The sequence below is a fragment of the Nelusetta ayraudi genome, unplaced genomic scaffold, assembly GCF_046127955.1.
Source record: "Nelusetta ayraudi isolate G7.1 ecotype Tasmania unplaced genomic scaffold, CSIRO-AGI_Nayr_v1 ptg000042l, whole genome shotgun sequence".
Lineage (NCBI taxonomy): Eukaryota > Metazoa > Chordata > Actinopteri > Tetraodontiformes > Monacanthidae > Nelusetta > Nelusetta ayraudi.
Genome location: NW_027466092.1, coordinates 5,878,757 through 5,937,775, shown reverse-complemented (window position 1 = coordinate 5,937,775; position 59,019 = coordinate 5,878,757). Strand labels below are relative to the sequence as shown.

At 44.2% G+C, this 59,019-nt stretch overlaps 2 protein-coding genes and 1 non-coding gene across 7 annotated transcripts; 1 reads left to right on the top strand and 2 right to left on the bottom strand.

Annotated features, from left to right (window-relative positions):
* Window positions 1–267: 267 nt before the first annotated feature.
* pde5ab (phosphodiesterase 5A, cGMP-specific, b) lies at window positions 268–55,429 on the top strand. Of its 5 annotated transcripts, none has more exons than XM_076033901.1 (22): window positions 268–352; window positions 21,647–22,178; window positions 23,394–23,567; window positions 26,035–26,124; window positions 26,923–26,994; window positions 27,278–27,367; window positions 27,456–27,593; window positions 34,208–34,275; window positions 38,330–38,438; window positions 38,531–38,615; window positions 40,135–40,310; window positions 40,906–40,965; window positions 42,435–42,581; window positions 44,709–44,834; window positions 46,044–46,138; window positions 46,279–46,366; window positions 49,168–49,268; window positions 49,966–50,043; window positions 50,363–50,426; window positions 53,603–53,677; window positions 53,760–53,843; window positions 53,973–55,429. In XM_076033901.1, the coding sequence occupies exons 1-22, from the start codon at window positions 348–350 to the stop codon at window positions 54,090–54,092; spliced, it is 2,577 nt and encodes an 858-aa protein (XP_075890016.1). In that variant the 5' UTR covers window positions 268–347; the 3' UTR covers window positions 54,093–55,429. The 5 variants fall into 5 exon arrangements, with proteins under 5 accessions (XP_075890016.1, XP_075890017.1, XP_075890013.1 ...); XM_076033902.1 differs by lacking the exon at window positions 268–352 and adding an exon at window positions 885–1,044; XM_076033898.1 differs by lacking the exon at window positions 268–352 and adding an exon at window positions 19,141–19,480 and having other exon boundaries at window positions 49,969–50,043.
* Window positions 39,926–39,998, bottom strand: trnaa-agc (transfer RNA alanine (anticodon AGC)). The gene has a single exon. It is a non-coding gene; the product is annotated as a tRNA-Ala (tRNA).
* A 250-nt stretch (window positions 55,430–55,679) lies between the features above and the next one.
* Window positions 55,680–58,666, bottom strand: mad2l1 (MAD2 mitotic arrest deficient-like 1 (yeast)). Its single transcript, XM_076033903.1, has 5 exons — window positions 58,484–58,666; window positions 57,633–57,779; window positions 57,364–57,484; window positions 56,275–56,378; window positions 55,680–56,185 (listed from the first exon to the last, which is right to left on the bottom strand). The coding sequence occupies exons 1-5, from the start codon at window positions 58,545–58,547 to the stop codon at window positions 56,019–56,021; spliced, it is 603 nt and encodes a 200-aa protein (XP_075890018.1). The 5' UTR covers window positions 58,548–58,666; the 3' UTR covers window positions 55,680–56,018.
* Window positions 58,667–59,019: the final 353 nt, after the last annotated feature.

Below are 59,019 nucleotides of genomic sequence, written 5' to 3'. Positions count from 1 at the left end.
GCACAGCGGACGGGACACTGGTGGTACTGGAGTAACACTGGTAGCCAGTGCTTGGGCGGAAAAGGGGGGACAATAATAATCATGCTCCCTGTTCTGCTTCCCTCGCTCACTTTCTAACACTCTCCCTCCATCTTTTTTTTTTTAATTCCATTTTCTACTCCAGTTCCAAAAAAGGATACAGCTAAAGCCGGGGGGGAAGGGGGGGGGGGGGCTGGGAGGATTTAGGCGGCTGCACAGGGGGAGCGGGAGAGGAAACCCCCTTGTTAGGCTCCATCAGTGCACGCGCCTGTGTGTTGCAGCAGCAAGGGTTGGCCAGCAGAGCCGGAGGGGCTTTTCATTCCGCCGCCATGGGGTGAGTACGAGACTGCAACTGCAGCGGTGCCTGATAGAGTTCCCTGTGTGTGTGTGTGTGTGTGTGTGTGTGTGTGTGTGTGTATTTTTACGGTTTCCTCTGTGATAAAGCAAAAAGAGATTTAATGTCTTTAAGGAGGGTAGAAAGGAGTCAGATCGCGTGTGCGTGCAAGTGCTCCAAAATGTGATTTGCATACTTAAAAAGGCCACATGAGGGGATAATCTGAAGGCAAATCCTCTTTCATGTCAGCTTGATGTGCTTTGGAGTAACTTTATCTCAGTGTGAATCTGATTTTTTTTATGGGGAGAGTGGGAGTTCCAAATCAGCTTTGCCCTCTCTCCCCTTTTTTTTGTCTTGATGAGTTCAGTTGGTCTTCCTTCCTGTTTCAATAGAGTGCCAGACTGAGCATGTCCACTTTCACACCGCCCTCCTCTCAGAGGGTTTGACTCTGTTGCCGCCCACAAAGCCCAGTATAAATAATCATGTGCAGTAAGTTTATAAAAAAAATAAAAAGTCGGCACCGATCCCACAGTCCTGAATCGCGGCCCTGGAGGGGTCATGGGACTTGAATCCAGACGGGGATCCAGGAATTGAGTTCAAGAGCTGAGGGCAGTCGTCACCTTTGACCCCTCTTTAGCGGACTACAGCAATTGGCCTGCGCAGTCATGGGAAGTGGAGGATTTGGCTTGTTGGTCAGTTTTTCATCATCATTAAGTGTATTTTTGTATTCTGCCTGCTTTCCTCTTCACCTCCGCCACATTTTTTCCCTCTCTTGTACGTAGTTTGTGCTTGAAGTCTTTCGCCGGGTTTGTTTTAAAACTTTTGTTTTTATCTCCTCACTCTTCTCATCACCTCTGGTGGCTCGACGAAAAGTCGGCATCCAACGCTGCAGTCGACTACCTGAGTCCAAGGATAAGTTTGTTCTGACTATATAAGGCCTCCATCTCCTCTCCTCTGTCTTCGCTCCTTGCTCTGTAATCCCATCTGTTTAATAGTGGAAATATCTCCAGGGGCTGTTTCACTCTGTTGTGAGTGCCGAGGATCAGAGGTGTTTATTTGCGGAGTTCTTTTTAAATGATGTGAGAGGAAGCCGGCGCGGCCTCAGCCTTGACGTGTAAGCTACAAAGATATGCCGTGCATGCTTTGTTCCCGAAACCTCTGGGAGGATTATTATTAGACAAACTGCCATCAGGTCACTTTTCGTCTTAGCTGGAAACACTTCTATTCACAGCTGACTAAACTTTATGCTGGGGCAAATTGATCTTTCATGAGAATTAAATTTTAAAGTGTGATAAGAACGTTATGTACTCCCCATCTTGAGACAGGTGACTGAAGGAGCCAGTATTTGCTATGGATATCAGTTAAAGGGATGGATTTGGTGGCTAGGAGTGGTGCTCTGCATCGGTATTGCAAGTCTATGATTCTGGTTTGCGCCAGAGTAACGCAAGGACTGAAATTTTGTTCTTATATTTCATATATTATTCAGTTTTATTTGTACTTGACAACAAAGTTTTCTCTTTAAACATGTTGATGTAACCACATTTAGCCCGCAGGCTCAGTTTTATGGCCTCCTGCTGGTAACAACATGGGCAGTGGTTGAAAAGTCGCATCTCTCTTCTTGATTGGCAACAAACCTGGCGAGCGCTCGTGTCTGTTTATAGAAATATATATTTGCTATTTCTGCCGGGCAAGAGAAACCCCCTCAGGGCGTAACGCTTTGACGAATGGCTCGGCTCCTCCACTAGATTTGGATTAGACTTGGGAACTCTGCTTGGACGTTATTACTATATAATGGGAACATGTAAGCAGAGGCCATGTGCTTTTTGTCGGCCGGGCCGCGGTGGAGTCAATCGTACAGCGCAAAGGGAAGAAAGCGGGATTGAAAACTGCAGAAATTTGAACAGTGACGTTTGAAGATGAGCCAGCGTGATTCAGTTTTTTTTTGTTTTTTGTTTTTTTGGCTTCCTTCTTGTTTCCCCCGTTGAGTTTGTCGCATTTTCTGATTTATTTCTTCCAGAGTGGGCCCAGTTGAGGTCACATGAGTCACTTCTTCCCCATGGGGCAGGGCAGGGGGTGACAGTATTGGAGCCAAGTTCCCATTGTGTTCGTCCCTTAAATTTCCATTTGAGGATGAGGGCTATTCTGAGGCTTTCCCCGCTAAAAATAAACCCTCAAACCAGGCGAGGGTGTGGCGTGGAGGAGAGCAGATGTGGAAAGTTGTCTTACGCTTCGCCACATGTCAAGATCCGCCAAATGTGACACATTGCACACTGAATTACTCAGACAAGTGCTGCCTCTTTTCAAAGGTGCGAGGTCAGTCATGGTGGTGGGGGCAACGGTGTAGCCTCCTTGCCTCTGTTTCACACATTAACACCTCTGCCGGGTCTTGACACCAGGTCAAGAAAAGCTAAGTGTAGCCAGCTAGCATGCAGAATCCTGCCCAGGCGGAGGACAAGCATCAGGCGGCCGGTGTAAGGCGGCGTTTATGTAAGCCGGGAAATGGACTTTATAAATCTACAAGTGGGTGAGAATAAACAGGACGACGGTGTTGGCAGGAGGAAGGCGATGAGGGCCATGACTGAAGGTTTTTTTTTTTTTTTTCGAGTGCTGGAAGACGGAGATTTACTGTCAAGTCTGCTTTACATCAACCCAGTAATACAGACTTTTAAGACACAAAGCTGAAAAAAATGGTGTGACAGTGGAATAGCGATTGAGTGTGTGCCTTGAGTTCCCTTTTAGCCTTGCAACCAACTTTGGCGGTTCCTGCTGGCTAAACGCAAGAACTGCAGGTTTTTGGTCCTTCGTTGGCCTCCCTGTTGAAATCAAAGGGTTCGTCCATCATTCTGCACAGTCACTGACTGTGTTCTCTGTTTGTCGGCAAGAGCATCTGACTTAAAAAAAAAGTCTTTGCTGCGCTAGACGTGGATCAATTTGAGTCAGTGATGCTTGAAAGGAATCAGTCAGACGGACTTGTTTTGTTCAGACCTGCATACTTATAAGACAGGCCTCTCATAAACTCCACTTAAATAACATTTTCTGTATGCCTGCAATGTTGGGTAATGAATTCATAGCTTTGTGCGTGTGAAGTTTGTGAGCAGGGCTTCTAAACACAATATACAGAATAACACAGAAGTCAAGCAAACAAAATGGCAAGAGAATTCCTCGCGCTCACATGGGTGCAGGCGATACTTGTTCCATCCCAAAGACAAACAAACCCTTTCGCATTACCCTTAATGTCTTGGCTGATTGCTCTCATTGATTTGTGCTGCAGGGTGTTGTTAATGTGAATGATTATACTTGTACCTGTGAGGAGAAAAAAGCCTGTTATTTTCTCTCCCTTTAAAAAAAAAAAAAAAAAAAAAAAATCATAACAAGCACTTTTCTGTTATGTCACACTTTGCCTAGGATTCAGTAATTACAGCTGTTTCCTTCTCTCACCCAGATCAATATCTGGAGCCAGGCAGGAGTGTCTCTCTCACATTCAAACTTTGGAACAATAACAGGGTTGTTTTGCCCATTTGCAGAGAGCCGTTGAAAAAGTTCCACTGCCTGAGGGTGATTACAAAAAAAAAAAAAAATGAAACCCTTGTAAAGTAGCTGTTTAAAACATTGCAAAAAAAAAAAAAAAAAAAGGCATTTCCAAGAGCGCTGACCAGTCCATCACTCAGACCCAGTTTGTTGACTCTGCGGCAGACCAGTTAAGGGAAGCTCGCGCTGACTCCACACTGTTGGCATCTTTGTTTGCCTGTTTGAGAAAACATTTGCAAGCACATTTGCGTGGACATTTGCCAGTCTGACAGGGGAATGCACTGACCAAACTGCATTGCACTACATCAACCCAAAGCTTTACTATGTGTTTGTTTTATAATTTACTAAAATGAATAACTAATATTATGACAACTATTGCCGCAAATGGAACAGAGTCTAATATTCAGAATTCACTTCAGCTGTGTTATGTCCCTAATCTGACAATGAGTTCTTTTGCTTATTACACTATTCAGAAGCTATGATCGAGCATGCTGTACAACCAGCAAGTTGTAATGTGACAATAGCCACTGTGACCTCGTGGACAGCAGGAAGCTAAAATCAAATATTTTTACAGTTGTAGGATAATTAATCATGAGTCAGATTAATCTCAAAAGAAAGAGTGTGAGACGACAGGGATAAAGAAAAATGTACCCAGAGCTATTAGTCAATATAACAACATATTCTGTCTTCTCCATTTCATCTGATTTACTAATAGATCAACCAGGGATGAATGCATTAAACCCACTCAGGAGGCGCGAACTGACAAATTGCACACGCCTTCATGACTCTAGCCTAAATGAACAATTCTTCTTCTTTGTTTGCTGGTTTGCGTTTTGTGTTAAAGAGGATGGAAGGGTGTTGGATTGACTGAGAATCAGCTTTATTACACACAGACAATGTGTGTATATCTTCAAATTTGAAGAAGTAATAAACTACAAAAGCTCAGTATCGTTTTTCAAACTGTAAACCACATCCATACTTACCTCCATATATATTCAAATAATTAGTGGTGGGGACGGTGAACAACAGATTGTTAAGACAATTGACCCTGTTTTCTTCTTTGTGAAGAAACTTGACTTCCACTCAGTAAACCTGCGAGTAAATGGAGTGAATAATGGATGCTGGAGCCTCCTCCAGCCTGTCCCTCCACAGCTGGAGTAGCAGCCGGCTGAACATTAGCATCCAGGGCAGACCTCCCCAGGCTGTAATGAATATGATGGATGCCCAGAGCCCACTTTCCCCTAACATGTAACCCAACACCTACTGCTGGCTATTCATCAGCAAGCTGCTGCAGCGAGGCTAATTCACTTAGCTGAGGCAGCCGGAGTCCACTGAGAGCGAGAGAGCGAGTCCAAAGGTGTGTGTTAGCATCTGATAAAATACTGCTGGACTCCCGGGCGCTGCCACTGCTTTTCTGTGTCATCATTGCTGACAGAGAGAAAGATTGAGTTTTCTTCACAAAAAAGAGAGGAGTTTGCCTTTTTGTGTTGTGAGACCTGGAACAGTGACAATCATGGCTCAGATTACACCCCCAGCAATTAGGCTATTATCAGGGATTCTACTGCACTCAGATGTTGACAACCACAGTCTGTTCACGTCCACCAAAATTTCTGTCCTGATTTACTGTGTAACAAGCAAGTCTGTCAAAGGTCTGCTGCCTCACTGAAGTTCAGCGCCAACTGAGATTGCTTATCTGCTTGTATCAGCACCTATCGACTGCTACAATTCATAAATTCCAGCAGTCATGTTTATTTTAGACCATTTGTTGGCTACCACGCTGTCATAAATCACTTTTATGACAAGGTGTTTGTGTTGTGTGTGTGTGTGCAGTCACTTTAGTAACACTGGTAAAAATCAATAGTGGTTAATGGTTGACGGGTTGACGGACCGAAGTGAAGGCCGTATATACTATATTGACACTCAGAGTAAGACTTAAAACACCGTTCCACACTTTGAAGGGTTAATGTTTCAATATGGTCAGCGGTAATTAGGAATGAATGGGAACTTCGTAAAGGGAACGCTGTACAAAAGCAGCAACAGTTTCTCGTTTGGCTGCTTCAGACGTCATTTCAACAGATTCTTTTGTTTCTAAAATGTTCACAAAGACTTCAATTGTATGTGCTGCACATTTTCAAGTTTGCAGTAACTTCAAAGATTTCCTTTGAAGAATTCCACATGAATTTATTTGTTTATTATCGTTTTCTTCTATCTAACACCTTTCAAAAAGCCATTTATGACGTTATGCATAAATGAGTACAAATTTATTCAAGCAAATTTATGAATTTTGGGTACGATCATTTATGAATGTTTCTGTAGCAAAAGGATTTATTCATATTTTCTGCCTTCCATCATTTTCTACAATCCTGCACACATTTCCTATGTCCGTGTTGTGCAAACAGAGTAGTTTACATATTCCTGTGTTACAGTGTATTCCTCTCAAGATCTGGGACATGCTCGGTCTTAATTTAGACTTAATTTAAATAACTTAATTCTGATATAATAAATGTGAATTGCACATCAGGAAATTCTTCAAAAAAAGAAAATACTTTGCCCATGTGCTCATTGTGTGTTCAATAAATATATGCTATTGCATTGCCTTTCCACACGTCGTGAATAAGCCGCCAAACAGCCGCAAACCTTGTGAGTAGCACCTTTTTTCTTTTTTCTTTTTTTTTCTTTTTACTGTGTTTACACATTATACACATCGTACTTACTCACTGACCAGGGACTTCATGGATGAGCAGCTTTGCACAGATCAGGCCTGTGTCCACACACAAGCATCACGGGACTGGCTCAGTATGTGTAACAGGGACACATGTATGTGTGCAGCAAGCGCACAGAGGCACACACGACTATGTGTGTGCGTGTGCGTGTGTGTGTGTGTGTGTGTGTATTCCATCCTCCACAGTAAAGGAGGGACACTGGCTTCTCCTGCACATGATAAGCCACAGCTGGTGAAACAGTTTGATTCTAGATAAGTGTGTTTATGCACATGGGCCTTGCTGACTCAGATTCCTCTTAAATTGACCACCGTGCAATCCGTGAGAATGAAACTGAGTAAAGATTAAGTGAACAAGATAAAAGTTTAAATAAATAAATAAATGGTGTGCTTTCTCTGGGTAAATATAAACATTTATATTTATATAAAGAGTAGTTGTACTTGCAAGGAGCTGGACATGTTGGGCCACCACTATACTAGTAGTACTGGTACTACTACATCAGCAGTGCTAGTAGTCCAGTACCTTTGAGATCGCAAGTCGACAGAAAAACAGTTCCACTGATAGTTCAGATGGTTTATCCTTCTGATTCACACTGATGACTCTACAGGTCACGTAGTTAAAGCAGTTAGCATTACAGCAATTGATATACAGTGAAGCAAATCCTTTCTCGCCACAGCAAATGAATCAGCTTGTTTAGATTGTAAAAGCTGTTTTGATGTCTTTTCTGACACAACTCTTGCATTTATCTTCTTTGGGACTGACACAAGGAGGACGCATGCAGGATGGAGCGCTCCCTAGAGGCCGCGTCTTTGGTGTGACCTCACAAAGTCTTCAGACTGAGACTTGGGATATGGCCATTTCATAATGTTCATGAAACGTCTGAGCTCTGAGCAAGTGACATTAGTTTGACTGTTTTTACCCACTTTTGACTTTAATAGGTTGTCTAATAATACACGTTTCATTTCCTATTATTTATTCATATTAGCTTTATTTAAAATCACTCAACAGTATCCTAAGACTCTTGCATTACTCTCAATTTAGCCACTATCACACCTGACAATGATTCCAAAGATAAATTGGCTTTTCCTGTGACAGAACATAATGTTGTGGCATTGACAGAAAATATGCCTGGCTCATTTGTTTATGTTGAAAAATGACCTAAATCTGCTTTGATATTATGGTTTATAGACCATAATGATGACGTTGTAGACATTTTATTAATTAAATGTATGTTTTCAAGGCCAAATCAATGAAAACAACTGAAACCACACGTAGCAAATGTTCTAATAATATTTTAATAATTCATTTATTAGTGACACAAGTTTTTGGTGTTATCAATTATTTTTGTAGATGAACCAAGAAATATTGAGTGGGAGGGAAATCCTAACTTGCAGTCACGATTCAAGCTTTGGCAGCTCGTTCTCATCAAAACTCTGAAGCTCTCAGGTGGCCCCGATCTTTTAGACAGAATCACACTGCCATGCTGAGACATTCGCCAAAGAAACAAACAATAATGCAGGATTTCTTCCTTCAAATTAGGTCAGAGAACAGCCCTGAGTTCCTCCCGAGTCCCGAGGCTTACCTAATGCATCACAAGGTTCAGGGTGAGGTCATAGTCAGACATGGCAGTGACACACATGGGGAAGGAAGGGATCTATATGCATTATCTCTCAAAATGATAGACGAAGCCCCCCCCCCCCAAAATGGGAAGACCCAACCGCAGGGCTATCTCTGCTGAGTTATGGTGCCCATTATGACTGTGGAATCTGTCATAAATCTGGCCTGTAATTGAGATCAGGACAAGCATTGTACATGTGAGACACATAAAACAGGAGAGTGAGAGCATTCCTGGGAATGAGGGGCAAAAGTTGTTGTTTTTTCATTTTCGCAGAGTTTGATGAAAGAGGAGTTTGAAGTCATCCAGATTTAAAATGCACAGTTTCCTGTCAGAGACGGCGGCGTGTCCCCAATCTCAACCTGTCATGAACACAGTGTTTCTTCACTGGGGACACAGCACTCTGTTAGCCAAACTCGCACAGCTGCATCAGAGCAGCATGTTCTCCAAACTGGGATCTCGTTAAACCTCCTATCCTTCTGCAGCTTCAAACTTCATTTTGGCTTTTTTTTTTTTTTTTTTTTTCACTTTGATCAGGCAAAGATGCAAGCGAGTCTCAAAGCAACAGGATTAAAATCCCTTCAAACAACCTTATGCAATCAAATCTGTACAGATTTGTTTTTCTATCTCGCTGCATGGATTCCTCAGCCTCAGAAATGCGGTTGCGGTGACAATTCCCAGCTCATCAGTGCAACTTTAATGCTCGTCTAATCTGCATAATGCTCAACAGCAGGCTAGAAAGCTACCAAATGGATGATAATGTCTCTGCCGGGGTGCCTGTCATTAAGTGCCGTTGATCCTCTGCGGGGGCGGAGGTGCAATCAATTACTGGATCACTTGGAAACAGCTGTGACTGAGACCGAAACGGTGCTCCGCGATTAGAACAAAAGTGTGATTTTCTGAAAATCTCACTTTTGTTCTAATGTTTATGATCGTATATTTTAATCATACTTTACGTGTTGAATTAGAGTATTTTGTGGAGAGAGCCAACCGCATGTATTCAAACATCAAGACTAATTCATTGTTACTGGAGGTAAGAAACTAAGTGACATTAAAGCTCCCAATTTAAATAAAGTTCTCTTGAACAATGATTTCTGATGATGAAATGTGTCGTCTAGACGCTGCTCCGGTTTTCAGGTGGGGTGTTTTAAAATTGGCAGTTCTAGAAATCAAGCCTTTGTGAATTCGCCAACATCACCTGATACCTGTCCCAGAATATTCATATTCATAATTTACTGGGGCTAATACATTTTTACATAATTGATAGCAAGACTAGTAACTGCTATTTCCTTTTTTCTTGTTTTTTTTGTTTTTTACAGCTGGAATAAACAAAACTAAAAGTATTCTTTGGAAAATGAACTCAGCTGAGCACCTGCAATGGCTTTCAGCTTTATTTAAGTTACTCTGGAAATAACCTCCCTTGTGCTGCTGTCGGTCCCATCCTTTTTCCACTGACCTGTTGATATCTATGCTGCCAGGAGAGAGTGATATACATTCCTGCCCAACTGCATTTATTTTCTCTTGTTCTCTTTCAGGCACTCAGGAAATCAGGAAATTGCTTTTTGCAACACAGAAAATTAAAGCATCAGCTTCTGACCCCTGTATTCATCTTGCAGCTTTCCAGTGGCCTGTGTGTACGTGCGTGTGCATGCATGTGTGTGTGTGTGTGTGTGTGTGTGTGTGTGTGTGTGTGTGTGTGTGTGTGTGTGTGTGTGTGTGAGCAGCTGGATTGTGAGTGTTTGTGGGTCAGATCACAGGTGGCTGCACACTTCTGGCACAGATTGAATTCTTCCGGACAGAAAGTTGTCATTTTGCACACATGCTAACGGAGACATTAGACAACTTCCCAGAAAGCGTGCTTCTATTGAAAATTCACTGCATCAGCCTGACCCCCGGGAGATTTATTCCCGTCCCCACCGCTCTGTACTGATACTGTGCAGACACGTCCCTGCGATTCCTCAAACATTTGCTGAAAGGAGTGAAGCTATTAAACACGGCCCTGCTAACAGAGCTGGTTTAAGGATCCCAAGCAGGCTTTTATCTCAGGGGTCGGCTCAAGATTTTTTAGGCATAAAGCTTTTGCAGCGCTTTATTGGCCAGCACACATTTTAACATTTGGACCAAGGCTTGACCTTTTTTTTTTTATTATTATTATTATTATCATTATTATTATCATTATTATTATTATTTGCCGATATCTGCTTTTTCCTTTTGTTTTGCGTAGTTCATTTTCTGATTTGAGTGCAACTGCCCTCAGACTCATGAGCGAATGGAAAAGGTCTGCAGTCCTGAAGTGACCTGCATGCCCAGAAGAAGGCGCTGAGTGACACACAGCACACTGTTTATGAAAGTATTGTTTTACGGGCTGATGTCAGCATGTGAAATAAGAATTTCACTTTCTTTGCCACTGATTAGCTCCATCGTCATTGTGCGCCAGAGCTTGTTTTATCCATATCATTGGATCTTGCCAGGTCCTGCCTCCTTTAGCCGGAGTTGTCTTGCATTTCAAAGGCGTATCAAATGTGAGAGAAGTTGAATTGCAAAACAGCAGATAATTATGTGGATTTGGACCTCGCATGAAAGCAGCCTCGGTCTGATTTGTCAAAAAAAAACCAAAAAAAACAAGTAAGGGTCACGTATGGGCAGAGAAGTCTCAGTGTGGCAACTTATGCTTACAGTGGGAACGCAGCCTTAGTGAGGCTGGAGCTTTACGACCTGACCTTTTTTATATCCTGTCATGTTTTAGTTTTCTGAGGTTCCCCAGACTGACGTGTCCAAGAGCATCGACAGGGAAGAATGTGCTGGGACAACAGCAACCCTCTACTTTACTGTTTGTGTGTGTGTGTGTGCGTGTGTGCGTGTGTGCTGCGACTTTGCCAACTTCTGCTGAGTTGCATGAGAGGTGTTGCCTTTGCCCTGTTTAAATTCCACACGTGATTGTGTTGCATAATGCACTGACCCAGTGTGGTGCAATGAACTGTTGACCTACAATATTGTCTTTGTGTGTGTGTGTGTGTGTGTGTGTGTGTGTGTGTGTGTGTGTGTGTGTGTGTGTGTGTGGCATGCATAACTGACATTTATTGCATCTCATCACAATTATTTTTTATCATACCCTCTATACTGCTTGTATAGAGGGTAATTACTTGTTTATTTGTTTGTTTATCTGTTATTACTAACATGTCTTTTCTTCTGTGTATTTTAAGAAGACCCTATTAAGATTGTGGCGATAATTGTGAGGAAATTCTGAACTTTTATGGTAAATAGTAACCATGAAATGCAATGAGTCGTACAGGTCAGTAAAAATTAACTCTTGGTAATAACCCCAATCTTATCCTGTTTCTTGTGTGTGTGTGTGTGTGTGTGTGTGTGTGTGTGTGTGTGTGGGGGGGGGGGGGGGGGGGGATTTTAAGCTCTGTCATGGCAAGCAAAACATTGTTTCTGAAATCAGTAGACAATCCCTAAAACTGAATGAACAGGTCAAGACTTGGAATTACTGCTGAGGATTCTCAGTGTCTAACAAGCTAACACACACACACACACACACACACACATAAATAGGATTAAATGGGTCAACATGTTCCCATGTGCATGTATCCTTATAATTGCCCAGCAAACTCATGGTTTAAAAGTGTCAAGGTTTATGGGTGCCGGCGTCTTTGTCAGCACGTAGGTTCGGGGTTATTGGCGCGTGAGTGTGTGTGTGTGTGTGTGTGTGTGTGTGTGTGTGTGTGTGTGTGTGTGTGTGCGTGCGTGCGTGCGTGTGTGTGTGTGTGTGTGTGTGTGTGAAATGCAGACGTTCTGCTAGCTGCTTCTCCCATGATCTGCGGCGCGTCTGCGATGCGTATGCGCTGCCGTATGCGCTGCGGCGCGCTTTGAAACGCCTATTCCGAGTCTCATGCACCGACTCAATCGGTTCACACGAGGATTGCAAGATCGCGCGACAACCCAGCAAGTTTTGCGTGTATTTAAAGAAAACAACAGCGAAACTGTTTTGCCCGTCCCAACTGTGTCTCAAGTATCGCTGTGGGTAAAAAAAAAAAAAAAACACCCCGAATTCTCTCGTCTCATCGCGATCGACCCAAACTACCTTTGCGATCAACGCGTTGGGCACCCCTGGCGTAGAGGGTATCTTTGAGTATAAAAAGCAATTGAGACTGCATATCTTTCCGTTTGAGTTGGATCAAGTTACTAAAAAATTAATCACGGCGATGATTTTATTGGACAGTTATAACCAGTTTAACCATAAAAAATGGTTCCACGCAAGTCCAGAATGTAGATCTGCTCAGGTCAGACATTCACGCAGAGATAAAGGAAAAATTTAAATTGTAGACTGATGATGTTCCCAGTAGAGTTACATGATTACTTGCTGTTCCTGTCGTGTTTGCACACCACTTTGCTGGCCAACTTCTGACAATTATATGATATCAACTACAGTTTAACCCCGGGGTTAAAATTTTCAAGGACTGGGGTAGAAGTGCTCAGTTCTAGAGGGGAACTCAGTTGGCCGTGGACATGTTGTTACCAGTAAGTCATTAAAAAGAACTTTAAAAACTGGAAAGAGCCTGAGGGAAGTGTGTGTGTGTGTGTGTGTGTGTGTGTGTGTGTGTGTGTGTGTGTGTGTGTGTGTGTGTGTGTGTGTGTGTGTGTTAAAAGGCAGCAGTGAGGTTAGATACCTGAAGTGACCTTTATCCATTTCTTCCTTAAGTAAAGTTTAGGGCGCTGTCTATCAAAATCTTTAAGTAAACACTTTAAATGACAATCTGTTAACCATTGGAAGAATGCGAGGTCACATTTGTGTCCGTTTGAGGATCATTTGGCACGCAGCATTGGAATCATCCACAAAATACTGGGAGGATTCACTTGGAAATTAATCCACAGAGTGACGCCAGGATTCTGAGGAAGTTGGATGACTTTTGAGATCACAAATTAAATCTGCAGTTGTCGACGTAATTAAATCAACGAGGTCGGCGATCATAGAGTTCCTGCTGGGCAGATAAAATTCTCTGACAGCACCCTAAAGTCTCGCCGTCGCCAATAAAAATACTAGTTAAGGATTTGGCGCAGACACCGTTAGCTCGGACATTAATCCGTACAACACGTTGGAACAGGACACAAACATCGATATAACCAGTGCCTGCTCTGTTGACACTTCCACAGTCGGCGCTTGTCGGCAAATGTTAGCAAGCAATGCTGATGGTTATTTTCCTTGGAAGTGCTCTTGTGTTTGCTGGCTTGAAGTGCCACTGGACGCGCTCCAGCCAAACACTGCTGCCGTCAAAGCTGTAGACTCTTGTCATTGCTTCACCTGCACCATGTTGAGTATTTCCTTAACGAGCACTGGGAGTCTGTTGAGCCCCTTGTAGGGCATATCTATTTCTTCTGCAAAAAAAAGTTTCTTAAGTCAGGGAGGAGACCTTTTTTTTTTTCATCCCGCAAATTTAATGGAGCAACCAGCAACCTTCAACCTGAAGCTGTTCAAAAAGCCCTCTGTTAAAAGCTTTTTCAGTTCATTTACAGGCAAAAGAGACATTATTGTCAGGAAATGTGCATGATGTGATTTTTTTTTTTTTTTCTCTAATACAGAACTTTAGAAAATACCCAAAATAAAGACAGGGGCCACCCACATTCTTTTTGAATCTCAGGTGTCTATGATTGGCTGGTGGAGGGCTTTACAGGGAGGGGGTTGGGATGCTGCTAGTGCTGTTCCCCCCCTGGGAAGTCCAGCCACCATCTGCTGGTAAGGTAACACCGCTAGCTGGCCAGGAGCAAAGTGTCCAGCTCAGTGGGGGCGGCAGAAACAAGAGCTGAGCAAAGTAGATAAACACACAGGCATTAGACGCCATCAACTAGAGCTGTTTGTGCAACAAACTTCTCAAGATGATTGGCGAAGTTAATTATTTCTGGGGTACATCATGAAATGTTGACTTTGAATTCGCAGTTTTATTACTCCGACTGGGCGAAGGTCAGCGGGGAAAGATGAATGATTTTGTCATGTTTTTGGTTTGGTCTAACAGTTTCCTGTTAATTAAATCACTCCATGCACCTGAGTTGTGATCTTTTTGAAAAGTATTCAGTATTCATATTTTCATCTTTGGGTAAAAAACAAAACAAAAAATCATTCTGACGCATTTCTCCAATTAAACATATTTCTTAGTTTTGTTTTGTTCGTCTGCTCCACTCAGATGGAGCTAAAAAGTCTCTTCTCAGAGGAAAAATTAAATTAATAACAAATTGTATAAACCAAATATTTGACAGGCATGTGGAAACTGGAAAAAAAAAAACTGGAATAAACCACGGGACACAAACGGCAGCACAGTTTTACTCAACTAGTCTCAACTGGAAGTGTTTGATATTTTCAGGTTCCGAAATGAAACAAAGCTGCGGCTGAAATGAGTAAAAAGGTGAACGTTTATTCAACATAGCGTTAATGCTTTTGCACATCTTTTGAGTATAGTAATATAGTTCTGCATTGAAAATGGACACGTCTGCTAACTTTTAATAAATGCAGGTACAGATGCTGTATGAAAAATGTCTTTAGCTTCTATAAATGTGAATTTAATGACCCCTCCCCCTCCTGTCAGGGTGACTTTCTGACTAGAATGAAGAAATTGAGGTCAGATATCAATGCAGCCAAATCATCAAGGCATAGGAAAATTAATGAAACACAAAAAGATTCAACATCGACAGATTTGGACTGAGCTTGCAGTACCTCCGCTCTGCCACCAGAGACCGTTGGGGCGGCGTAGGACAGATAGCTGAGATCCAGGTCGACGGGCAACAGGTGCTCCACTTTCCTGAAGGCCTTGCCCCCATTCTGGCAACACTGACCGACATCTGCTCCAGGGATCTGTCAGCGATCCTGCCCCGATGCAAACCAAAGGTGCAGCAGAGATGTGGTAAAGCCAAGCCTTTGCGAAGACGTGACAGTAGGGCTGATCTTTCGGTGGATTCAGCGGCTCACGATTCTTCCTCAAACTGCTACTAAAGGCAAAAAACAGAAAAAATACAGGTGCAGTTCCTAACTCAGGATTGGAAAGTTCAGGAGAGGGGCTTTGTGAAGGCTAGGCTGTGCTGAGACAACATGCTAACGTGTTTTGAGTCAGCCAATCAGGTGCTCTGGTGCCAGTTTCAGCCCACCAGGTTTGTGGCAGGAAGAGCAGCCGACCTCCGCCACACTGAACATGCCAATCAGTTCGATCGGATTCTCTGTGGCGCCGCCTAGAGGGATCATCTGGTGGTAATTCAGGCGAGGCAAGACTCACTTAATTCTGCGGTGGCACACTGCTAGCATGTTAGAAAGACCAGTGGCAGCACCATCGTTCAACTCAGCCTTGGCCGTTGGTCCTCTTATCCTAGTTCTGTCCCTTTATCCCTTCAAACCTCAGATTAACCTTGGACAAATTCATCACCAAGTTAAGGTTATCATGAAACAAAGGTTGATTTTCAAGCAAAAACCAATGTCAATACTCCCTTTAGCGATCAGCATTTGGGTGTGTGTTCAGATTAGAGTTCTGTTCAGTTCATAGGTGTGTGTGAGAGAGAGAGAGTCTGGAGAGAAGTGTGTGAGGGAGGTAGAGAGGAAGAGAGAGCAGGTGAATTAAGCATCTAAATGTGAAGCCTGGAGAATGTGGATTTGTTGAAGTTGACTGTCAAAAGAAAAGCCACAGATATCAAAACCAATGGTATAAAAACTAAGACAGTGTCAAAGAAAGGAAATCCGGTTTTATCCTGTCAGTATAGAGGGAAATACCCAGAACACACACAGACAAGATACACACATTGATACACATAAAAAATACCCAGAACGCACAGGACACAGATAGTGATGATAGGAGGTGCTGATAGGAGCTACGTTTCCGTTACCCCTGGAATTGTGCAAAACCTCGAAGTTTAGGTCATGGAAAGACCTAAACTTCGAAAAACCATCAAATATCACTCAAAGGTTTTTACACAGTCATAAAGTGGTTTTTCAGACGTATCGATATAGAGGTATGTCACAAAAGTGTAATGGAAACACTTTTTTTCGCATTTACACGTCAGCAGACATGACGTACGGGGTCACATGACCAGTTCACTTCAAGCGAAAATGGCGAGTTGTGTTTGGGCAGAGGAGGAGACAGAATATCTTTTTTCACAAGAAATCAAAGAGAAAAAAAAAACCATAACAAACATTTTTGATAGCAAACAAATGTAAGCAAACAAAAGCAAACGTAATTTTCGTAAAAATTTTGGGACGAGATTCTACGAGAATCACGGCTTATGTGCTTCACACCGTTCAATGGGAACACTTGCAAATTGCAAAATTCTACTTTGTCGAAATTTCCAAAATATCGCTTTTATTTTGGGAAAAACTGTAATGGAAACGCAGCTACTGATGAGTTCTGCTTACTCTGTGAAGAGAACATGAGACGCAAATGGCATGAGGAAAACTTTCCTGACTTACAACTCTTCCGCGACTCGGTCAGATATTTCGTAGAAAACTCTGGAGACTTGAGACAGCCGTCTCCAAGCCGTCTCCGAAAGTCTCCAAGACCAGGAGACTTTCGGATTGCGAAGTAAAAGTTGAAAATCAGCTGTCTAACAATGGCTCGGACATGCACATCTGTTTGTCTGTCACAGCTTGATATGAAGCGGAGCTCTTCAAACATCAATGGGGCTCGAGAGGAGTCGGAGAATAGCTGCTGTGGTCCGACTGATGCTATCCGCACATGTCAGAATGCAATGGAGCGTCAGAACGGCTGGAGGAGGCTGATCCACCCTCTGCGTTCTGACACCAGTCAGGAATCCAGTGAGACTCTCCAGTCCGCACTGGCTGTGCAGAGTACTCCTTTAATGAAGGCCTCCCTCAAATCTCTGTGGTGGACAATAGAGGCCGAACTCTCTGCTCAAGACCTGCAGGACCTCCAGCAGAGCTTGCGGAGTGGGAACGCTCCTGGGATTGATTTGACAAAACCTTCTGGCCCGTGGTGGGTGAAGATGTTCTGTTTGCCTAAGCGTCTAAGTGCTCCTTTGAACATCGAAAGAGAAGTCAGGCAGTGCGGCTCTATGTCGCCAGCAACTTTTGGGCCCCATTAGAGAAAATCACAGCGGGGCCCCCCCCGTCCCATAAATATTTAATGCAAGATTAAAAACCACCATAAAAATGGACTAAAGACCATCGTTTACTGTTACAATGCAATTTTTCTTACCAAATTCAAATTACATAACTAGAGTCATGAATAAATAGGGAAATATCTAGACACAATGACAGCTAATTCAATAAGAATATTTGCTATACATTTTGCTATACATTTATGAGCACAACATTAAATGTTGGTCAACCCTCTGAGGTCAATGGCATTTTCCTCTTGCCTGGTCTCGGTGTGTATGAATGCTTGTAAGTCCTCAGCTCTGTGAGGTTCCTGCACAATCAGGTCTTTTACAGCTTTTGTTCTTCTAGAAAAACATAGGTTTTCTCAATATCTATACCATGGTGTTGGGATATGGATGCATACAAAGTCGTATCACCAAATATAGCTGGGAAAAAAAAGTTGGAAAATCATTTTCACACACAGGAATTTTTGTATATAAAGTTTGTTGTTCAAATGATTTGCAAAAAATTCCCACTTGCCTGGAGTGTCTGGTGTCTGAGGCAGAGAGCCACAACACAGCCCTGGTATTTATGAACTTCACAGACAGCTTTGTGGTGTTTTGCTGCAGTAAACACAAGGTTGTCCTGGATTTACTGCTCTCGCGTTGCTTAAATTGAAATGCATTGGATTCGTCCCCATACGGCGTCACAGGCAGTGATGGTGGACTTCAGCTGCGATCACCATACATTGACTTTCTCAGAGGTTCCTCCTTGTGTCTCAGGAGGAAGTGGGGGGCAGGGGACCGGTCCACCTGGCCCGCAGGACACACTGGAGACCGTCCTGGAACAGTGTGGTGGGAGGGGCTTGGCTGAGTCCACAGGGGCCTGAGAACTTGCAAGATGGACAAACTTCCTGCTTTCCAGGAGGGATTATTTCAAGTGTGTGTGTGTGTGTGTGTGTGCAGAGGGGGGTTGTTGCAGCAGGAGAGGCCATCCATAGAGCTGCTCTCTCTCTCTCTCTCTCGCTCTCTCTCTCTCTCCCTCTCGCTCTCTCTCTCTCTCTCTCTCTCTCTCCTTCTCCCTCTCTCTCTCTCTCTGTCTGTCTCTCTCTGTCTGTCTGTCTGTCTGTCTGTCTGTCTCTCTTTCTCTCCTTATCCCTCTCTCTCTCTCTCTCTCTGTCTCTCTCTCTCTGTCTGTCTGTCTGTCTGCCTGTCTCTGTCTGTCTGTCTCTCTCTCGCTGTCTGTCTGTCTGTCTCTCCTCTCTCTCTCACACACACACACATCCTCTCTCTCTGTCTGTCTGTCTCTCTCTCTCTGTCTGTCTGTCTGTCTGTCTGTCTCTGTCTGTCTCTCTCTCGCTGTCTGTCTGTCTGTCTGTCTGTCTCTCTCGCTGTCTGTCTCTGTCTGTCTCTCTCTCGCTGTCTGTCTCTCTGTCTGTCTGTCTGTCTGTCTGTCTCTATCTGTCTGTCTGTCTGTCTGTCTGTCTCTCTCCTTTCTCTCTCTCTCTCTCACACTCACACACATCGTCTCTCTGCGTGTATCCGTCTGTCTATCTGTCTCTCTGTCTGTCTGTCTGTCTGTCTGTCTGTCTCTCCTTTTTCTCTCTCTCTGTCACACACACACACACACACACACACACACACACACTCATCCTCTCTCTGTGTGAGTCCGTCTGTCTCTCTCCTGTCTCTCTCACACACACACACACACACACACACACACATCCTCTCTCTCTGTATGTCTGTCTAGCTGTTTCTCACTCTCTCTCACGCACACACACACACACGCTCTCTCTCTCTCTCTCTCTCTCTCTCTCTCTCTCTCTCTCTCCCTCCCCCACCCCTCCCCTCTCTCTCTCCCTCTCCTCGGTCCTCCTGCGCTCTCTCAACCAAACTCGGAAGCGCACCGCTCTCTTCGCAATACGCGCGCACCGAGCGACCGACCAGCTGACTGACTGTGCGGTGCCCGAGAGCCTCGCCTCGCGCTATCTCCGCGTGCGTCCGGATCGTAGACCCCCAGCTGGCTGCCTCTAGCCTAGATGTAGACGGTGTAGAGTCCAAGGTGGGAGACGGCTGCTGCTGCTCTTCGCGCGCCATGGTGGACTGCTGCTGCTCCCCGGAAAGCGAGAGGATGGAAGCGTGGCTGGACGACCACTTGGAGTTCACCCACTCCTACTTTATCAGAAAGGCGACAAGGTAGGGAAGGCAGTTCACATCTGACCGACGACACCCTCCTTATCACCTCCTTTGCGCATACGCGCGCTTTCTCGCAAAAATAAACTTCTCATTGCGCGCAGCGCGTTCCCTTTGCGTGGCGCTGATCTTGCGGTACAATGCATTTCATTTTCCCTTTGTTTGCTGATTGGGTCTGTGAGTGGCTCAGGTTGTCTACCTGCAGTGCTGAGCTCGGTCTCATTTCACCATCCACCTGGCAGTCAGCTCAATCACACGCGGGCCCTTTAATCATTAACTTTTACTGCTGCCAGTGATTCTGTTTGATTCCCAGCCCGCAGTGCTGAACGGCTCCTCGGTGATAATTATACAAGCTCGCCACATAGTCGTCCAGGCGCCTGTGTCATAAATGGAATTGCTCCTCTTTCAGACCCCCGAGAGCGCGGCCCGGAGCGAATTAGCCATTTCATTTCTTGAGCAAACACAGGTTGCAAGTTAGTCTTGGCCGGTTTATGTTTAGCTCCCTCCCACTGCGTTTCATCAGCCTCTATCGGGACAGCCAAGGTGTATTTGCCATTGTCACCCCCCCCCCCCCCCCCCCCCCCTTTAAGAACAACTTCTCCTCACATTCCTCCATGACAGACGTGGTATTATTTTTCTCTCATTCAGTCCATGCAGCATTCTTCAGACGTCTCCAGCTTCTTGTGGCTTGTCTGATTGCGTTTGATTCAGCACATGCAAACAAATACGCCGTACTCTAGCTGAGGGTTAGACTACATCTCTCAGCGAGGTATTGATTCAGCCACGCCTCCAGTTGATGCATCTCAGTGGACTCTGCGGGGAGGAAGGACTCGGGGCTGAGCGCAGAGGAGCGTCCTGCGTGTTGATGTGCTCGAGCTGTAGGAGTTGGTTAAACAATGTGTTGTCAGATTGGAGCCCTTCGCCATAATCACCACATCCAGCCTGCCGCTCCCTCACAGGCACACACCGTTTCCTCCTCATTTTCAAGGGTGTAACTGTCGGCTGTGCGCTGTGAGTCGAGTGTTTGTGACGTGATTCAGGTGACAAAGAGATCCTGTGGTGTCCTGCCACTTCAGTCCACTGCTGACTTCTCCCGCTTTCGCGGAGGGTGGCGGCGCGGGATTGATAATTTCTCCTAAAGATTAACCAAACTGAATGGACGGCTTCGCTCCCTCTTCAGCCTTCAGATTTTCTTTCATCCCCTCCATGAGATCAGGAGTGTTGCTGCATTGCTTTTACCGTATTGATTCCCTTTGAAAGCGTCCTAACGTATGATTGCTGTTTTCTTATTTTCACTTCAGCAGATGGAAGAACACATCCTCCGTGTGACAGCGGCAGTTTCAGGAGGTGGTTCTTGAGACTGGTCGTGTGAATGAATCACAGGTTTCAAAGGGGAAATTGATTATGGCGGAATCTCTGCAGCGTGAGGCCTCAGAGACAGCTGTTCCGCGTGCGGTTTCTCGCCCTGAGTTTCGTCATCCGCCGAGCATATTTCCGCCGACCAAATGACATTCGACAACAACAACAACTTTGAGGCTCCTGAAGGATTCGTTACAGCGGGTGTGAGCAATCAGGGCTGTCGGTCTAATTAAAGTTAATTGCAGTCAGGATCGCGGGAGCAAATTGCACTTGTTTAATTTTCTGCTGGAACCAGATGGAAATTTTTAGCATGTGATTTATTTATTTATTTTCTGTGCTTGGCGTGACACATACCCCTGTGTGATTCTGATATAATGGGACCTAACACTCATCATCGTCCGGTCACTTCTGGTGTTGACAAGTGCAAAATATTTTGTCCCTGCGTCAGGAAGACCAGGCTGTTTGGTCCTGGGAGGAAATCCGACATTAACCTCTTTTGAAGTGTGATTTTTCTCACGTGTAACTGGTGCCGTGTCACCTGTCTGAATCTCCTCATCCTCTGTATGATGGCTGAAGATCAGCAACTTGTAACTTGAGGTCTTTTTTGTCCTTAGCATCATTTTACCTCTGATGTTTCAGTCTCATTGTGCCTTACACCCAGCTGTTTCTCATTTTCAGTGTTTCTTATTGCTTTTTGATGCTCTTATCCACTGTAATACACTTTGAGATCGTTTACTTGACGTGAGGCGCTCTTTGAATATCATCTATTCTTATCCTTATTATTCTAAGCTCTCCCTCTGGTTTCCACAGGGAGATGGTGAACGCCTGGTTTGCTGAGCGCGTCCACTCCATCCAGCCGTCTGCCTCCAAAGACAGTCCTTCCCCGCAGCAGCAGCGAGCCCACCAGGCCTCCGCCGACCTCACCCTCTCCTCCACCTCGTCCAACCTGCCGCCGGCCCTCTGCCTGCTGGACAGCTACAGCCAGCCCGCGTCCTCGGCCCCCAGCCCGGCCCCCAGCACCCCGACTCGCAAAATCTCCGCCTCTGAGTTCGACCGGCCGCTCAGGCCCATCATCGTGAAAGACGCCGAGGGCTCCCTGACGTTCTTGATAGACGCCGACCGCGAAGCTGTCCCCATCCGGGGCTCCATCATGGGCGAGGGCGGGGGAGGCGACGGAGGCCGGGGCATCGGGGCCGGGAGTGGCAGCGGGAGCGACCGCTGCGCCCGGCTGCTGGAGCTGGTGAAGGAAGTGTCGAGTCATCTGGACGTGACAGCACTCTGCCACAAAATCTTCCTGCACATCAACGAGCTGATCGCTGCAGACCGCTACTCGCTCTTCCTGGTAGGGGAGGGTGGGGGCCAGGGGGGGTGGTGGGAGGGCGGGCACTGGTCCAGTTTAAAAACTCTGAGTGGTTTAACTGGAGCGCTCGGAAGGGAGGACAGCGAAAACACTCGGCAGTTTATCCTGAGCTGCTGGTGGAACAACTCTTTGGTCTTCGCTGTTAGAGTAGTCGTAGCAGTAATAGTGCACTTCAGCCACACTCATGTCAGAGTCTGTTTCACTTATAGTCCCATAGTGTTCCGCTTTATAAAGTTTTTGGCCAGCCACAAGTGTGATACTTCTGAAATCCCACTGCAGACGTCATATAGACCCTTCACACAAAGGGCCTGCAGAAATGTTGAGCTCTTTGTGGGCAAAAGTTTTTTACTGGTGGGCCACAATGGCTTCTAAAATGTGACAGAGTCAATGTCAATTGAAAATGAACAAAAGCAGTTAGCATAATATCAGTGTCCTTGAAGCCCCACGGAATTTGGCTCTTTTTTGAAACAACTCTTAAAACAATGAAAAAAATGCATGATATGCACCTATTTTATGACTTACTTACTATTGATATAATTTCTTCAAGTTTGGTGGGCCGGATTAAAAATCTTAACAGGCCGCATATGGCCCCCGGGCCGTAGTTTGCCCATGCCTGGTTTAGAGCCTCCTCTCAACTGATTGATAAAAAACAAGGTGGTCTCAGAGGGTGGAATCCGCACTCATCCCCTCCTTGTCGCTAACCTGGGAGAGCTATCGATGCCCTTTGTGACATCACAACTTGGTGCTGTCTCAAACTGCCCACACACTTTCTAGAATTTAAAGCAAGGAAAAGAAGAAAAGGATTTCCCCCCCCCCCCTGATTTCTTAGGGGTTCGCCCACAAACTAAGGGCTTATTTATGATGGAAAATTGGTAAAAGGACTTTTTTATGCTTTATATAGAACATTTAAAGGGCAAAGTGGAACTCTAAATTCATTAAACTACTCTGTTACTCATTCAGGACCACTAACCTTCAGATAAGTACTTTAAATAAGTACTTGTCTCAGTCATAGTGCCTCATTAGTGGGTCCTTTAAAAAGGTACTTTTTAGAATCATTTTTAAACCAATAGCCATATTTTTTTTTTTATAGAGGCACTCACTTAATGATCAATTATTTTGCACATCTTTGGAAAACTGAATGACTTAAAAACAAAATTAGATTCTCCTAAATGAAGTGATTTGTGCTTGCGACCCCAGGTGGGCGAGGACAGCTCCAACAGGAAGTTCCTGGTCAGTCGCCTCTTTGACGTTGCCGAAGGCTCCACGCTGGAGGAGTCGTCCAGCAACTGCATCCGGCTGGAGTGGAACAAAGGCATCGTGGGACACGTGGCAGCCACGGGGCAGCCTCTCAACATTAAGAACGCTTATGAGGTGAGGATGTCGGTGTGCACGAGGAGGAGCCAGGAAACTGACAAAAGCTACTGTCGTTGCGTGCGTGTGTGTGTGTGTGTGTGTGTGTGTGTGTGTGTGTGTGTGTGTGTGTGTGTGTGTGTGTGTGCTGAGACAAGTGGCTTTTTGCTTGGGCTGGTTTGGATGGTTCTTGCTGACGGAGCACTGAGTGGATGGGCAGGAGAAGGCGTGTCAGAGAAGGGCAAATAGGTCAAGATGCTCCTCCAGAGAGTTTCAATTCAGCACTCACACACATGCCCCCCCCCTCCACCCACCGTCCCTCCCACACACACAGACCCACGGACATATGCACAGAGGCACATGGATCTCTGCTCTTCAGTGGCAGATCCGTATTGGAACCCGTGGTGGTGTCAGATGACACTGTGACCCCTGGAGGTTTCAGCACGCTGACCTTCTCAGCGATCAGGTTTCAGCACAATGTCACTCTCCAACGTCAATCAATGAGGAGACCCTCACCGGACGTCTGTCACCAGCGCTGTTGTTTATATTCTGTAACATCAGGCTGAGTGAACCGCAAACTATAACTTACTCTCGCATTGAATCCGCTGTCGTACAACTTGAAATGCACAGCGGTGAAACGGCCGATTTTGCCCTCAAGCGAAAAGTGACAAAACTGTAAAAATGTTGGCATTTAACTTCCTGATGTGTGGAACTTTCCACACATCTGGAAGGGGAAAAATGTCCCAGTGAGCAGAAACAGACACCTGGCTGAGAAGATCATAACTAACCTGGGAAGAATTTCTGACATCAGAAAACTGATTTCCTAAACTGCACATCCTCTGCGTACTGGTGCAAGTGAAAGATGGAAAAGATGGAGAGCTTTTTGCCTTTTCTGAAAAAGTTCACACTGACATGCCGGGGCCACGTGTTACTGTTAAAACATGGTCAACTTCTGTGAATGTAGAACCTCTATGGGTCACCATAAAAAAGACACATTACGTAGGTCTGGCAATAAGCAACATGTTGCAATATGTAAGGCTAACTTTATCCACGTAAGCGGCAAAAAGTTGTTTTCAGAACGTATCAAAGAAAATTGTAGTCAAAAGAAAATTGTTATTTAAGTAATATTCTATTCTATTCTATTCTATTGTTCTAATAGAATAAATATGTAAATAAATACATTTAAGCTATTATCCTTCAAAACCATCGTTATATGATTGCAGGAAAATGCTGTAGTTGACGTTTACTTTTTTCTGTCAAGATGGAGCGGACAGAAATGTAGTTATTGCACAATCAAATGTGCGCGTGTGTATATGTGTGCGCGCGTATGTGAGTGTGTGCGTGCGTTTCTGGCTGCACACGCAGTGTGTCCCGTCCTCTTGAGGTGTTATGAGTGTCTCCAAAAAGAAGCAGATGTCTGGGTGACGTTGCGAGTGTGTGGGAGGAGGAGTTCACGAGAGGGCAGAAAAGGCCCGAGATATGAAGTTGGAAAGAGAGAGAGTGTGTGTCTGTTTCTGTCTGCGAGCATGCGTGCGTGTGTGTGTGTGTGTGTGTGTGTGTGTGTGTGTGTGTTTGTGTGTGTGACTGGCTGGAAGAGATTTCGTCCAACGGTTGCCTGCCAACCACAAGGAGACGTTGATGATGTGACTGAGAGAGAGAGAGAGAGGGAGAGAGAGAGAGAGAGAGAGAGAGAGAGAAAGGCAGCATGGGGAAAGAAAGAGGCGGGAAGGAGACGATGATGTGTGTGTGTGTGTGTGTGTGTTTGCGGTGCGATGGGTGGGTGGGAGGGGCCTCTTGTGTTCAATTAGCTCGCTGTTTCTGCATTTGAGGAGTGTGTGTTTGTGAGCAATGAAATAAAGAGCTTTTGAGTTTGCTTGTTCTGTTATGTGTTACACAGACTGCATGTGCAGACAAGACTGTGTGTGTATGTGCACGTGTGCTTGCCGCCGCTGCAGAACCCGATACTGCTTCCAGGAAGCGCATGTGCGTCATCTGAGGGACTCCCCAGCTCTCTGATTGGATGGCAATTTCCTCATTAGTGTGCTCAGGATGACTCGATTTGAGAAACCTGCCGCCCTCCCCTCCCCTCCCCCCAACCCCCGCCTGCCTGTTCAGATTAGTTTGACCCTGTGCAGGCTGCCATAGCTAAAGTGTCAGGCGGAACCCACTTTACACACTCGCATGGGAGGGTCAAATGCCTGCAGCACCTTTGCATCACCAATCTCCAGGTCACCTCAGCGTAGAAGGGTTAAGTCGAGGCAACTGGACCGGTTTGTTTCCTCGGCCTCACTCCTTCCTCTAAATGGACGGACGGATGGATTGATGGATGGACTTTACTCCTCTACACTGTAATGAGAGGCTGCACGACACATCATAGGTTGAGCTGCAGCGAAAAAAATAGGCAGTTATTTTGACAGGGTGTTTTGATTTCACGTCGCTCTCTCTGCTGGACTGGAAAGACTCTCTGAAGGTGTCATTATTTCTGCAGGACCCCAGGTTCAACGCCGAGGTGGACATGATCACCGGCTACAAAACCCAGAGCATCCTTTGCCTTCCGATCAAGAACCAGAGGGACGAGGTAAGCGCAGCTGACACTCAGTCACTGACACTGTCGTGTATTGTGGTCCGGTAATGACGTGCAAAGATCCTGTGGCCATTATTTCCATTGTCGGGTCTTGCTTCTTCTTCTGTCAGTAGGTCGGCCTCGCCTGATTTGATGATATCCAGGAACGAGAAAAACACGTTTTCACCTGTTCTATGCTTGGACAGGGACGCAGTGTGCACAAATATAGATTTGCATTAATTATTTATTAATTAAATGGTAAATGGACTGCACTTATATAGCGCTTTCCAGTACTTTCATGGTACCCCAAAGCACTTTACAATGGCCTCACATTCAACCATTCACTCACACACTCATACACCAATGGCTGGCTGCTGCCATGCTAGGCGCTGCCAGCCCCACTGGGGGCAATTTAGGGTTAAGTGTCTTGCTTACTAATTAATCATTGATACACTCCAACTATTGACCCTGATTTTCCTCAGAAGCTGAATTTCCCCACAAATCAAAAGGTCCTATCTGTACATAACATAAAAAGCAAAATGTTTCCAGTGATACACAGAAAAAATAGCATGTCATATTCTTCAATGAAAGATTTATTTCACCATTTGGATTGCAGTCTAGGCAATGGCATTATCGGTAGCACAACAAAGAGTTTTTTTTTGCGTATAATGGGGCCTTTACAGTGCTACTCAAAATAAAAACTCGTCCACATTAATCAGTCAGCTTTGTGTGTGAGTCAATCCTTTTTAATCACGTGCGCCAAACTGTTTCTGCCAAAGCGTCTGAGACGTGCTCTCCTCCCGATGCTTGCAGGTCGTTGGAGTGGCTCAGGCCATCAACAAAAAATGTGGAGAGGACGGTGCCTTCACTGACCAGGACGAAAAGGTTAGCATCGACTCATCTAAAGCCACATGTCATGAATCCAACCATGTTATCAGTTAGCCGAGACGGAAGGTCAGCCGCCCTGTGGCTTCATTCATCTGAGCGGCTGCTTCCAGATGTGAGCCATCACCCTCCTCCTCCTCCTCCTCTTCGTCCTTCTCCTCCATCATCTCTTTCTCCTCCAGGTTCATTGAGTTATGTCAGACAGCCAAGGCTCATCCCCGCTGTAATTTTCTTTTTTGTATTTACGGCTCCAATAACGTCCCGCTTCCCCCCCCCCTGCCAGGACTTCTCGGCCTATTTGGCCTTTTCGGGCATCGTCCTCCACAACGCGCAGCTGTACGAGACGTCACAGCTGGAGAACAGACGCAATCAGGTGGGTGGCTCTTAGATCGTTTACATGCGCTGACGGAGATGTCGTTCTGTCGGTGAATGTTTGTGTGTGTGTGTGTGTGTGTTTGCAGGTGCTGTTAGACCTGGCCAGTCTCATCTTTGAGGAGCAGCAGTGTCTGGAGGTGTTACTGAGGAAGTTTGCGGGAACCATCCTGTCCTTCATGCAGGCGCAGGCTTGTACCGTCTTCATCGCTGACGGAGACTCAATGGTCAGAATCACACACACATTCACGCACGTGCATTTGTACGGGCACACATGTGTAACGTTCACACCTGGTCATGTAATACTCTGAAGCCATCGTTATAAAACCCTCACACTGACTTACATCAGAAGACCTGCTACTCATGGGCAATGCTTGCCAGCTAGAAGCCCTTAAACCAGCTTTAAAGGTTTCTCTTGTACCTAATTAGTGAATACTAGAAACACGTGTTCAATATTATCATTCCTATTCCTATTCCTATTGTGGGCACCAGAGGTGCGCCTGCTGTTCCAGCTCCAACTTTATCAAAGGCTGAAGCTGATAGCGCAGCCAGCGTTATGTTGTATAAATAGTTCATGAATAATGAGTGATTTTGCCAAGACAAGGCGACGGTTTCTGAGAGCTGTGCACTGCATACGTTATTCTGCAGGCACGTCATTGTCCACGCGCACGTTATTGTGAGCATTCCAAACAAAGCTATCAGCTGACAAATGGGCCGTGATTGGAGGCAGATAGGAAATAAATGAAAGTTAATGTGACTGTGCAGAACCGGAGCGCCACAAAGGTTTGTCAGAATCACTGTCAGCCCCACTTCCATCCCATGGTAGTCATCTATGCCAGCGTTTTTCTTCGTAAAGCTTTGGTATGTTATTGAATTTTAAATTTACCGCAGTAAGAAGGTCATGGGTTGGATCCCCTGGTCTGGGGCCTTACTGTGTGGAGTTTGTTCCCTGTGTCTCCAGCTTCCTCCCACAGTCCACAAACATAGAACGTGAGACGAATCGGGAACTCTAAATTGGCCGTAGGCACGAGTGCGAGTGCGAATGGTTGCTTGTCTTTCTATGTGGCCTCCGATAAATTGGCAACTTGTCCAGGGTGTAACCCGCCTTCGCCTGAAGACAGCTGGGATTGGCTCCAGCACCCACTGCAATCCAGAGTGCAGGAGAATCAGGTATATAGAAAGTGAATGAGTGAATGAATGATGTTAATGTTTTAGAGGAATCGTAGAAAATAAAATTAAGATTCTATGTCTTTGCTGATTTTCACTGTGAAGTATATTAATAGCGGCGACACGGTGGCGCAGTGGTTAGCACTGGTTAGCACTGGTTAGCACTCACAGCAAGAAGGTTGTAGGTTCGATTCCGGGGCCTGGGACCTTTCTGTGTGGAGTTTGCATGTTCTCCCCGTGTCTGCGTGGGTTCTCTCCGGGTTCTCCGGCTTCCTCCCACAGTCCGAAAACACGCATGTGAGGTCAATTGAACATTCCAAATTGTCTGTAGGTGTGCATATGAGTGTGAGTGGTTGTTTGTCTCTATGTTGCCCTGTGACGATTGTCCAGGGTGTCACCCTGCCTTCGCCCTATGACAGCTGGGATAGGCTCCAGCAGACCCCCAAGACCCTGACATCGGGAAGAAGCGGGCATGGGAAATGAATGAATGAATGAGTACATTAATAGGTTTTATCCAAACAGAAATTTCTAACAGAATTGATCCCCAAGATAAATAACTAAAGACACAAGCAAAAGCAAATACTCTTTAATGCTAAAGGATTTACTTCAACAAAGACTGACCCCAGCTGTCAGCTGGGACTCTGACAGCAAGGCACTCGCAGGGTATGGTCACATGACTACCAGGCAGGTCCAACGGGCTGAATTTCTTGCTAAAAAAGTAAACAAACACTGATTTTTTTTTGCAAAACAACAGCACCAATAATGATGATAACAATAACAATTGTAAACAATAAAAGATTATCCTACAGTATTAATGTCTTCACAGCATTTCACCCACAAAAGTTGCAATTTGAACTTCAATTCACGCAACATATTATAATCCACCACTGGGGTTCACGTTGTATTTCGTAATGAACTACACACACTCGACCATCTGTCAACATTGCACACCCTCACAGCAAATCACCAGGCACTTAATTCAAACATTCCACTGACACATCCAAATAATTGGCGCCACACTAAACAAACTGAATGAAATAAAGTTGAGCAGATGGAAGTGAAAATAGGCCTCTGCCATTGTAATGACTTCTGTCGGATGGAACTCCATTCATGCAAATGAAAGGGTCCTATCTAGAGAGAAGCAGCTGGCAGTCGTTCGATGTGACTACAGTTCATTACACACACACACACACACACACACACACACACACACACACACACACACACACACACACAGTAGATGCATGAGTCGTCTGTGGCTATTTATGTTTGTTCAGCCTTGTACTTGACTGAGAAACACGTGCACACAGTCAATGAGCTGTCGCATGCACAGCCAACATCCTGTTAGGTGCATTTCTTCCGATAATAATTTCATTCCAATCTATAATTTATATCTAATGATGAACCTGTCCCATCATTACATATCAATTATTGTCGATATGAAACATGTTTGACATCTGAAGCAACCAGGCTTTGTTGTGAACATAGAAACTGTAACGTCACATTCAGATTTAATTCAAAGGCAAATGATGTAGACATAATGTACATCATGTACACATTTATATATATATATATACATACACACACATATATATATACACAAATATATACATATATATATGTATATATATATATATATATATATATATATATATATATATATATATATATATATATATATATATATATATATATATATATATATATATATATATATATATATATATCCAAGTAATTTCTCTCTATGCACCTTATAATCCTCCACCATCAAATGCATATATATGTATATATATATGTCTCTATGCACCTTATAATCCTCCACCATCAAATGCATATATATATATATATATATATATATATACATATATATATATATACATATATATGCATTTGATGGTGGAGGATTATAAGGTGCATAGAGAGAAATTACTTGGATGCTAGTTACTTATGACTTAATGTTCACATCACACATTAGCAGGGCCAAAGAGAATGTCATGTAAAATACTTCCTGACTAAGACTGGCAGTTCAACACGGCAACAAAATTCTTTTTTTTTCTCTCTCTGAAGGCTGTCTAACAGCGAGTCTCTGCCTGAGGTCGGAATCATCTGGTTTCGCTGAGTTCTGTTTCCGAGACGAGCCGCAGGAGGAAAACTTCACATACTGGTTCTTAGTGAGGCAGCAGATGTTCACTTTCCCCCGCGTGACCACATGGCGGTCTTTAATTACTAAATGCGCTCGTCGTCTTACGTCGCAGCAATTTAAAGGCAACTTGAGCTCGCTTAAAGTCACTATGCATTTCATCACCGTTGTGCTTTTTTAGAACTTTACAATGCAGCGCAGCTCAGTTCAAGCTAAGCCTTGCAATAACTTCTTTATGGTTCTCTCGTTTTCCTATGCAATTGATACAAATAACAAACGATTAATTCAAGGAACGTTTGACACCTGGACACATTTATTGCTACACACAACTCCCAGGGTCTTTCAACACTGGTGTTCTGGCTGTCACATAATTGTAACCAAGTACAACACATTGACAAGTTGTCCAATAAGCGGCTGATGTGTGGCTGCCCCATGACATTATTGTTTGACTTTGTCCATCATGAATCTTTTTCGCTAATGCCGATCTAAACACGTGTGGTGTCGTGTGGAGTGTTGACTCTCCGTTAGGCAGGATTTATTTCAATGACAGTCACACGCTGTCATTTCAAATCATCCGCAGCGATGCCCTGAAAACCAAGTCTCTACTTTGACCCGAAGCAAACTTTTTCCAAATTTAGATTATTATTCTTTTTTTTTAAAGTCTGAACCTCATTTTCAGCCCAACATGTGGATTGTCACGGAGAGCCATGATGAAGCCGCAGCGTCTCGCTCCACTGCACCTGTTTTTTTTCTCCCACATCTTCTAAACACTGCCTCGGCCTTGAAAGCAGCTTCCACAATTGTTTGACTACAGAATTTATAGATGGACCCAAAATGCTGTGAAAGTGGATTAAATGAAAGGCAGTTTTTAAATCGCATTGCCTGCAGCAGCGTGCGCCTCTGCAGATCGTTTTTTCTTTTATATATGGGTCAGATTGCATCTGCCCCCAAGTTTTTCTACTTTCGCTTCAAACCACTGCAGACAGATTTTAAATCGCAAAATTAAATTAAAAGAAAAATAGACGCCACAGATATTCTGAGAGCCAAGATATCGTCTAACAACAAGAATGACGTGGCAAGAAGAAAGTCACTGTTTAAATACTTAACCTTCCTTTTTTTTGTTAATACACTGACTAAAGATAGGTTAGCCCAAAGCTTGTATGCCTTGGATTCTGCTTCATCCTGAAAACAGGATGTTGCTGTGATTCTGTGTTTTACACATTTCAAAACAATACCTGTATTATTATTTTTTTTAAGTTATAAGAATAACATGTTTTGCAATCACTGTGTTTTACGAGCTGAACTGCACTTGCTTTGTGACAGCCCACTTTGTTTGTCCGTGCAGATGCGTGTGTTTGTGTGTCAGTGTCATGACCCTGGGGTTGCCAGACCAGCTGTCTCCCTTTCCCTCCGCCCCGTCGCTCTCTCTCTCCTCCTCCTCCTCCTCTGCCGTCTCTCCTCGTACTAAACATTTACTCTTCGATGGGGAACTTTTACTGGCCCTCTCTGTCAGACAGCCGACTGTACACACTTGTCAGCTTTAAAACGTCTGTGGTTTCTCAAGAGGGACCAGGGCTTCTGCAGTTTTCGAACTCTCCTTCCTCAAAAGAAATGATCTTTTCTATAGGAAGGCCAGCAAATGACACCGTGGGCCCTCGACACCTGAACGCAGCAGCGGTTGACCCCTGACCTGCACTGGCTCAACGCTGTCCTTGCTGCCTGTGCATGTGATAGTTTTTGAAACGTCTGCATAGGCCTCGCGCTCGCCTGTGTAGCCTATTCTGGGGGGCGTTTTGGGTGTGCGCCTAATGGACTGTGGTAAAGTGCGCTGGCATTGGTGCCAAGTGCGTGAACGTGTGTGTTTTTAGTGAGTTACGTGATGGAGTTTGACACTTGGCTCGCCTCTCGGAGTGTTTTCTCCTTTCGAGCTGTTTAGCTGCGCTGCAGAAATAATTCTTGGATTGGCTGCGGCCGTCCAAAAACATCATGCAGTGGTTGTGAGTGTGTGAGCATGTTGTAACGCTGCAGCTGTTTAACCACCTGCTGTTTGTCTTTTACTTTCCTTTGCTTTGCTTTCCTTTCTCTTTCTCTTCTCCTACCCTCTTGTCATTTCCTTCCCTTATCCTCGTTTTCTTCTCCTTATCTCTTTCCAGTTCCCGCCTTCTTATACTGTCTGTCCTGTTCTTCCCACTTTTTGTTTCTTCTCTTTCAATTTCTTTCTTTCTTTTGCCTCGCCTTTATTTCCAATGCTGGTAAAGTCAATGCTTTTGGTTTGTACTGAAGTCGTAGAACCAGAAAAGACATTCTTCTCCTGACTATGAATCCCACTACTCCACTAATGTTCTCATCCAAGAGATGTTTCAGAACAAAGTCAATGTCCATCAAAGCGTGGGCAGCAATGGTAAAAAAAGGGTTGACAAAAGATGCTGTCACAAATAAATTATGGCAAATACAGTATGTAAAGCATTACTTGTGTTAAAATCCAAACTATATTGATGCAACATTAAATCCAAACTCCTTCTAACGGTCTCTGCTGTATTTACTATTGACAGCAAATGCTCCCTCTATAACAAATCAGGGAGGTCACTGCATCAGATTCCCGTCTTTCGCTTCTCCGCTACTTTGACCACAGTCATTTATACCATCTGCATGATTTATTCTGGAACAATAAAAAAAAAAACAAGGCATAATGTGACCAGTTCATAAGTGTCTGCAAGCAGAGTTGGTCGTCACGGACGCTGAATGTTTCTTCGCTCCCCTTTAACATATGAAACCATGCAGCTCCAGAGACCATAGGAAAAACAAGCCTGATTTATTCCAATATTCCTCTACACAGGGAGAAATTCCATTGTCCCGTGTCATCCTGTTATAAACCTTCCGCGCTGCCAGAGACCCCAATAAATGTCATAACACTGCTAGGTTCTTTTTTTCTATTTAAAAGTGTTTTTTATTACCTTCACCTAGATAGACTAGGGTTCGTTTCTAGGACAGAGTGAAGATGTGCTCTCGCATGTGTGTGTGTGTGTGTGTGGGCACAAAAAGTGTGTGTGGGAGGCTGCTTTTTTTTTTTCCAAAACGAAGAGGCCTTGTCCATCCTCAACATCCTGTCCCCACCTCTTTAAAAATGGAAAAACGATCCTTTGCGAGATGCTGGGAGTACAGGTTGAACGCAAAACAAGTCCCTATAAGGGGGAGGCGGAGAGGCCAACAGGAGTGCAGGAATGCCGACATAAACTCTCCTTCTGGCAAGACATGATGGTTAATAGATCAATGTTCCTTTTGTTCCTGCTCCCAGGAGGAGTCTCAGCCCCTGGATGTTGCTTTTAGCTGTAATTGCCTAGTTGGTGGGGACGAGGAAGTTGATACGGCCAGAAAGCAAACAGGAAGCACACCATGAAAGAAGGTTTTTCGTGGTTAGAGTCCTGACCAAACTGAGATTCCACATGCAAATGTTTGCCTTCACCTGATCCTAATAGCATTAAGCCGAGTTCGGGTCTACCTCAGGCTAATAACCCACTTTTACTCTCGTTGCAGAACTCCTTCTCCAGTGTCTTTCACATGGAATATGAGGAATTGGGCGAGGTCCTGGATATCCCAAAAAGGTAATGCAAGCCCCACCAAACCCCTTATTGAATTAGGAGTGCAATATTTCCTTGAATTTGGGAGGTATTGCCTGCTTCACCTCGCTGGCCTTTCAGCCGCGCATAAGATCAAGGTCCCTTCAGCAGCATTTTATGTCATCATTTTGCCTTTTAAATTACTTTTTGATGTAGAAAAGCTGACTTGCAGGGAGGTGAGATTTATTTGAGGCAATCCCTTTCCTCGAAGTTATGAAGAAAAAAGTCCACCATGTTGCAAAGGTTGTGCGGGGGTGAAAATGAGAGTGAACTCCTAATTGCTTGTCACAGCGTTATCTGAAAATGTGACCAGCTGCAGGAGAAGTCAGCTCATGAATTTCTCAGGCTGCAAGTATTGGCAGCAGTTGTGTTTCTGAAAGGCCCCTTATTAAGCTCAGCGCACAGCATATATATGTATGTATATGTATATATATATATATATATATATATATATATATATATATATATATATATATATAGAGAGAGAGAGAGAGAGAGAAATATATATATATATATATATATATATATATATATATATATATATATATATATATACATTTTTTTTTCTTTTTTTCTTTTGAAGCAATAATATGACTGACGAACTAAATCCTTCCTTGGACTGTTCCCTTCAGGGCGCACTACAGCAGCTTGGCATGTTTAGTTTGGAAGGAGTTTTTACATGGGATGCCCTTCCTGACACGCCCCTGACATTTATCCGGGCTTGGGGACCGGCACAAGGAGGACACTCAAGAAAAGCTCATTTGGGTTGTGTTTTTAGTTTAACTTGGATTCACAAGGCGCTCAACCTCGAGGCCACTGTGGTACCAATGATACGACTGGAAATATATTGTCAATAAACCCCCCCCAGAAATCTCAACAATCCGTCATTCCCTCATTTGATTGCTTTATTACTCAGAAGATAAGTGCTTTAAGTCACAGCTCTGGGTATCATCCCTTTGGGAGGGTAGAGTGTCTGATATTTAACAGTGGCAACGCCAACCAGGTGTCTTTGTTCCATCTCAACGGTTGGTGTCGACTTTGAAGATAAGCAAGTGGTGCCAACTGCATCCTGATCCCACATTGTTATATTTATATCACCCCTGTCTACGACACATTGAATAATCACCGATCCCCAACGAGTTCGCTCTTTCTGCTGCTTTCTCCCTGTCTTGTGCAAAGGCTGTCACAAATCAACCCTATTGCTTCCAATCCAGGAAATGTAGGTCGCTGACAGGGTGTCGGAAGCCTGATCTCTCCCAGTTGACAAAATGTGGGGGCTGTGTTCCACTATTGTAATTTTCCGTGACAGAACTGTGACAGTCGCACTTGTTCAAAGTACAGTTGACAGCCCACTGCCCACTTCCTCTCTCCCTTCACTCCCTTCACTCCCATGGCCCTTCCTTTCCTTATGCAATAAACTGTAAATGTGAACATCATAGATCACTTTGTATTGCGGGGAACCTGTCGGGTTATAGTCCCAGATGGAGTACCTGAAACGACTTCTGTCAAACCTTCTGCTTTGCATTGCAGTGATGTTATTAGAAACGGCCTCCGTAGGACATTTGAAGAAGGAGTTGGAATAGCCAGTGGAACAAAACCAAGGCCTCGTCGAAAAGCCTTGTGTTTGACAGAAACAAAGAAGCAGCTAATTTCTAACAAATTGTTCAAGCTACCTCAACAAAACCTTTCAAAGCGGAAGTCAAAGCAGTGGCGTGCACGCACTGTAAATAGGTTCACTCTGTCATACGCTCACTCGTCGCGCAATCATGCTGTCATTTGGGCATTTAAAACCAAATGTGTCGGCTTCATGTGTACTGCAGCGAACTAACACAACAATATGCCACCGCTTGTGTTTTGTTCAATAAAGAATTAAGCCCGCGTCATTGAAGGTTCAGGGTCGCAATAAAGACATGCAGAAAAACAAGAGCGTAGCTGCACCGACATTGACTCTAGCTGCAGCCCAGAAGGAGTGAATAAGCTGTAATCTGATTTAAGACGCATTGAGACAGAAAAGGCTGCCCTCTGCCTTCTCTCTCTGGTCTCCAGGGTGGCCTGGCCTCCCCTGGTTGCTATGCAGCATCTAAAATTCAATCTTAATCTCAGTCTAAGTAACACAATTGGACTGTGTGTGTGTGTGTGTGTGTGTGTGTGTGTGTGTGTGTGTGTGTGTGTGTGTGTGTGCGTGCGTGCGTGCGTGCGTGCGTGTGTGTGTGCGTGCGCGCAGCCCTCTTTTGTAGGTGTCTTGGCATTAACTGACGCTATGTCCAAAAAGGAATTTAAGAACCTGAACTAGGTTTTGGTCATTCAATAATGGTTGCCAAGTTGAATCAAATCTCTTTTGTACAAAATAAAACCTCAGAATGTCGGCTTATAGCTACCGGAAGAATTAAGGAAATAAAGTGGGTGGAAAAAGGCAGATCCCAGCGTCGTCAGGGACGACACAAACCAGATCTCTGGTCTTGTCAGCTCCTCCACGCCGTGTCTTTTCTCACAGCCCAAACTCGCAGCTCTTCCTCCTCGTGTTATGCATCTGTTAATCGAAGCCTCTGCATGTGTGTGTTGAATGAAATAAATAAGAATAATGGCAAGGGCCTCCAGGCTCTGTAGCATGTTAACTTTGACCATTAGGGAACTGGGAGGCTTTTTATAGTGACACTTATTCCGAGCTGTGGCATTTTTAGCAACAAGGAAGTCTGTTTTTGGCAGGAAGTCGAACTCATGTTGATTCAACCCTGCAGGAATGGCATTTGATGTCTCTCAGGTTGACAAACGGTGCTGATTCACATTTTTTAGGTGGAGGGGTGGGGATGGGGAGGCTATTTACGGTTGAACATATTGTTGTAATTAGCCTTGAGCCTGAAAGGCATCTAAAATAAACTGTCCTTGATATGATCTTGGAAACGAGCAAAACACAAAGGAACACAAACCTTTGCCTAACTACAGTGTTGGGGCTTGTTTCAGATCTACTGCTTCTGCAAGTGCTTCAAAAATGTGGGGGGAAAAAAGAAACATTACATTTGCAAAGATGAGTGCAACATTGCTTTTATTTGGTGAAGTCACAGTGGGGCTCAGCACAGATGATAATGGCACTTGAACTCCGCTTCATTGGCATCCTTAGCTTCCTTCTCTCTTTAAGTCACCAGAGGAATGAAGAGTGAAGTGTTTCTGTCATTCGAAACACATCGTTGTGTGTTTCCATCATTCAGCAGCACACTTCATTCCCTCCCTGATGATTTCACACATACATTCTAATATAATAGTCCAATAACCTCACTAACGTCTTTAAAATGCTATATTGTAAGAACATCATTCCCCTTTATACTCTTGAGACACTTTCCAACGAAATGATTTTCTTTTTCTTATATTGTTGAAAACCTTCAATGTGTCTCACAAGTGTAAGGTGTAAAACTACAAGAAATTTTCTCAGACTATTAAAAAGGTCAAAAAATCCTTTGTACAGCATGTGCTAAGATCGAAAACAGGAAGAACACTTGTACACTGTCCACGCTTGCAAAGAAAATCATCAGAGCATCAAAAATGAATTGCTGGGATTGTCCTAAATGACAAGGTTGCTAGAAAATATTTTTTTCTAAACTTTCAACAAATCATTTTTCCCTAAATGACTGTAAAATTTAAAGGGCCTGCTGCCTTTCCCCAACTATCACTAACACGCAAATTCGGTTCCAACTAATCCTAGACTGAATAAATTGACACTGTGACACCTCCTGCGGTGACCATTCAGACGAGTTCCTCTTCCATTCATGGTTCCACTACAGATCCTGCTGTCCACCTGATGATAAATTAAATCTTTGTTTTCGCAAAGACAGTCCACCTGCTTTCATGGCAGTGTAATTGCGCGAAATTAAGATATTCCGGACTGCTTATGCATGCACAGTGCTTGAATAGAGCTGGATTCCCGAGGGCGTCTCTCCGACATCAAACAGTGAACAGAAAATGCTTGTAGCAGGCTTAAGAGGTTCATCCAAGTGTTTCATTTCACTGTGCACCATTGATGGTGATGCCGTTCATCTCTCCGCAGGGACTGCGACGTCAGTCAGATTAACTACATGTACGCCCAGTACGTCAAAAACACCATGCAGTCCCTCAACATTGCGGACGTCACCAAGGACCAGCGCTTCCCCTGGACGGTTGGCGTGACGTCATCGCTCTCCTTCAAGTTCCTTCCTCAGTTCCGTTGTCTAAATCTCACAGTTGTGTCCCCACAATGTTTCTTTGACAGGGTGAGAATCCAGACCACACCAGCAACCAGATCAAGAGTTTGCTCTGCACTCCCATCAGGAACGCCAAAAAGGACAAAGTCATAGGTACCATGGCCTCCCTTTTTACTTTCTGATGAACCGGTAAAAACAACTTGATATCAGGTCATGGCCCAGATATGACCAGCAAGTAGTGGTTGATTTACCGTGCAAGGCAGCTGGGTCTTAAAATGTACAACTGAAAGTGATGGCCGCTGCATCTGCAGTGTTGTTTGTTTTGGTTTGGTTTGTTTTTTTAAGGGACTCCCCTTTCTAAATAATTTCTTTGGGCCATTTTTTAGGCAGATACGTGGATTAAAAATGTAATGGTTTTGCTAAACACTCCACCTGGCAACTCAATTTCACTGCCAAGCCACTCAATAATATGTATGAATATTAATGGCGCGGTACTTAAACCTTCTCTGTGGTTTTCCAGACGTTCTCTGAGGGCTAAAGAGTTGCAAAAACGTCTGCGGTTGTCGGCTCAACAACGCATTAAGCTGGCATAGCGTTACCACCATTTATGACCCCACCATGAATAGCGCTGCCCCTCCATCCGTCTCAGTGATTATCATCAGCATAATTAGACTTGAGCATCTTCATTATTGGCCACGAACATGACTAATAACCACAAATGTCTCCAGGCGATCAAATGGAACATCTCCTCAGAGCCTCTTTGCTTGAAGTGTTGTGTCCGTGAAGGAGATCAAAACAGCTCAATTTGTTGTGATGAGACCTAATGGAATAGATTGGTGGAGAGTGGTTCGTTTAGCATTAGAGATGTCCCCATGTGTTGCAGGGAAACAAAAGCAATATCTTACTTCAGGCTAACCAACTGCCTCAGTGCTAAATTAAAGTATTTACCAGGGCTTTTTTTGGTTCTCCCCTCAAACATCATCTTGTGGACAGTTTCAACAAAGTATCTCTGGCTTTTTTTCTTTTTTGGTTCTATAAATTTGTCCGATCAGTAATTGTGTAAGACTGGGAGAAAAAATAAAGATTGGAAAATCTGTAAATTGTGAGCACTCTTGATTAAAGTTTGGAGTTAATGTCTAATTTTGGGCGCCAGTAGCTGGTTAGGTTACACACTGGGCATATCAGAGACAAAAAAAAAGAAAATCACTGGCTGATCTAACCCCCCAATTCCAACCCTGAATGCCAAGCAGGGAGGCAATGGGTACCATTTTTTATTTTTTTTTTTACAGGCTTTGGTATGACGTAACAGGGCATCGAACCCACAACCTACCGGTCTCAGGGTGGACGCTGTATCACTAGACCACTGAGTTGGTTAAAGAGCCCAATTTGCATGGAGCACAGTGATGTAAACTCATCAGATAAAGGCTACTAAAAGGCCATTTTGTGGTGGGAATGGAATTGTGTGGAGAATGCGGGCATCGATCCCGCTACCTCTCGCATGCTAAGCGAGCGCTCTACCATTTGAGCTAATTCCCCTGTCACTTGTCGCGCTGATAAAAACGGACGGACGTTTTGTTAAAACTTGATTTAACGCCTCTTCACATTTGAAAAACTATTTTCCCGACACACCGAGCGCTGATCAGGCATGATTTTGTATTTTTCTGTGATTCAGGGGTGTGTCAGCTGGTGAACAAGATGGACGAGGCGTCGGGGAGCGTGAAGGCCTTCAACAGGAACGACGAGCAGTTCCTGGAGGCGTTCGCCATCTTCTGCGGTCTCGGCATTCAGAACACGCAGATGTACGAGGCGGTGGAGAGGGCCATGGCCAAGCAGGAAGTCACGCTAGAGGTCAGACCCACAGCTTCACACGTCTGGGGCTTAAGGGGGGCACATGGGAAGATCTGGCACTGGGATGATTGGGTGCCAGGGTTTGCATCAGTGTAGAGAAAGAACACAGCGCGTGTGTGTGTGTGTGTGTGTGTGTGTGTGTGTGTGTGTGTGTGTGTGTGTGTGTGTGTGCGTGTGTGTGTGTGTGTGTGGCTGATGGAGCCTCACGTGGGTGCGTGAGTGACAGCGACGAGGCGCAGCGGCAGGAGTTTTCAGGCTGCGTCCTGACACTTCCACGCGGCATCGTTAGAGCCGAGCCCACACGCTGCCGTGTGCGGCCGCACGCTGGCAGCTGCGTGCTGCTCTTCCTTCTCCCGCTCTCAGTCACATGCCTGCATGCACGCTGCACACGCGCTCGCTGCTGCCCGCCGCCGCGGGGCGTCCAACGCGGCGTCCTCTCTCCCGTTAAGCTTGCGCCCGGGTTTTCTCATTTTCTCCTGCCTGGTCAAGCCCACACGCTGTCCTAGAGCGGCTATATTGTTTTTCTGCATGTATTTTGAGAGCTAAATTATTGTTTTTGTTTGTTTGTTTCCGTGTGCGTGTCTGCGTTCCCCAGGTCTTGTCGTATCACGCCACCGCCGCAGATGAAGAATCACGGGAACTCCAGGTAACCGCGGTAAATTCACATTTATTTATTTAACAATATACACTGTCATGCTCATATGAACTAAAGACTTTTATGATTTACTGATTGACTCAAATCTGAAAAAAAAGAGCGCTGAACTGCATCCGCAATAAAGCAATATTGTTTTTTGAAAGAAAAAAAAAGAAAAAAAGCTTATTGCTGCAGAAAATCTTAAAAAGGACCTCTGGAAAAAAATATTTTAAAAACATTATGCTATCATCTGAAAAACACATTGCAGTATCAATTGCAATCAAGAAATAGAGGAAACAATAGATATATTGTAATGTATAATGTGTACATATATATATATACGTGTGTGTGTGTGTGTGTGTGTGTGTGTGTGTGTGTGTGTGTGTGTGTGTGTGTGTCTAAGTGTTTGTAGACAGCTTATATAATTCAGAATACATTTTGTTGTTGTATTATGTTGCGAAACATCAAATGTATGAAAGCAAAGTTTCGGTGCCTTGTCTCTTAGAAGCTCTCTTCATGCACAAACACTGAACTGCAAAGGTATTTCTAAAACATATGCAGCTGCTGGAGACATCGCAGAAGGAGAGCACACAGGGATTTTTTCCTTTTGAAAGGAAAATAATATTTTGTTTGTTTCAGCCAGCAGATCAGTGGTGCTATTACTGTGGAAACAATGGCCTTTTCAAAAGTATCTGTTGATTTAGGATTGTATCAGTTTCTAACTTTGATTCACTACATGCTTTTTTAAATATTTTTCCATTGAATTTATCCCTCAGGGCTGATTCTTTTATCCTGTTGCCACAGGCTGCTGTTAGATTTTTTTTTTTACAGCAGAAAACACTGTGATATGAGGAAATACATGATTCTTAGCAAATGCATATCCAAAGCTCTGCATGGTATCATTAGACTGGATTGATTGGCTAGATTAGCAATTACTCAGTAATGGTTCACCGGGTCGATAAATGTGGCTTCTTTCATCGCACAGTACTATGTATACACAAAAGCAGTGGCAGTTTATAGCACACATTTATAAAGGACTGCTTGAAAACTGAACAGTGGCTTTTAGCTGCATTATTGGACCGTGTACATTGATTTGAGGTGAAACTGGTCCCCTCGAATCTGGGTTTTGCACAAAAGCATAAAAACAACCACAACAACAACAAAACACAGCCGCCACAATTAATCTCAATGATCCAACACAACTGTCCCAAACATTTTGGCTCCGTTCTGCTCTCCTGCCACAGCAGTGGCTGAACTAACAGTGCTGCAGCCTGATTAAACTGGCCTCCCACTGGGTGCCCTCCACTGGATGTCTTATATGGTAACTAGGACACCAGGCTGGAGTTTATTCTGGAGGCGGTTTCAGCCGACCTTCTGACGCCGGTGCCAGGCGCTGTGTGATGATGCATGGCAGGATTTCAACCCTCCGACACCTCGCTGTCTCTTGGGCTGTGGCCCTTTCGCTGCCTAACACGTGTGTGTGTTTGAAGGTAGCCACGGTGCCGTCGGCCCAGTCGCTGCGTCTCCTCGACTTCACCTTCAGCGACTTTGAGCTGTCGGACACCGAAACCACGCTGGCTACCGTCCGCATGTTCGTCGACCTCAACCTGGTCCAGAACTTCCAGATGAAGTACACGGTAGGAACTCATCTGCCATCTGGTTTCAGCTGATTACTGCTCTCTTGTTATATTCGGGGACATTATACAGCAGTAATAAGAGTCAGAATGCTCTTTTTTTTTTACTTGGATTCTTTAATATGTTTTTCAAAAATAATGTGCTGACCCCTAAAAAAAAAACCTTAGAGTCCCCCAAGAGTGGGTCAAAACCCCTCAATCGCCCCTGGTGGCTGGCTACATATATCATAAAAATACCACTCCACGCTTTTATTTAAAGGTTTAGTGTATGAGATTTTGACATTTTGACAAAGAAACAGCGACATAAAGTGGTTACATTTTAGATTGCAGCATCTTTCACTTTCCCTCCCGCTCCTGAGCTTGCCAGTGAGCTACGGTGGCTTGCGCACCCAAACCTGGATACCTCGTCTACCATCTTCGTCGTTGGTTTAATTGAAGATGCGAGCAGTCACTCTAAATAGGAAATGCGCTGTCAGGCAGCTGGATTGTCCACACTGGGCTTCCTGAGAAATAAGGCCTGCAAGATAGGACAACAACAACACATTACTTTTATTGTACTGCAATTGTACACTTTTATTAATGTATTTATGGGCAGCACATGATGTTTTTACCAATATAAAAATCATAAATCAAGACAAATATTACATACAGTACCTTTAAACTCTCTTTAACAAATTCTGCTATTTTGCCAAAACCACACACAACATGCTAACGTGATCCGTCAGTCCCAATCTTAATTGTCAGTTGGTAATTGTGGCCAATCAGGAGGTGCAGGAGCAGCTTCCTCTTTGACTGATCCGTGAAAACAGCCCATCCCTCTATCAGCAGCGTCCGACCAGTAGAGCGTGTGTTTATGTGCACCCGTGTGTGTGTGTTTGAGTCAGGAAGGTGAGCAAACACATTTACAAGAGAGATAACGTTTGTGTGTTTTTGCCCCACGGACCACACACACACACACACATACACACACACACACACACACACACACACACACACACACACACACTCGCAGCACCATCCCAGACCAACCCCCCCCCCAATCACCACCACCCAGCAGTCCAGCCCAACTGCTGTAGGTCTGCCCCCCACCGCTCCCCGGGTCTCGGTTTTCGCCTCGCGGTGATGTGAAGAGGTCCTTGTGCGCCGGCGGTTGACCTGCGGAGTGCCAGCGGAGGCCTCGTGAAGAGACGCTTTCACTGGACAACATCAGGGCCCTTCCAGCAGCGTGTGTGTTCACTTTGGAGCGCAGCAGGCCGGCTGCCATCAGCTCAATCAATTGTTAGTCGACAGCAGTCACTGTCTTAACGATGGCAGGGCATGAAAAGCACACACAGGAAGTGCACGTCACACTGAGGGAGCCAGGCAGAACGCAAAGACTGAAAGGCTGAAGAAATGTAGAGTGTTAACCTTTGGCTTATTCTTTCAAACCACTTCTATTCGATATAATAAAAACAATCCATCTATTATTTTTTTTTACACTTCACCATCCCTGCTAGGAATTCAAACGTTCAAAAGTTGCCTGAAGGCAACTGTGAGGTTTTTTTATTTCTCCTGAGTCATGAGCAAAGTCCCTTCACTACTCACAAGAAGCTAGGGATATTCATCTTTAGAGAGAAATGGATGGAAAACGCAGTAATATTAGGCCATGGAAGGGGAGCATGTAAGTTGTCCATTTCTGCATCTTACAGCCGTGGTGGCTTCACTGCAACAACAATGCAAATGTCTCAATAAGTTGTCACGTGACCCTTTGTCAAATACAAATTCTTATTGAACGAGTCATGACATCACATGTGCATGCAGAAGTTTACAGATGGTCAAATTGTGTCAAAGGTTCTATGCTGTTCTGAAATCTCATCCCTCACTTTTAGTGTTTTCTGAAGGGATGCAGAACGTATGCTTCACTGACATTGGTATTCCAACTATCAGAGGGCCAGTTATGCAACTCAACATATTCCTTTTTATGTTCTCTCTTATTATATGAATACCACGATTAATCAGCCTGAGCCTCAGGGAGAACACCTGCCGTGTTACGTAATCGTAATGCATTGTCTTTGCCATTGAGGAACATTGTCTGTGAAAGCCTCTATCCTGAGGTGTCTGGTTCAGCCATTCTCCTGCTGTCCTCTGCAGAGTTTATGCCAGTGGGTTCTGAGCGTGAAGAAGAACTACAGGAAGCACGTTGCGTACCACAACTGGAGACACGCCTTCAACACGGCTCAGAGCATGTTCGCCCTGCTCAAGTCAGGACGCTTGCAGGTCAGTTCAGCCTATCACTGCTTTCTGTGGGATTGGAGTGCCGCTGAGTTGTATGTAAAAGATTCTAATATCAGATGATACATTTCTTCAGGGTTCTGTGATTCTTTCTCTTAAGATCATTCAAAGACATTTTTATAATGTTCTGTTTTTGTTTTGTAACCCTGTGTAGTGCAAGCCAATCTGTAGTTTGACTCATTGATAAATAGATTATTTGTTCATACAATCAGAAAACCGTCAGTCCCAGTTAGTCAAGATAATTCACAGAGAAAATACCATGGTGCATTAAGAATTCTGCCTTCGTTCAGTCACCCGCAGACAACGTGCTCCTTGCTGCTTTGTTACATCCAGGTCAAAATTGTAGTTTACAGCAAGTTAACACCCCTTGCCACACATCCAGTGCGGGCGCAAGAATTTAGTTTTCTTGTGTTTTTCTTTACAATAATAAAGGAAACTTGCCTACCTGTCTATCTGGTGCAGGCTTGGCTTTTTATAAACACAGAAGGTTTTTCAGAAAATATTTCAGGACCATTTTTAAGATTGTGTAAACTTTTAACAGTGTCTGAACAACATTTTTCCACTACTGTACTTCCCTCACAAAGCTGCTCATGAGATGGTTTGTGAATATTATTGAATAACCAAACCTGGATTTTTAATCCATGCTTTGGCTCATGCATGTATTTTACAGACATTTTTCACAGCACAAGCGAAGTGCTATCTGCTTTAACTTTATTGGAGGCAATGCAGACTGCTGACAGCTCCAGAACCAAGAAACTCTTGCAAAAACCTGGTTCAGATGCTATAGAAAACCAAAAAAATGTTATGCATGTTCTGAAAAAATGTTTTTTACAGTGATGGTAAAATTATATGGACACAATGAAGACCACTGTTTTTTGTTGCATTTATGCATAAAATATTGGCAAAACAAGAGGTCCTGCGGTCTGGAAATATTTAAATGAGCCGTGCTGGGGGCATGCTTTTGGATGGTGCTGTTAACGTCGTGTCATATGCAGAATCGGCCTCGCTGTCCACTCCAGGCAGCGTGCTGGGCGCCCACACTGTGCGGACGCTTGCGCGGCTCTTGGGGGGCTTTTGTCAAGCGTCTACTGCGGCAAAACAGATTTCCTGATTTTGTTTCATTTATTTTTTTCTTTCTTAACCGCTTGCATCTTGTTGCTCTAATGCCTCCTGTCACCCCTCAATCCACGACAGAGCAACCTGAACGACCTGGAGGTCCTGGCTCTGATGATCGCCACCCTCAGCCACGACCTGGACCACCGAGGAGTCAACAACTCCTACATACAGAGGTAGAGCCAGAGAGCGTGAATCACCACAGAAATTATAATAATTGTGTGTGTGTATGTGTGGGCAGTACGACGTTTCAGCTGCATGTGTGTGTGTGTGTGTGTGTGTGTGTGTGTGTGTGTGTGTGTGTGTGTGTGGCCAGGAGCGACCACCCACTGGCCCAGCTCTACTGCCACTCCACCATGGAGCACCACCACTTCGACCACTGCCTCATGATCCTCAATAGCCCCGTAGGTGCACACACACACACACACACACACACACACACACACACACACACACACACACTTTACATTTGTAGGAGGCCTTTCGTTCTATCAACCCCATCATTCTGTTTCACTCAATGAAGTTTGAGCACAGTGGTGGATTTTACTGTTAAACATATGAAATCTGAACTAAAAGCATACACAGTTAAAAATAAATGAAAGGAGTAAATGTAAGAATATGATAATGCACAACACAGTGATTCTAAATATCATCTTCATGTAAGTCACACATTGTGAGTGTCTACTGATGCAGAAAAAACAGCAGGCAGGCAGTGGGGAATAGTGAAAAACTAGGTTTGCAAAACCCACTGCTGTGTGTGTTTATTGGTCTTTTTCGGATGTAATTAGCAACTGCCCCCCACACCTCCCATACCACCCCCCACCGGTGTAAATCTGGACAATTCTCATCATTGATTCATGTGGATCAGCCTTGCGTGATCCTCTGAAAGTCTAGAAATTTCCAGAAAACAGGATGTATCCTTATTTTCTGTGAAGACACTGGGTTTGGTCTTCCTTCTAATACTGATACTTTTGATGGACCTTCTACATGTTTAGAGGGTGGAAGCAAAAGCAAGGCAGCCTTGAGGTAATTTCAGTGGACAGAGCAAAGTTGCAAATTATTCTGGAGATTGAATTTTGCTTCATAAAAACACTGTTTTGTAAATAATAAACAGGCCTACAGGAGTATTGAAAAATGTATCTCATCTTCATTCCTTGCATTATTTTGGCTCGTCTGTCCATTTTTGGCATCGCTGGGTCTAAAAAACACACTCATCGACTCCCCACATTTGGCCTTTTCTGGGAATAAACACTCACTTTATTGAGAATAACTCACTTTATTGAGAATAAATGCGATCCCGGGCGTCACGCCAACCATCAGCTGACGTCTGAGCTAAAATACAGCTGTTCCCACTGATTACAGTGATAGACACATGCAGCTGTCACGCCAGAGCGGGTTACCAAAAAAATCAGTTATTTCCTCACACCTTCTTTTGTAATCTCCATCGCAGTTACACAACACGCTGAAGTGCGCTAACCTCTGGCAGCTGCGGCTGATTCCGTATGCAGCAGCAGCTGAGCTGTTGGCAGGAGGTGGCGTCTCCCCTGCCGGTGTCCTCGCGTGGCTCGCTGCCAGAGCCTCGAGATCATTCTCATCTCATCTGAAAAGGCTCCCGCAACCGCCGTTCTCTGCTCCCGTTTACCACATTTCATTTCATTTCTTTTTCCCGACCGCAGGAGCCAGATTAATTGCTCAGACCAGAAATCACAGTGGGAGCCCGTTCTTTTAATAACGGCTCATAAAGCCATAAAAATGTGATCCTAATGTAATAATGCAATCCATAAGCCAAACAAACCGTCGAGGACACGGAGAGATACCGTATTGTTACGTGGAGAATAATAAGTATATTCACTCAAGAACTTTATGGGCAGATATATATTTCCTATTCACAGGGATTTTTCTCAATAGCTTCTCACATCCAGAACTATGTGTCTTATATTATTCTATTTTACACCATCTGCCTGGTCCTGTATTCACATGGACCTGCGAACAGCAGCTAGTGGTTAAACAGAAGAAGAAAAAAAAAAAACCCAGCTGGCACTCTACTGTGTTCATCGAGATTTTTCTGTCATTAACATTCTGTGAGCTGTGTTTTTGGTAGTTTTGGTGGCTTTTATTTTGAAGTTTCATCAGGCAGACAGTGGCCTCATGGTCTTGACAGTAATCATTGGTGCGCACTGGCTCACAACAGTGCATCCTGTAGGGGCCTAGTGGTGTCTTGGGCTAGTGAACGCTGTTGCTCTTTTATAGATTGTGCAGACTCTGCACATTTTGCATTAGGGATGGGCGATATAGACTAAAATTTTTATCACGATAATTTCTGGCATTTATTGCGATAACGATAAAAGTGATGGACAAAAATAGAAAACAATTCAACTCCGTCTTTTTGGATTTTTTTGAAAAAGCACACAAAACTGTATTTAAAATCCCGTTTACACGGATACGCTGGAAACGACTGAAAACGATGTAGTACCTATGCCAGGCCCGGTGGGGCGCCGAAAGTTTACTCCCTGAAGGCAGAAGAAGAAGAACACCTGAAACACGCCATGTTTAAAGAAGCAGCAACTTGCTGACAACATGAGCACCACTGAGAATAGAGAAAAGGTCGCTCTTGAAAAGACGGTGTGGATAAACGATGGAGATGAACTTCTGCTTCAAGTTACTTTAGAACGTTTAGCAACGAGCTCTACGCTATCAGCCCTGGCCTTCCACCATGCTTGTTATTGTGCCACACCGGCTGCCAGCAGCAAGTGCGTTGCGCACGTAAATACGTCATCAACAGGAGTTTATTGTTATTGTCGCGAGATGACATTCTTACCGTAGGGGATTTTCTTTTCTTTTCTTCTTTTTTTTTGTACGATATATCGCAGACGATAACATATCGCCCATCCCTATTTTGCACCTAACTTCTCTCTCTTCCTGATGGCTCAATAAAGTGGCGCTGCTCTGAATGTTTATGGCCCCGTCGACAGACAAGCAAACTCTTAAACACACTCGTAGCAGATTTATGCAAACGGGCACACACAAAATGGCAGCTAAGCATTAATGCAAACACACACTCTGTGAGGCACTCCAGATGGGAAGGGTGAGGGATAATGTGTCAACTGGCGTGCTCATCCACACTGAAGACACGTTGAGCTGGTTGCTACGATGCTTCCTGTGGTCGATACAATAACTCTGGTCCTCTGTTTGTCCTGCTCTCCAGGGAAACCAGATCCTGAGCGGCCTCTCTCTGGACGAGTACAAGGCCACTCTGAAGATGATTGAGAGGGCTATTCTGGCCACCGACCTGGCACTGTACATGAAGTAGGTACCAGACGTCAAGTTCAGATGGAAATCGACCTGGAGTGGGCTAGACAGTGATGGGAGGCTGGGGCAGGGAAAGGAAAGGAAAGGAAAGGAAAGGAAAGGAAAGGAAAGGGGCTTTTTCGTGTAAAACTGTAACTACTATGTTAAACTATCCTGGACTTGTTTAATTTTTTTTTAGATTTAAACTTTCAACTTGACATCAAATTGGCAAATCAGTATAACCTTAAATTATGTCAATACCTTACTGAAAATGAATCATTAAAAATGCACATCACACTTACCAGCCATACATTAGAGCACAAGACATACATGGGTTGTCATTGGAAATAGAAGAGTGCAAGAAAAAGGGAAATTATGCACGAGTATTTCACTTTTTATGTTAATGTATGCACATTAAGCAATGCCCGTATTTCAATGATGCATTTTATTAATTTATTTTTAATTAACTGAATAATTTTGTTCCTGATCAGGTACCTTCAGTCATTTTGCCCTCGTCTGCCTCACTGATTTCCACTCTTAATTTAAACGTCTTTCAATCTAGAATGTGGGTGGGTTGTACCAGCATATGGATAATTGTGTGTGTGTGTGTGTGTGTGTGTGTGTGTGTGTGTGTGTGTGTGTGTGTGTGTGTGTGTGTGCGTGCGTGTGTGTGTGTGTGTGTGTGTGTGTGTGTGTGTGTGTGTGTGTGTGTTAGGAGGCGTGGGGAGTTCTTTGAGCTGACAAAGAACAGCCAGTTTGTCTGGGAGGACGAACACCACAGAGACTTGCTGAGGTGAGCAGACAGACTCAAAGGCAAGCGCGTCAGGAAGTGGTGCAGCCTGTCCCCACCTCAAATACGTAGCTGTTCACATTTCAAAATGTTACTGACTAGGGTTTCTGATTGTGATTGTTATTCATCGCTTACAAAATGTGTAAAATTTAAACTTTACTTAAAAAACAAAAACAAAACATATCTTTGATATGAACTCATTATGTCATGACTTTATGTCATGTGATGTCCATAAATTGCTTCTTTTCAGACATTAAACCAAGAGTTACTATGTTTTTTATCACTGTGCACATCATGGCTAATATCTTTTTCTCTCTTTCAGGTCAATGCTCATGACTTCATGTGACATCTCGGCCATCACCAAGCCTTGGCCAGTGCAAAAAAGGGTAAAATTAAATTTGTACATTTGAATACTTACTGTGTTTTTAAAATACTGGACCAAAAGCAAGTTTAAAAAAAAAAAAATTCAATAACAAATGCTTTCGGACTTTTCTTTAGTTTGCATAGAATTACATTGGCAGTAGCGAGTGTGAAACATCATTGTTGACATCTCAGGTATCAGGTGACATCATCTGTACATGTGAGTGTAACTGGGTTATCGCGACTATTTCTGTACAGTGGAAGGAAGTCGTATCACGTTAATGATTTGTCCTAACCTGATCAAATGTGAGGCTCCTTTGCTGCTTGATCTTTCTCCTGCGTTATCAGGAAGTGATCCACTTCCGTCCGCCCCCTCGCGCTCTCAGGATCCCTCACATTATCAGTCTCTCAAAAGATCACAGACACACGGTCCTAATGTATATCATCGTCACTGTCATGCTTTACGTTGGCCAGTGTGGTGTTCCAAGCCCAGCCCTTATTGGCTTCACCTCTGCTGGACACCTACCTCATTACACACCTGCTGGCAGTTCCACTAATGACGTTTGACATAATGACACCAGCTGCTTTTTCACAATGCTTTCGCTCTATCGTTGATCTATTTGATGATGCATTGGTTAGCACTGTCACTGTTCTGGGTTTGAGTCAGACTCTGGGCCTCACCGTGGAGTTGTTTCTTTAGCTTCTTCCCACCTAATGAGCAGGTGAAAAGATGCTCATTAGATTAACTGGCAACTCTAAATTGTCCATAGATGTGAGTGTGAGTGTGGATGGTTATTTATCTCTCTTTGTGACCCTGTAGTGAAGTGGTGCAGTCCCTCCAGATAGGGATGGAGAGTGATTTCCTTTAAAATTCCTTTAATCAATGTGTGGAAAGGCAACATATGGAGATGTGGCCCTTTGCATTCGCGCTCATGCGAACGGCTCTCATCCTCAGCCTGTTTACTTCTCACACTCGCTTCTTTGTCACGTGTGTCGTCCTTCTCCTCGGCTACATCAGAGCCACCCCGCACCACCACCACCACCATCTCATGTCCCAGCTGACCTTCGTTAGTCCTCTCCTCATTAGGAGGCACAGAGGAGAGAGGTGCAGACAGGAACGCACTCCATGAGTGTGTTTGTGTGCGTCCTCGTGTCTGTGCTGACAAGGGAGGGCTCATTAAAACAAACAGCTGTGTCCCCTGTCCTCAAATGACTCCTGAAGCACACAGGGCATCTATCTAACTATCTATATATCTATATACCTATGCTTTATATCTTTTCCCCCCTCACACTGGCTCATGACAGTGTTTGAATTGTTTCTGATACTGTCCTGAATACAAAGTTGAATTTAAAACCGTAAAGCTCAAATATTTCTTTTTCTATATTATTTCTGTAGTTTTTTTTATCTATCTTAAAAAGTTGAAACATTGGGTTTAGTTCAACATGGGAGACACACATTTGGTCAACTCGACTCAAAACTTTCAGACTGCTTTCCTTGTTCTACTTTCTTTGCAATCAGTGATAATATTTCAAATGACAGTGAGCGAGCCAAGACAAGACTGATTGTTACCATCAAACATCATCATTTTACAAGATAACATTGTTTTGTTGAATTAAGTTCAGCCTCAATCCAAATCCCTGTCTCCCTCATTTTGATGTATATAGCTTTTCAAAGTCCAAACCCCCCGATTCTCTTTTATTATTTCATAATATGGACAGATCGTGTGCAATAATCTCCCAGAAAAATGTTACCCTTCATCTAGTGGTAGATCTTCTTTGCTGCTGCCAAGAGTCAAATGAAGCAGTGGCTGACCATGGACGTTGTTTTGACACTGAGCGAACTGACGAGGCCATGCAGTCCAAAATAAAATTCATCTTTTGATTGACAAGAGGGAGAGTAAATAAAACGAAGTCACTTAACCTCGTCTGTCACCGCTGGCCTCGTGCTCAGCGTCTTTGTCAGTCCTCTGTAATGAGCTGCGGCTCCAGCTGAGTCGCCCTTGCAGCTCCTCAGAGCTGAGCTTTGATTACGGAGCCGTCGCTAGGGCTGCAGATGGCTCCGACACGCGCGCACGTGCGTGTGGAGCGGCAGCGATTGGAGCCTGAGGCTGCAGTCAGATCTCATTTACCTCCCTGTAAACAGATGGTGAGCATTATCGTCAAGTAACGACCACTCGCCCGGCAGAGATCCTGCTCTCCGTCAGTATCCTCCTTCCATCTTTCACTGATGCTATTCTCCTTCATAGTTTAGCATTTATTTTGTAATGTATATGTTAGAGGGTTGATGTATGGTGAGCTACTGCTGCTCATCGAGGTCCCGTTCTCCTGTGGGGACTTATTTTTTCAATAATCATCCACTCACTGTACATTATCCCACTTAGAACACAGCCTACAACTAAATAATTAAATAATGACACAAAATAATGATTGATGTAAAATTACCCTGTTCTATATAAAACTGACTGACGTACATCTTGCCCATTTGCACAGCTTTAATGACTATGATTTGAACAAACCGTTGCTGGATGTGTGAAAGAAAGTTTTCATGATGCCAAACTTGGAGAAGGGGCTCAGGTTGAGGTTAGGGTTGGGGCTAGGATGGGGTTAGGATTGGGGTTAGGGTTGGGGATGGAGTTAGGGTTAGTGTTGGGGATGCGATGGGGTTGGGATTGGGGCTAGGGTTTGTCTTGGGGTTAGGGTTGGGGATGGAGTTAGGGTTGGGGATGGGGTTAGGGTTGGGTTTAGGATTGGGGCTAGGGTTTGTCTTGGGGTTAGGTTTGGGGATAGGGTTAGGGTTGGGGTTGGGGCTAGGGTGAGGTTAGGATTGGGGCTAGGGTTTATCTTGGGGTTAGGGTTGGGGATGGAGTTCGGGTTAGGGTTGGGATTAGGGTTCAGGTTTGGTCTAAGGTTGGGCCTGTCACATGAGAAAAAAACAATATTTTTGCTCCTGTGTGTCAGCTGGCAATGCATGGATTCACTAGCAGCAGTCAGCCAGCGATTTATCAAGAAATAAACGCCACTGAATACTGGTGATTGACCAATCGGAATATTCAAGAGAGTTGCATTCTAACGTAATATATATTGTGAAATATCTCTGATATCTCTTTTTTCTTTGTGTTACACCCAGTATGTTAAATAGTCTTTTAAATACCATGGAGTAAAGATGTCACATGATCTGACCATCACTCCTCACCCTGTGCAGATTGCGGAGCTTGTAGCCACTGAGTTCTTCGAGCAGGGAGACAAGGAAAGAAGCGAGCTGAACATTGAGCCAAGCGTGAGCACTGCTTGTCACATCATGGTATATATGCTTCATAATTTTGTTTTGCAGCATTTCAAATCCTGCTTTTTCATTTTAGGACCTGATGAATCGTGAGAAGAGAGACAAGATTCCCAGCATGCAGGTGTCCTTCATAGATGCCATCTGCGTGCAGTTATATGAGGCAAGTTCATCCACTGAAACAATGTAAATTTTCACTAATATGAAGTGAAAAGGTTTGTTTATTAGAGCATTACAGACTTTTGTTTTATTGTACCCCCTGCTAATTGAAATGTCTTTGTCACTGTTGCAGACCTTGGCTGGCATGTCTGAGCACTGCTCTCCATTATTAGAAGGATGTCAGAAGAACCGGCAGCACTGGAAGCGTCTGGCTGAGGAGTGTGAGAAAGGCCTGGTCAACGGTCTAGTGTGATCCGGCACTCTGTGGGTCCGTCCCATGCGATCCCGCTAACACAAAGCTTCGGTAAATCAGCACGACGCCTTAAAGGACAAATGACGTGCTTCGTTTGTGACTAAAGATTCTGAAATTAACCGTAGTGTTTGATGGTCTAACCATGCCATCAAGCTGTGTACCCTCACTGGCAAAGTTTTAGTATGTGCCAAGAAGCAGTGCAACAAATGCTGCACATCAAGGATCACAACATTTGCCGCAGTATCTGTGCATTCGTGGCTGACATTGCTTATGATACAGCCAATCTCTGCCCTTCAATGGCCCGGCTTACATGTTCTAACGAAGCCTTTTGATTTGAAATGCACTTATCATTTAGAGTCGATTTCAGGTACCTTTCATTTAGTGTGTTATCTTTTTAAAGAGTGTTTGCTCAACAGGGAAATATATAAACTTGATGGGCCACAGTAATGCATAGCGCCACAAGATACGATTGGAAGCTAAGCTTGAAAAACCTTATTTTCACAAAAAAAAAGAAGCCGTGAAAGCGTGAAAAGGCATTCTAAGACCAAAATTGGCCATGTAATTGAAAACTCTTGACCTTATTGATGCTGGTTGAAAATGGCCCAGACGTACGTTTTCATGCTATCTTTCCGAATTGTTAGCGAGTGAAACTGTTCCCATCCAAGAGCTCGTGTTCCTTTTCCCTAAGCTTTGTGAGACTCATCCACCCTGTTGTCACATGACTTTCACTCACAGGAGAGAATGATAGACTTGGCACTAAGCTATTTATTACCATAGCATTTGTTTTTTTTATTATTATTGCACAGAGTGGCTTTCATCTTGACATCTCACGTACACTATCTCTCACAGGTGGTGAAATGTAGGGCAGCACTTAGTGGTGGAGCAGTCATCAGCACCATTACAGTGAAATACAGATAAATATATCTCTCCAGTGTCACAGTGATCTGATGAACTTGTTCAATACATTCACAGCACACATAGCACAAGGGTTGTTTTTTGTAACATTTTTCACTCACTGTCCTAACTATTGCATATTTATTTTAATGTATATTTATTAGAGTTTCTATATTTTAAGGTCATGTTTGTCAGGAGCACACAGTCCCCTATACAGGAAATGTAGTTTTCATACAAGCCTATCGGTTTTTTGAATGACCTTTCTTAGCAAAAACTCTTTCAGATGGTGTTTGGAATTGTACTATATTGCTATTTTTTGTTCTAAAATGTAAAGAGCCAAAGACTAGGCCTGTGATTTCAAAGGAAATTGGGTCTACAGTTTTTTTTCACTGCCTTGTTGTGATAAAGTAGGACCAACTCACAATTAAAGAGAAAAAAAATCATTGTTGTCAATTTGTCAACATCTTTTTTTTTTTTTTTTACTTATTGAAGAAGTTTAAGTTTGTATTTTGCAGTGCACAGCCTGATAGACTGTTTGATTTTTGTCAAGAACATATCCAATACAATATATGCAGTCCATTTACATTTAATCATGCTAGACCTGACACTTGCTATTCAACACAGAGTATAGCCCATCAACAATGAACCCAGTGTTGCACTGCCACCTGGTGGTCAAAAGACATTGCTGGACAATCCTTTGTGGGAGACTTTTACTGATGCCAGTTTATAAAAGCTCAACACAGATACATATGGTTCTAAAACAGGTAAACAACTTTAGGGGAAGTGAGACAAAAAGAAAGACAAATGGCTCCAACATTCAAATCAATGTTCAGGGGAAATATTTACATCAGTCTGGACAAAACAGTCTCACACAAAGAAAAGACTATCAAAAACAAAAGATATACAACTAATGACACCCAGCACACTTGTGATGGGACAGAAGGTCAGACAGAAGGGTTATAGGAGGACAAGTATGTTTTTTATAACGGGTCGCAGATGGCTCGATACACAGCTTTGTGGATGGCTGAGTGGCTACGAGTTCACCTTGTACGCCACCATGCTCTTCACTTCATGGATGGAGGTGGTGAAGGAGCGCAGACGCACCGTCTCTGACTGATCAATCATCTGCGGCCCAGACTCCTCCCACTTGTCAGGCACCTCTAGGTCTTTGTCAGTGTAGACCAGGAGGTCAAAGGCACCTGGGAGAGGAGAGTGCAAAAACTGTGTCATTAATGCTAAAGTGAACCTGAGACGGACTGGTGAAGAACAGGAAATTGTGGTTACACACATGGCGTCTCCAATAGTGGCAGGAAGGTCACGGTGGCCGTTAGTTGCCTGATGACGGAGCGGATCTCGTCCTGAATGGACTTAATGGACTTCTCTCTGGGGACGCTGAGGAACACAAGAGAAAGCTTTGATGTACAACGTTTACTATGGAGTGACTCACTAAAGTGTGACCACTTGTCACACTTTAGAATTGCTTTTACAGAAAATGTGAATCTAGTGCATAAAACGACGGTGGCCGACAAAGGTCAAACACAATACAACTGCCTAATGCGCCTCAGTTAGCGAAAACAGCTGCAGGTATGGAAACGATGCAAATTCACAAACACAAGTCTAAAAAAGGATTGTGGTGCAATCAAAAAACCCGCCGCAGTGATGCAAAACACAACAAATGCAAACCAAGGAAACGCATGCAAATGAAAAAATAAAATAAAAATGAGCATAAACCAGTCACAACAACAGAAGTGCTCCAAACCTGCCGGGGGCGCTCTTAGCAGAACAGCTCAGTGGAGAGACACGCTGGCAGACCGGGGACGGCTGACTGATGGTGTTTCAAACAACAGTGTGAAGATTCTGTGTCTCTCCACTGAGCTGTTCTGCTAAGAGTGCCCCCTGCAGGTTTGGAGCACTTCCGTTGTAGTGACTAATTTATGCAGCGCTTTTTTTTTTCCTTTTTCGTTTGCATGTGTTTCCTTGGTTTGCCTCTGCTGTGTTTTGCATCACTTCTCTGCTTGCAGCGCATTTGATTATTAAGTATATGCTTTTATGTCTTGCAGCACGTTTTTTTTTTTTTTTGCACCATGATCCTCGTTTTGTACTTTGTTTAGACTTGTGTTTGTGAATTTGCATCGTTTCCATACCTGCTGCTGTTTTCGCCAACTAAGGCACAATAGGCAGTTGTATTGTGTTTGGCCCTTGCCGGCCACCGTAAAAAAAAACAGCCCTGAAACCCAAACTGAGTGAGTGTGACCCTGAAAGATGGTTCGTGGTTGCCACCTGCTGAGATTTTGATGTAATGCCTCCTGATTAAGTAGCACAAAGATGTCAGATTATTTTGGGGGTGAAGGTCATTGTAGATGGTGGAGGCTCTGACCTGCTTCCCTTGGCAGACTTGTCGCACTCTACGTCAAACTGCCATCGCTCCAGCACGTTCTTGGTCTCCAGACACGTGACGACCAACACCAGCTTCTTCACCGTGCACTCATAGAGCCACTCTGAGTGTCACAGAACAAACAAGTTCAACACGATCACTAACAGCAGAAAACCTGGAAACTCAAAACCTATCCTGTATCATTTCTGTTGACCACAGTTTGCCTCACACAATCATTCAGCGTATTTTTGTCAAAATTAAACCGAGGGTACCTTTGAGTTGTGAAACCACATCTGAAAGGTATTTCTTCAGTGTGGCGTCAGTAGTGACCAGCAGGCTCATGTCATAGTGGTTGACTCTAGTGAACGTCTCTGGAGGATAGATCCCACGTTGGTAAAGGATGCTGTTGATGCCAAATGCTGCAGTGAGAAAAGAAACAAAGGAAAAGGGTCAGGCCACGTGACCAGGAGGCATCAATAATATCAAAGTAAAAAGTTAGGACGAGGTGCATTCAATCGAAAGTTGCTCGATCAAGTTTAATTGTATAGAATTGCTTGCAATGTCATGCAAGCCATGCGTTCACTTTCATTGATACAGAGACTTAAACCTGATCGTGTGACCAACATCGACCAATTAACCAGCGACGAAATGAGCAAATAATCCCGACAGGAAGTCGAAGAAACCACACATGTCAACGTCATGCCGTTGCAACGTACGACTTTTTCTTGGTTGGCGGCGCACTGTGAATTGTTCGATTCCTGGTTCAAAGTTTTGTCATATACGCCAATCCGGAAGACAAAACACGGTTCGCTTAACAAAAATGCTTCCATTGCTGTCTTCAGCCGAACCCCGACCCGAGCTATATAAAATCAAACAACAATATATATTTATGACAACTGAAAGTTTTTTGTGTAGGGGGAAGGGTTGGCCCAGTTAGAATCTCGAGTCCAGTGCAAAGCGTAAGTATTTTTCGCAAACGTATCCTTGTCTCGACATCTTTGAATGTACCAGCGTATCGACACAGGCCCTGCAGCATGCTAGCGTCCTCTGACTGCGTGTTCAAAGTGGGCTAGATTAGCTGGGAAAACATGAACACCGTAAACACCCGCGCAAAAATGCTTACAGAAAAAGTCAGCCACCAGCTCGGCACTTCCTCTCAGAGTAATTCCTTGCGCCCCGGTGGTCATTTTCGCGCCTCTGTTTCGATATCCGTACAAATTACAATCCTTCGTTGTGTTTTTCCCCTCTTCCCCTCGGTCGACTCTTCAGAGCATAACCGCCTCGTAGTTTGAATTTTTCAGCGACGCCCCTCTGGGCATGCGCAAACTGTTTAGGGTCGCACGAATTATGACGTAACAAAAGCGCATGCGACGTTTCGGCAGCAGAGGTCAGTGAACGCTTCTTTTAAATCCTGCACATCTTTTGCGCCTATTTAAAAAATTGTATTGGCGCAAGTTTGTTGCTCAAATTTCTTTCTTGTCACATAGAAAGTAACCGGCGTTAGAATCTATTCCAAACTTTGAGATTTGCGCAGCAAAAGTTATAGCGTAACTATGGCAAAGTTTTCCATTTTGAAATGATGTGTTTCGTATTCCAGACATTAACAATGTTGCCAGAATACATTGACTTTTGCCATATGTATGACATATTTCTCATGTC

Coding starts and splice junctions, on each gene's coding strand:
- pde5ab (XM_076033897.1), top strand. CDS start 19,380: ATGGTGGACTGCTGCTGCTCCCCGGAAAGCGAGAGGATGGAAGCGTGG. Junction 27,368..27,455: donor TGGAGAACAGACGCAATCAG/GTGGGTGGCTCT, acceptor GTGTGTTTGCAG/GTGCTGTTAGACCTGGCCAG. Junction 38,439..38,530: donor ACCAGCGCTTCCCCTGGACG/GTTGGCGTGACG, acceptor TTTCTTTGACAG/GGTGAGAATCCAGACCACAC.
- mad2l1 (XM_076033903.1), bottom strand. CDS start 58,547: ATGACCACCGGGGCGCAAGGAATTACTCTGAGAGGAAGTGCCGAGCTG. Junction 57,485..57,632: donor TGTGGTTTCACAACTCAAAG/GTACCCTCGGTT, acceptor TGTGACACTCAG/AGTGGCTCTATGAGTGCACG. Junction 56,186..56,274: donor GCCACTATTGGAGACGCCAT/GTGTGTAACCAC, acceptor CTCCTCTCCCAG/GTGCCTTTGACCTCCTGGTC.